This window comes from Tenrec ecaudatus (genome assembly GCF_050624435.1).
Source record: "Tenrec ecaudatus isolate mTenEca1 chromosome 1 unlocalized genomic scaffold, mTenEca1.hap1 SUPER_1_unloc_14, whole genome shotgun sequence".
NCBI classification, from domain to species: Eukaryota; Metazoa; Chordata; class Mammalia; order Afrosoricida; family Tenrecidae; genus Tenrec; species Tenrec ecaudatus.
This window is the reverse complement of record NW_027457554.1, coordinates 3,108,580-3,180,462: the sequence shown is the minus strand read 5'-3', so window position 1 is coordinate 3,180,462 and position 71,883 is coordinate 3,108,580. Positions and strand designations below refer to the sequence as shown.

Sequence of the window (71,883 nt, the reverse complement as noted above, 5' to 3'; positions counted from 1 at the left end):
CCAGTACATAACGGTAGCAAAATTACAGTTATGAAGTAGTAATGAAAATAAATTTATGATTGAGGGCTATGCACTACATCAGGAATGGTATGAAAGGGTTGTGGAATTAGGGAGGTTGAGAACCACTGGCCTAAAGGAAGACAGAAATCTTGGTAGAGTAGAAAGCCAGCAAATGAGAGGCAGACCCCAAATGATGGAAGAGCACAGTGGCTACAACAATGAGCGCAAGCAAAGAGCCACTGTGAGGATTGCATAAGTGGCGGCAGCATTTCATTATATTGTGCGTAGAGTTGCTGTGAGACGAAACTACTAGACAGCACCTAACAACAATAACTACAGGACTTGTGCTTCTCACAATATGGTGACGTAGATCCTAAGAGAAACTACTGTTAGTTTAGAGCAGCGATTCTCAACCTGTGGGTCGCGACCCCTTAGGGGGGGGTTCAAATGACCCTTTCACAGTGGAGGCCCAATTCATAACTACAGCAAAATTAAAGTTGCGAAGTAGCAATGAAAATAATTTTATGATTGGGGGTTCATCACTACATGAGGAAATGTATGCAAGGGTCATGACATTAGCATATTTGAGAACCACTGCCCTAGAGGAAGACACAAATCTTGGTACATTAGAGGGGCAGCAAAAGAGAGGCCGCACTCCAAAAGTTGGATTAGTACAATGGCTGAAACAAAGAGCACAAGCAAAATAACCACTGTGAGGATCGCACAAGATGGGGCTGTGTTTCATTATATTGTGCATACAGTTGCTATGAGCCAACACACACTAAAAGGCACCTAACAATAAAAAACAGGACTGGTGGTTCGAAGAATATTCTGAAGTGGACCTTTAGAGAAACTCCTGTTAATTTAGAACATTGGTTCTCAAACTGTGTGTCCTGACACCTTTGAGGAGACTAATGAACCTTTCCCATGGGTGGCCTGATTCATAGCAGAAGCAAAATTACAGTTGTGATGTAGCAATGAATATATTTTATGTTTGGGATGTCACCACTACATGAGGAACGGTGTGAAATGGTAGAGGCATTCAGAAAATTAAGAACTACTGCTCTAGAGGAAGACAAAAATCTGTGTATAGAAGGGCAGGAAAAGAGGCAGTGACCAACAAGATGGATTGGCACAGTGGCAGCAACAATGAGCATGAGCAAAAGAACCACTGTGAGGAAGGCACAGGACGGGAAAGCATTTCATTACACGGTGCATAGAGTTGGTATGAGCCAAAACCCACTCGAAGGCAGCCAAAAACAACAGGACTTCTGCCTCTAATAATATGCTGAAGTAGACCTTAAAAGAAACTCCTCTTAGTGTAGAGTAGCAGCTCTCAAAATGTGGATCACAACGTTTTAAGGGGGAGGAATGACCATTTCACATGGGTGGCCTGATTCATAACAGTAGTACAATTATAGTTATGAAATAAGTAGGAAAATAATTTGATGATTGGGGGGTGTCACCAGTACAAGAGAAATGGTGTGAAAGAGTCGTGGCATTAGGAAGGTAGAGAACCACTGCCCTAGAGAAAGACATAAATCTGGGTACAGTAGAAGGGCAGCAAAAAAGAGGCAACCCACAGCAAGATGGAATACGACAGTGGCTGTAACAATCCGAGCAAGCAAAAGAACCACTGTGAGTATGGCACAGGACAGGACACCTTTCCACCATATTGTTCTTAGAGTAGCTGTACGTCGAAAGCTATGCGACAGAATCTAACAACAATAACTACGGGATTTGAGCTTCTAACAATAGGGTGAAATAGATATTAAGAGAAACTCCTCTTAGTTTAGACCAGCAGTTTTCCATTTGTGGGTCGTGACCGCTTTTGGCGGTCAAATGACCCTTTCATAAGTATGACCCGATTCATAACTGTAGGAAAATTACAGTTACAAAGTAACAATGAAATTAATTTTATGATGTGAGTCACCACTACATGAGGAACTGTATGAAAGGGTCATGGCATTAGGAAATTTGACAACCACTGCCCTAGAGGAAGACACAATTCTTGGTACAGTACAAAGGCCACAAAAAAGAGGCAGCTACCCAAAAGTTGGTTTAGCACAGTGGCTGCTACAATGAGCGCAAGTGTAAGAACCACTGTGGTATAGGACGGGAAAGTGTTTCTTTGCATTGTGCATAGAGTTGTTATGAGCCAAAACCCACTCAATGGTACCTAACAACAGAACTTCTGCATCTACAAATATGCTGAATTCTATCTTAAGAGAATCTCCTCTTAGTTTAGAGCAGAGGATTTTCACCTGCGTGTCACAACCTCTTTGTAGTGTGGAATGAAAATTACACAAGGGTGTCATGATTCATAACAGTAACAAAATTACAGTTAGGAAGGTGAAATGAAAATAATTTTATGGTTGGGGGTCACCACTAAATGAGAATCAGTATGAAAAGAAAATGGCATTAGGAAAGTTGAGAGCCACTGCTCTAAAGGAAGACCCAAATCTTGGTACAGAAGGGCAGGAAAAGAGAGGCAGTCCCCAACAAGATACATTAGCACAGTGGCTGAACATAATCAAGGAACCACTATGAGGAGGGCACAGGACAGGGCGGCATTCCATTATAATGTGCATAGAGTTGCTATGAGACACACCCACTCTACGGCACCTAACAACAACAACAAATGGACTTGAGATTCTAACAGTATGGTGAAGCAGACCTTAAGAGAAACTCCTCTGAATTTAGAGCAGCAGTTCTCAACATGTGGGTCGTGACCAATTTGGGGCTTAGACGAACCTTTTACAGGGTGGCACTATTCATAACAGTAGCAAAACTAGAGCTATGAAGTAGCAAAGAATATAATTTTATGATTGAAGGTCTACCACTACATTGGAAAGTGTTGTGGAATTAGGAAGGTTGAAATCACTGTCCTAGAGGATGACACAAATATTGATACAGTAGAAGGGCAGCAAAAGAGAGGCAGCCCCTACAATTTGGAATAGCTCAGTGGCTGAAACATAGAACCCAAGCAAAGAACCACTGTGAGGAATGCACAGGATGGGTCAGCATTTCAGTACATTGTACATAGAGTTGCTGTGAGCCAAAACCCACTCGATTGCACCTAACAACAGCAACAACAGGACTTGGGCGTGTAACAATATACTGAACTACATCTTAAAGAAACACTTCTTAGTTTAGAGCAGCGGTTCACAACCTGTGGATCAGGACCTCTTTGGGGCTTGAGCTACCCATTCACAGGGGTTGGCCTCTTCTTATTAGTAGCAAAATTACAGGTATAAAGTAGCAACGAAAATAATTTTATGAATGGATGTTCACCACAACATCAGGGACTTCATTATAGTGCAAAAGAATTACGAAGTTTGAGAACCACTGGTTTAGAGCATAGTAAATCTGATTAAATACTACCTATTTTAACATGAATGAAGTTGGAAAGTAATGGAAATTGGGAGAGGACAGTAGTATAAAATTCCTATGAGGCAGAATTGCTCTACATCATAGAGTAGCTAAGACAATGAGATGATATGAAGTCAAAGAGCTGTAGAGGAAATTCCATAGGACACGTGGCAACAGCTTTATGCTCTTGTTAACCCCTTGGGGCCACCCTATCTTTTGTTGGTTCCCTTAACCCCATCTGCACCACTGTGAACAGTCTTCATTAAACTCTCTTTAATTAAAACTTCTGAATGGTTTGTTTTCTGCTGGACCCCTAACAGATATCATTTAATTTTCTTGATTGCAATTCATCTCTAGCATACAGAAATCTTTCAAGAGTTTGTTTTATGTTTTGTTTTCATCCACAAAAGCATTTACTTCCAGATTTGTTTGTCCTTGTAACAAGATCAATAGTTCTTTCCTCTCCAATGAAACCCAAGTGCTACACTGCCTGAATGCCTATTAAGTTCATGTTTTCCTACATTGAGATCCCAACCATTCCCTACACCAGTGTTTCTCAGCCTTCCTAATGCCGTGACTTTTTCATATATTTCCTCAGTTTGTGGTGACACCTGACCACAAAATTATTTCATTTCTAATTCATCACTGTAATTTTGTTACTGTGATGAATCAGGCCACCCCCGTGAAAGTCTCATTCGACCCCCAAAGGAATCATGACCCACCAGTTGAGATCCACTACCCTAGAACAACGTTTGCCCCGAGGGCTGTATATGGCCCCCCAAATCATCAATACCTGCCAGCATCACACATCTCACCAACGAGAAGCATTTGTAGCCATCACCTTAGGGGTGAGTTCATTAAATATTTGACCTGTATGGCCCCATGAATGACATTATAAATCACATGATCCTTGGCAGAAAAACAAGTATTCAGCTCCTGCTCTAGACCAAAAGTTCCGAAACTTATTCTGCCTACTGCCCTCTTTTCAGAAAAAGAAATTACTCAGGGACCCCTGTTAATGAAAGAATTTTGTACTATAGCTCACCATCCAGGATAAAATGTAGATATCTGCTTTGTAGATCCCTGGATTTTTCCATGCCAAGCAGATGGTGGTGTTGCCCACTGTGGGAAATGAGACTCTAGGTAAATCAGGTTTGTTTTCACTCTCTGTGCAAGAATTTCAGTTGAGGAGCAAGATCTGTCTTGAAAGAAGTGTATCCAGAATGCTCCTTAGAGGCAAGAATGGCTAGAATTCGTCTCACATACTTGAACATCAGGAGCTATGAGGAGCAACATCATAGAGAAGGCCATCATGCTTGGTAAAGGGGCACCAAAAAGAGGAAGACCCTCACCAAGATGGATGGACACAGTTTCTGCAGCAATAGTCTAAAACATAACAATTGTTGAGAATGGCACAGGAACAGGAAGTGTTTCTTTCGGTTGTACAAAGAGTCGCTGTGAGTTGAAACCAACTTGACAGCATCCAACAAAACTAGATGTGGAGAAAGCATGGACTGGTCTGTGTACAGTGACCCCAGCGAGGGTCCTCGTCCATTTTGGTGTTTAAATGGGCCAGGTGCTCTCACAAACCACCTCTTCAATAGACAACTTAGATTTTTTCTTTCATCCCAGGAACCATTCTGAAATTTAAAATGACCATTTGACACTGAGTTGATTGTGATTCATGGCAATTCATAGGATTTCCAATGGGCATATCCTTTCAGAAACAGATGGCCAGACTTTCTTCCAAGGTATTCTGGGTGCGCTTGAGCCTCCTACGTTTCTGTTAATGGCCAAGTGTTTTCACCATTTGTACTATCCAGGATTGACTTCCAGCTCTATATATCCTTAAAATTGACATCTCTCCTCTCTTTGTAAAGTCATGACCATTGCTGTGTTTCAGTCGATTTACCGTATTCAAATATAGAAATGACAAATAATTCTACCACCTCAAAGAAAATGTCAGAAACTCGTTGCTCTCATTTAATAGTGGCGTGGGTGATTACATATTGGACTGCTAATCCCAAAGTCAACAGTTCAAAACGACCAGCCACTCTCAGGGAAAAAGATGAGGCTTTCCACTCCTACCAAGTTACAGTCTCAAATAACCACAGGAGCAGTTGGACCCTGTCCTATAGGGTAGAACTCAGGTCATGGTGAGTCAGAGTGGACTGGATGGCAGTGAGTTGGTTTGGTTTTTGGACTCCCCTCCTACCACAATATCACACAATTACTAAGTTCATGTTATGTACCAGTGTTCTAAGCATTGCATGTACATTCACTCATTTCATCCCACTGGTGGTGGTGTGGGTGAAGCATTAGAACTGCTAACCAGAAGGTCGGTGGTTCAAATCCACCAGCTGTTCTTCGGGATCAAGATTGGGCTGTCAGCTCTCATAAAGGTGTTCAGGGTTGGACATCTGCTGGGACAGTTATTACTTTATCCTGCCGAATTGCTATGGGTCTGAATGAACTCAAGAGCAGTGGGGTTTTGGTGGCTTTTGCAACCCTTTTAAAAGGAGCGCTGGTGGGGCAATAGAGAAGCCCTTGACTATTTACCACAAGCTCAGAAAAACCCTCAGCAGCTTCCCCTGAGAATGATGCATCAATTTTCTCCAGGACAAGTCACAGCTTATAGGAACACCTCTAGAATGGTTCCACTCTGTCCTGCAGGCTCACTATGAATTGGAATTGACTGACCCATTGGTAGTGAGTGCATCAGCTCCCGACTATTGGTGAGAACATGAATGCACAGAAAAGTGAAACAATCTAGCCCAGAGTTGACCAGGTTATCAAAGGGGGAGCTAGATTTCATAACCCAGCAGACCAACCTCAGAGACTACAGGCTTAGCTCCACTCTCTGTTGATGTCTTGACTACAAGTGGTTGGATTTTGCATCTCTTCCCCTACACATCATCTCCACTGTCCAATATCGATCAATGTTAGCATGAGAACTGAAGAGTCACACTCTAGCCCTGCCCAATCCCACACGTACTGGTGAGAAAAAAATGGTGAGACCACTGGGCAGTTTTAGCTGCCACCTCTACTTCCACCGCCTCAATGCACACAAAAAGAAGTCAGAGAAAGCATTTTTGGCCTTGCCACCACTCCTTAGCCCTGACACCTTGGGGCCTGTCCACTCTCCTGGACACCCACAAGACGGGTACCTGGGAACTTCCCCTGGGGCACTTGGGGACAATGGAAAGGGCACACGCCTGCAATGAAATTCACACTGTAACAACTGGTTTCCCCCTTGGAGAATGACACCATTAGCTGCTTCAATTGTGCATGAAATATAAATTACATGACACAGAGGTATCATGTCGGAGCAGCCATGATGCTAAGTGATGAGGCTCTCCATCGAGCAGCCCCTCTCCAACCAGCAGGTCCGAAGAAACCCAAGACCCGAGGCTGACAGCTGAGAACGAGGTTCTGTGGTCTTTGAGTGTGCCTGCTTTATAGAGCCCACAAGGGAGAATCTTTCCGGGTGACCCAGGATGCCAGGCTGGAATGTTCCAGCCATCTGCTGTCATCACCCTGGACCTCCCATTTTCTTTAAAGGGAGTCGAATGCTGAACAGTACTCTTTCCTTCCATAACCCCCAGAAAAGTAGGAAAAAGGTGGTGGTGATTTTGGTAATATCCTTCTTGCTAAGGAGATTTGGTGATGCTGTGGGTTAAGCATCTCACTACTAATCACAAGGCCAGCAGTTCAAACCCACTAGCTGTTCTGAGAGGGAGAAAGATGAGGCCGTCTGACAATGGACAAATTTATGGTGTCAGAAACCCACACAGGAAGTTCTACTATTTCCTCTAGGATTGCTATGCATCTGAATTGGCTGGATTCACCAGAAGTAGGTTTTGCTTCTTCGGAGTGGATTTGTACATGTGTGTGTACATGTGCGTGTGCGTGCCTGTGAGTGCGTGTGTCTGCATTGTCGCTTGTGTGGTTTGGAAGCCCAGAGCAGGCAGACCAAGGCTGCATAGGAAGCAGTTGAGAAGAGAGAAGTGTGAGATCCTTCAAGAGGTAGATAGATCCAAACTCATTTCCCAGATCCCTTCTATATTCATTCTGCCTCCCATTCATAACTCTTTCTGGCTCAAATTATTCCGTATTCTCTCCCTGGCTAGCGCCCCACAGCTTTCTACCCCATTTCACCACTAGATCTCTGGACACTACTCTAAATCAGCTTGAGATACTCAATGATTGATGAGCTGCTGAAGGATTGGATCAGCCACCCTTCTTTGTGTCCATGAAAGAACTTTCCAAAACCTCATGTCACAAGCAGGTACCCTTGCTTTTAGAGAAGAGGCATAGGCTAATTTGTATGTTTCCACCTTGAGAGGGCCATGCACCACCATGTACAATTAGTAGATAACCATAAGTGTGTCACTTTTGTGGTCACTACACATCTCCTTTGGAGGACCCATTTGCCCCTCTCCTAGCACCGTGATCCCTGGTGCCATGGCTAGACTGGGATGGGGCATCCATGTGCTCAACCAGGAACTGCCAGTTGGAATCAGAGCCACTGCCCCCTCTGCAGAGCCTCTGGGAGGACCGGGAGTTTGGAAACACAGCCTAAAGCTGCGGGGGGAGAAATTTAGGAAATTTTCACTCATTTATGCTAATGATAACTGTACAAAACCCACAACCACCCTTCAAATGCCCTGCCACTGAGCAGAGCCAAAAGAAGGAAAAGCCAAAATCCACATATGGGTACAGGAAGACCTCTGGATGGTGTCCTTGTGGGGGGCTGGGAAGCGGGAGTGTGGACTTGAGGAGGCTCAAGGGCTCAGGCTGGGAAAGAGCCAAGATGCCTGTCGACAAACCCCTTCAGACCAGACACAACCAGAGGAAGTTCAACTCTCTCTTTGTCTCTCTGCCTAACCACCAACCTCTTACCCAGTGCAGGAGCTTCTTTGAACAGGGTCCACAAGGCCAGATGTGAGAGCTAGCAGCTCCTGTTACTACCCTGGCTTGGGAAACCTCCCACTTTCTGGAAATGCAAATATTGTCTTGGACTTTGATCAAGACCAAGATCAACCCTACCCTCCCCCTTTTCTCACAGAGGCACTTGATCAGAATGGCAAATAGCGTTCAACTGCCATGCGCTCCCCCTCTTTATTCCTTGTTCCATTCGAACCAACTGCTGCAAAAAATCACAAAACTGCCAGATGGAGGGCAGGCAGTGCTTTCTGTTCAGGCTTCCCTCTCATTCTTTCTCTGGTCACATCATCATTCCAGGTACAGCAAACTCATTGCAGTCCAGTCAATTCCTTATGTAAGTTTTCCAAGGTTGTACCACATTACTGGAACAGACAGCCCCATCATTTTACCTTGAAGCAGCTGGTGGGTTTCAACTGTCAACCTTTCAGCTAGCCATTCAACATTTCCATGACAGTGCCTTCAGAGTGGTGAGTCATAGTCTGCAGACACCGTGGGAAAGAATCATTCTTCTGCCTTATTTTCATAAGGTGGGTTACTAAATAGGCAGGTGTGAGGCAGGTGTAAGTAGAAATCAACTTGATGGCAACAAACAACAACACCTATGTTATTGTTTTGGGGCTGGTGAACTGAGACCTATGAGGCATGGAGCTAAGTAACAGCTACTTCATGTTTGTTAGCCACTTCGTCGTTGAGCTCTGTTCTAGATACTGGTTATACAGCTAGAAGGAAGGTGGCATCTCTGTTCCTGGGGTTGAGAGATGCGAGGGGTTGGAAAACTTCCTGTCCTGTTAGTAGTGGGTGTAGATTTTGTTTCTGTTGTTAGATGCCATTGAGTCAATTCCAACTCCTAGCCACCCTATGGACAATAGAACGAAACACCACCCAGTCCTGCACCATCCTCTCAATAGTTGTTATGGTTCAGCCCCTTGTTGCAGCCACTGTGTCAATCCATTTACTGAAGGTATTCCTCATTTTCGCTTATCTCTCTTCACCTAGCAGGATGTCCTTACTCCTCCAGGGACTGATCTCTCACTAACAGTATGTCTAAGGTACATGAGGGGAAGTCTCACCATTCTTGCTTGTAAGGAGTATTCTGGCTGCACTTCTAACCCACATTTGTTTGTTCTTTTGGCAGTTCATAGTACTTCCAATATTATTCACCAGCATCCCAATATAAATGCATTGATTCTTCTTTGATCTTCCTTTTCAATGTCTAACTTTCACGTGCATACAAGGCCATTGAATATATGACTCAGATGGCTTTATTCAGGTACACCTTAAGCTTCAAGGCAAAATCCTTGCTCTTAAACACTTTGGAGAACACTTTTGAAAGAGGTCTCTGGCTGCAACGCGTGGCCCCTTTAAGGATGAAGAGGCGGGGCGCACAGGTGGAAGCCCATGGCCCCTTTAAGCCTTGGCCTATTTGGCAGCAACTGGAGCCACTATTGAGGACAAGGCAAGAGGCCAGCCAGCACTTCCTGTGGAGGCCAAGGGCTCAGGACCTGAGCAGGTTAAGCTCTGAGTGCTGAGTGAGCCAGCCTCAGAGCCGCACCACCTCCATGGGCCAAAATGACCTGATGGGCTAGGCCTAGGGCTTCACAGACCTGATGTGGTTCCTGCGGCCTCCCCGCCCTCTCCCAGACTCCTGCCCACCCGGGCCTTGCCACCATAACCACTGATGTGGGTCTGCAGCCCACCTGGTGCCAGCCTAGGCCCCAGAACTCCTGCCCTGCCTGGTCCACCCACCTGAGGCCTCACTCCAGGCCCCCTGTCCCAACCCTGGTCCTGCTCCAGGCCCCCTCCCTGCCCAAGACTTTGTTAGTCTGGTTGATCATGAGGGATGGAAAGGAGGAGGGATCCTGCCCAGGCCCTTGCACCCCATCCAACTTGGGATGCTCTGGGTTGGTCCAGCCCCCAAGGTGGCTTCCCTCCCACAGGGCCATATACCCAGAACTCCATTGGACCCACTGGGTACGTGAGGCCTCCCCATCAAGGGCTCGGGATATGTGCCCACAGCCTGGAATGGGATCCTAGCTTGCTATAGCCCCACTCCCCTCCCCTTAAGCCCCAACAACTTAAGATCCCTAGAAAGTGTCTGTTTGTGGGGGCCCTTGTAGGGTCACACTCTGGCTGTGAAGGGCTAGGCTATGGCTTTTGGCACTTGTCTTCTCCATTCTGAATCTTTAGACCATTGGTCCTTCCACGGGGCAGTTCTACAGGAGTAGCAGGGAACTCTATTCGGGAGTGAAGTTGGCCAGATTTGAGTAGGGGTGCCCTGGCAGGGATGCCAATTTGGGAGAAGAGCCATCTCCCCTTTCTCTTTCCCAGCTGCAAATAAATTTTAAAAAGGTAGAGGTCTCATAGAGCAGATTTACCCAATGCAATACATCCTTTGTGTTCTTGACTGGGGCTTGCGTGATCATTTATTGTGGATCGCAGCAAGAAGATAGCACTGATCACTTCAGTATTTTCTCCATTTATCATGATCATGTTGTAGATGACAGGGACATAATTACATATAAATATGTCCCTGGGACCCAACTCCTGGGGAGTCCCAAACAACTTGATGAAAAGGAAAATGAGAGAGAGAAGAAAAGCACTCTGAGCCTAGGTTGGAAGGACAGTCCTTTGTGAATAGAGAGCTTCAAGGGTATTGGAGTTCCTGGAGGAGGGCAAAGAGTTCCACACTCAACTATTCAACAAATCATTGGCAGTTGGAACCCACACAGGGGCACCATGGAGGAAAGGCCTGGAAACCTGCTTAAAGCCTATAGTCTTGAAAGTCCTGTGGAATCCACACATAAGGCACCATGAGTCAGAATCAACTCTCTCATGCCTGTTTTGGTTTGGGTAGAGGAGCTATTAGAAGCAGTGGGGTATAATGTTGAATCCAAGAAGAGGAAGGATTTGGTCACCATTAAAGTGACTTCTGACCCAATTAATAACAATCATTCAGACTTTTGTGGGAGAAAGATGAGGATTTCTACGGCTGTAAATATTTAGTGTCAAAAACCCACATAGACTGTTCTACCCTGCCCTATACAGTCGCTGATTTGGTGTCAACTGGATGGCACTAAGATAGCAACTATCTGCTGAAAGGTTGCCATGTGGAAGAGCTTGTGCCATGTCCGTTATGGATATGCCTATGATCTTTGTGGGAGACAAAGGTCCTGCTTAAGATTAATGTCTCTGGTGTCAAATCGCTCCATTGTCCAGTCTTGGCTCTATGTCCTTCTAGCTCTATAACCTCGGAAAAATCATTGAAACCCCTTTGTTCTGCTATGTGTACAAGGGAAGTGAAAAATAGTTCTTAGGTTGTGTGTTCGAGGTTGAGATTGAATGATAGAAAGACCTTGTTGTTGTTAGTCGCCAGCATAGCAAATTTGATTCCTTGTGACCTTATGCCGAATAGGACAAATTACTGCTAGATCCTATGCAATCTTCCTGCCCATTGGCAGGTTTGAGGTCATTGTTGCGGTTATTGTGCCAGTCTGTGTCATGAAGAGTTTCCCCAGATCCACTATTTTACCAAACATGATGTTCTCGTCTCGCAATTGGTCTTTCCTATCGACATGTCCAAAATCAGCATGACAAAATTTTGCCATTCTATCTTCTAGGAACATTCTTCGAAGAATGTCCTGGTTCGATTTCCTCCAGGACTGATTTGCTCATTCTTTTGGCCACCCAAAGTATACTCAATACATGGTCTTTGCCATCACGGTCATTTGAATGCCTCAATCCTTCTTAGAATCCTGGTCCTCACTGTTGTAGAAACTCCATTTCTCACAGCTTGCTTCAGATCTGCTGAAGTGGAATCTGAGTTCTTGTAGGCCCCAAGGACATGGCATTTGTGTGCCTGCTAGAAGCACTGAGGAACAACGTCTGGCCCATAGTAAGTGCTTCTAATTGTTCATTGCGATCCGTTTTATTATTTATCATCCCATGTAAACTTTCCAGCACACGCACAGGTCAGGAAACCAAGATTCTGAGCCTGTCAGTGCCTTCACTGAGGCTACCCCTCAGGAGAGGGGAGGGGCTGCATGCAAGTCGAATACATGATCAAACCAGTTGGCCTGGGTGGAGGGACTTTCAATGCTAAAATAGGGGAACTGGTTGTTGGGTGTGTGGGAGGAAAGGCATCTAAAGAAAATCAGCAGAGTGCTCCAAGGCTCTGGAGTTCTGACTACAAAGACACATAACCCAGGCCTATATATCTTTGGGGGATGTGCAAGACCAGTAATTACAGGTAAAGACATACATCACAGGAAGGGGTTGCACTATAGGGTATACAGCAATGAGAGGGGGACAATATAGGGATATACACAATAGGAAGAGGAGGGATTGGGGGCACACATGTGACAAGGGCAGATCCTAGATTCAGGATGGCAGCCTAACTTGGAATGTCACTGAGCTGGTTTGACCTGTTTTCTGGGTCTCCATAGAAACCATTATCAGTAGGGTGTAAACTCTTCCTATGGGAACCAAGCTAATGGTCACAAGCATTTAGGGAGAACTAGCCCATTGTCCTTAACAGCAGGGAGGGGGGGACCTCTACCTGCCTGGGAGCAGACAGTTGTCTGGCCAATGACTGCCTTCAGGGAGGATGTCTCCAAGCATCTGGCCTCCCACGATATGCTAGCAAATAGGCTCTAGTGTTTGACATGCCTTTGGGGAGACAAATCTGGGGAGAAGTCTCTTTATAATTCCACATACATGATGTAAGGTATCGGCCCATTTGCCTTCATTCCTTTGCATGTGGCGACTCAGTGGTCATAGCACTGTGTATTGAATAAGTGGGTCTTCCCCCATTCACATAATTGTCAAATCAAAAGTTACCATAGGTGTACGGGTGTATTTCTTGATTCTCATTTCTACTCCTTGGACTGCCCTCTTAGGAGTACCACACTCTTTTGATGATTGTGGCTTTGTTAGATCTCTCAGGAGATCGAGTTGTACCTCATTAGAAAGAATTCATGCCGGAGCCTGGTTCGTGATCCAAGTGAGTTTGAAGAGAGGTAGAAGAAGTTTCAGGTTTTACACAGCACCCATAGGACTCCTCCCGACCATGTAGCCTGGCTGAAGCTGCTCAGCGTCACGCAAAGATCTCTCCTTCCCTGCGACTCTCTGCTCTCTGTTAGATCTCTCTCTCTCTCTCTCTCTCTCTCACTCTCTCTCTCCCTTCTCCCCCTCCCCCTCCACCACCCCTCCCTTTTCATGTATTCCAGGGGGAGGCGTGGTGGACGACCCCAGATGGACCCCATTGGCTGAACTGAATTCACCTGGCTCAGGTGGGCTGATCCAGGTTTAGCACCCACCCAATCCCACTGGTGGGAAACCTGAGCCTCTGAGCATGTGCAGTGTGCCGCTCTTTGTTCCCTTGCCTGGCTCTCTGGGCATGGCTTAAGGGACATCCCATCCCTGCGCTAGTCTGCCTAACAACGTTACAGTACATTTTTAAATTGGAAAGGATGAAACTTCCTATTTTTAAAAATTTATTTTTTATTTTATTTTGAAACCTCCTATTTTGTTCTTCTTTTGTTCAAGATCATTTTTACTATTTGAGGCCCTTTGCAATCATGTGAATTTGAGAATTGACTTTCCGTTCCCCTAAAAGGAACATAAAAGCTGTTGGAATTTTTATAGGGATTGCAGATCACTTTGGTCATATTGTCATCTTAACAATATTAAGCCTTCTAATTTATTTATGTCTTCTTTAAATTCCCTCAGAAGTATTTTTAGTATTTGTCTCCCTCATTAATTTATTCCCCAGTCCCATCTACATGTAACCTCCTTTCTGGGAAATGGGCAATGCGACGGAGGGTGAGGGGAGACGCGGGGCAGTGTAAGATAAGATAAAATAATAATTTATAAACTATTAAGGGTTCATGGGGGAGGGGGAGGGGGAGCGGAGAAGGAGGGGAGGGGAAAAAAAGGAAAAAGCTGATTCCAGGAACCCAATTGGAAGACGAATTTTGAGAATGATGAGGACAACGAATGTATAAGGGTGCTTTACTCAATTGATGTATGTATGGATTCTGATAAGAGTTGTATGAGCCCCAATAATACGATTTATTAAAAAAATTATTCCTCAGTCCTTTAGTTGTTTAGATGGTATTAGAAATGGAATTGTTCTCTTTCTTTCCTTTTCCGATTGTTTGCTGCTGGTGTATGGAAGCACAACATATTTTTAAAGAATCTTTTTATTAGGGACTCATACAACTCCCATCACAATCCATATGCACATCAATTATGTAAAGCCCATCCGTACATTCATTGCCCTCATCGTTCTCAAAACATTTGCTCTCCACCTAAGCCCCTAGCATCAGGTCCTCATTTTTTTCCCTCCCTCCCTGTTCCCCCCTCCCTCATGAACCCTTGATAATTTATAAATTATTATTTTGCCATATCTTTCCCTGTCCGATATCTCCCTTCACCCACCCCTCTGTTGTCCGTCCCCCAGAGAGGAGGTCACATGTAGATCCTTGTAATTGGTTCCCCGTTTCCAACCCATCCTCCCTCTACCCTCCCAGCATCACCACTCACACCACTGGTCCTGAAGGGATCATCTGCCCTTGATTCCTTGTGTTTCCAGTTCCCTTCTGTACCAGTGTACATCCTCTGGTCTAGGCAGACTTGCAAGGTAGAATTGGGATCATGATAGTGGGGGAGGAGGAAGCATTTAGGAACTTAAGGAAAGTTGTATTTTTCATCATTGCTACATCGCACCCTGACTGGCTTGTCTCCTCCCCGAGACCCTTCTGTAAGGGGGTGTTGTACAGTGGCCCACAAATGGACTTTGGGTTTCCACTCTGCACTCCACCCCTTATTCACTATGATATAATTTTTTGTTCTGATGATGCCTGATACCTGATCCCTTCAACACCTCGTGATCGCACAGGCTGGTGTGCTTTGTCCATGTGGGCTTTTTTTGCTTCTGAGCTAGATGGCTGCTTGTTTACCTTCAAACCTTTAAGACCCCGACTCTATAGCCGGGCACCATCAGCTTTCTTCACCACATTTGCTTATGCACCCATTTGTCTTCAGTGATCAAATCAGGGAGGTGAGCACACAATGATATGAATTTTTGTTCTTTGATGCCTGATAAGTGATGGCTTCGGCACCTCTTGATCACACAGGCTGGTGTGCTTCTTCCATGTGGGCTTTGTTGCTTCTGAGTTAGATGGCCGCTCGTTTACCTTCAAGCCTTTAAGACCTCAGATGCTATTATCTTTTGATAGCCGGGCACCATCAGCTTTCTTCACCACATTTGCTTATTCACCCGCTTTGTCTTCAGCAGTTGTATCAGGAAGGTGAGCCTCATAGAGTGTCAATTTAAAAGAAGAAAGTATTCTTGCATTGAGGGAGTACTTGAGTGCAGGCCCAAAGTCCTTCTGCTACCTTAATACTAAACCTATAAATATATGCACATAGATCTGTAAGGTCTCTCTCTCCGGGACTAGATTTCAGCCTTGGTCCTTGGCTCCGCGCGAGAAAGATTTTATGCTGACGCCGGGCTCGTGATCCATGTGAATTTAATGAAAGTTCAAAGAAGCATCAGGTTTTACACGGCACCCATAGGATTCCTTTGACCATGCGGCCTGGCAGAGACTGCTCCGGGACACGCAAGGATCTCTCCCCTCCCACGGAGATGACCAGACCCTCTCCCTCTCGGTTCCTGCCTTCTTAAGGGTTCCTGGGGGAGGCGTGGTGAACGACCCCAGGTCGATCCCATTGGCTGAATTGTAGTAACCTGGCCCAGGTGGGCTGCTCCAGGTGTAACGCCCATCTCCACCCACTGGCGGGAAAATCCAGCTTTGTCCTTTGCTGGTTCTCCTGGGCATGCGTAAATGGACTTCCCAATTACCTATGCTAAGCTACCTAACAGATCTATTTCCCCATCCTCATATATAAACATATTTGCCTATGTACATGTCTTTATCAAGAACTCTATAAATGCCCTTTGCCTCCCAGCTCTTTCCTCTATTTCCTTTTTTGACTTTCCTCCTTTCCCTCTATCATGCTCAGTCCCCACCAGGGTTTCAGCAATTCCTCTTGGTTACATTACCCTTGATCATGCCCTACCAAGCCTCCCACACCCTTCTCACCACCGATTTGGGTCACTTGTTCCTTTGTCCCTGGGTTTGTTAACACCACTACCTTTCCCCCCACTTCCCCTCTCCCATGTCCCCTCAGAATTGTTGGTTCCATTGTTTTCTCCTCCAGATTGTTCATCCAGCCTATCTTATTTAGACAGACCTGAGGAGGTAATAACATGCACAAAAACAAGACAGAGCAAAACCAAGAAACAATATACAGCAAAACAACAACAAACCAATGACAAAAACCAAAACAAAACACAATAAGAAAAAAAAGCTTGTAGTTAGTTCAAGGATTGTTTGTTGGCCTTTAGGAGTGTTTTCCAGTCCAGTCTGTTGGGGCACCATGCTGGCTCCAAAGTCCACCTTCAGCATTCCCTGGGGACCTCGCCACTCCAATCCCTTGCTGTTGCACCCCTTTAGTGTTTTGCCTCAGTGTGGCAGGATCATATTGGGTGCAATTCCCACACTGTGTCTCCATTGTTGTCCCCTGTAGGGCTATGAGTCAGTGAGGGGCGCCATGTCTCCTAGTTTGGCTGGCCATGTGGTCCTCTCTGTGAACTGGCTGTTCTAATTGGAAATATCGTCCCCATGGCCTGGTGGTCCAGGATGTGCTCCACTCTCCTCGTTCCCCTTCATCTGCTCCCGTGTGCTCCGATCAGATATGTCCCTCTCCCGGAGCTTCAGATTCAATGCCGCCCTTTGAAATAAATTCTTCTGGGGCGAGGGGCAGGTGTCCATTTAGTAGTTGGGATTGGGACCGGCCCCTCAAACCTCTCCACTGGTTCCCTACTGCGTGCTGGCATGCTGCATTCACATCTTGGAGCATTGGGTTGAAGTCTGGTCCCTCTTTCCCTGTGGAGATAAAAACAATACCCGCTCCCCTTGGGTGGGTTAGTGAGGCTGAAATTCTTTAAGTGAGCAGACAGCGTCTATTTTCTCCTGAGGAGTGGCCGATGGGTTTGAACCACTGACCTTGCTGTTAGCAGCTACCGGGGTTCCTTACAGTTAGCCGTAGGCACACTAAATGAAGAGACAGTAGGTTAGAAGATAAATGTGGGGAAATCAGTTAAGTGGAATGAGGGGCTCCGGGATGGAGGTTCAATAGGGTGAGTAGAGCGGGCCTCAATGAGGAGGTGGCTCTTGGGCACAGACTCAAGGGCGGGGAGGGAGGGAGTGTGCAGACACATGCGGGGGCAGTTCACGGAAGGCAAACACCCTGAGTCGGAGAGAGGTTGGTGCGCTCGGGAGAGGGAAGCGTTTTGCCCATGTGATTTTGGTTGGTTAAATTCCTAGCAGAGGAATTATGGGGTCAAAGGAATTGTCTCGATCTCCTTTGAAATTCTCTCATTTCAAAGCCCTGGGATAGAAGAGTGACCGTACCCCAAAAGAAATCTATTCAAATGCAAGAAAATCAAAATGGAAGAAGAGTAGAAAACATAAAGGGGCTAAAAATAGCAGTTAGCACCTCTGTTAAGAATTTCTGTGAGAATCTCAGGGGTTTACTGAGTCATCTTCCGCGGTGCCTGTTACAGTGGGCTGGCACAGCTTGGCCACGTGTCACCCCTCCGCGTTCCTGTATCTACTAGGTAGGATCCTTCTTGCCTCTTTGCCAGTGACTTTCAAGTACCAATCAGCTCTTCCCTTTCCACCTTCCCAGGTCCCCTGGGACCTTCCTATTCAGCTCCAATTTCTGATCTAGCTAAAGACATCCCCACTTTCCCACTGACCGTGAGACTAATCGGATGACTTCACCGGAGGCGCGCGACCTTGTGGTTTAGGGGGAGGGCAGTGGCCTTGAAGCACAGGGGGGACCTTCCTCTCTACCCAAGGGAAAGAATGGAGGGAGCTGCAGGGCCAGGGAGCAGGGAGGGTGTGTGGTAAGGGGCCGGCTTCAGGCAGAGGCTAATCAGAGGAGAAGAATGGGTTGGGCCCCGTTACCAAGGCCAGGCAGACTTTATTCTCCAAGTGGTAAGTCATCAAAGGAGGTTTGCTCAGAGTGACAACATGAGGCTGCCTTTCAAGATGTCTGGAGCTGGGGTGATAAATGCTTTTGGAAGGAGGGGAGTTAAGCCAGGGGAACCAGTTAGTTCACTGTGGCAGGAGATATTGTAAGTCTTTCATCCAGTCATTAAGCCAGTGTGTACTGGGGATCATGGGCGTGCTGGGCACTGTGCTCCATCCTGGGAAGGCGTAACCCACACCCCCACCCTCATGGAGATCACATTCTAGCCGGGGACAGAGACAGCTATCCAGTGGAAATCAATTGAGTAGATAGTATATTAACCTGTTTGCAAACCTGTCACTGGAGTCGTAGAACTGCCCCGTATTGTGTCTGAGGAAACAGATTGGCCACCACGTCTCTCTCCCGAGGGGCACCTGGTGGACTGAGATCATACCCTCCTGGTTAACAGCCAAGTGCTTAAGCACCGTGCCACCACCAGGGCCCGTAGATAGTGTGCTTGACGGTGCAGGTGGTCAAGTGGACATGCACGCAGGAAGGGAACGAGGAGTTTTTCAGAGCCCCGGGGTGGTGTCCATGGTTAAGCATTTGTCTTACTAATGGGAAGGTCGGTGCACTTTGCCTACTCCTAAAGGACCCCCAATGAAATGCAATCCTTTTCAGAAAAGTCAGGGCCACAAACTGTGGAGCAAAGGTCCACTCTGACATCCCGGGTCACCAGGAACCAGAATCGACTCAAGGGCAACTGTTGTTTGTTTACTAGAAATGGTTGTGGGCTGGGGCCGGGAGGGGGTGGGCGGTGGGTGGTGTGGTTCACAAGTTCCTAAAGAAGAAGGATAGCCAGCTGGGGGAAGGAAGGCTCTTGGGGTGACTTGTGAGTGGAGGGGCCTCAAAGGAGGTGGCATGGGAGAGGGAGAAGGTGAGGGCGAGGGAGGTTGGGAGTGTTTGTAGGTAGACTCGGTGAGACGAGGAGCCAGCCAGGAGCACAACAGGGAGTCAGTGATGTTTATGAAGGGTGCGATGAAGGGCAGCAAGAGAAAGCCACCCAGGCAGCACACAGCACGGTACCATCATGGAAGACCCAGGGCGTTCAGGTTATAGGCATGTCTCCCCGATGAGGCTGTCAGCATCTTGAAAGGACCCATTCACACTGGCCAAGGCAAGTGCTGAGCACATTCCAAAATATTCAGTGAATATTCGCAGTTGGAAGGCATTCTTCCTTCATCTTGCTGCCCCCAGCCACGGGGAGCTCCCTGCGTGGTGCCTGAGGCTGCTTTTCTATACTTCGCTAGAGGTCTGCCACCGCAGCTAGGGAAGCTAACCAAGGGTCTGGCCCCAGGGAGGACTGGGGTTTGGGCCAAGCAGGAGTCCCGTTGTGTTAGCCCCAGTTGACCAGAAAAACAAATTCATAGACACTTATATGTGTTTTAAAAGAGAACTTTATATCAAAAAAAAATTGTACGTTAAGAAAACATCCCAGCCCATTCCAGATCAAGTCCTTAAGTCTGATATTAGCCCATATGTCCGATACCAGTCTATAAATCCCTCTTCCTACTCACGAAACACAAGCAATGGTGCTGATGCAGGAAGATCACAGGCCAGTGGGTGGAAAGCCTTGTGGACCCAGTGGTGGTGGAGGCATCCCAGCGCTAGCAGGGGTCTCCAAGTGAGCCCTGCGGCTCCAGGGCTCTAGTGTAGCTCTGTGTGTCTTGTCAGCAGGAATGTCTCACAGGAAGGGAGCTATTGATTATCGAGGGCACCTACAAATGAGGTCATCAAGCTGCAACCTGAATGACAGCTTAGACTCCACCCCTCCACAAGTTGACACCAGAGTATGTTGCTCACGTGCTCTTGGGCTGTGTGGCCCCTCCTGGAGTAGGCGTGCGGCAGCCTCCTCCTTGAAAATCCCCTTCTATTTCTGGTGGTCCAGAGTCTCTTGGTCCCTCCCCAGTGAGCACTGCCCAGTGATACCCTGTGGCCTGCCCAGAGAGGGCATCTCATCCGTAAGTGGCTGGGTGCTGTTTATGTCAACATCTACCTCCCACCCCACTTAAGAGCTTGGCGTGCCTCCAACCGTGCCCTACCTGGATGAGGCCCCGATGGCACTGCACTTCTACCGGGACTGGGTCTGCCCCAGCAGGCCCTGCATCGTGCGCAATGCCCTGCAGAATTGGTCACTCCCCTATCTGAGGTGGGTGCAGCCCTGGGCTGGGCTAGGGTGATGGGCGAGCTGTCTTGTGGCATGTGGGCATGCTCTTAGAGTCCCTTCCCCTAGGGCCATGGTGGGCGCCACGGAGGTGAGCGTAGCGGTGACCCCAGATGGCTATGCTGATTCCGTGCGCGGAGACCACTTTGTGATGCCAGCCGAGCGCCTGCTGCCCCTGTGAGGTGTGTTGGACGTCCTGGAGGACAGCGGCCGGCACCCTGGTGTGTTCTACGTGCAGAAGCAGTGCTATAACCTGCTTACCGAGCTGCCCCAGCTGCTGCCCGACTTGGAGCCCCACATGCCCTGGGCCTCCGAGGCTCTGGGTGAGAGGGGGCGACTGGGGCAGAGGGCAGTCGTTGAGAATACACAGCAGAAGCACACACCAAGCTTCTACACTGACAGCTCGGTGACATTGATTGTCTTGGGCCACACCCACCACCCCATGGCCAGGGTCAGGCCCTGCCGCCCTGGAAGCCTTGACTGTTGACCGACTGCAAAGGATTAGTGCTCTAATTTTGCCTGTGGGGGGCTGGGCCCACTCCCCAAGCCCTCCAAACCATGGCCTCTTCGCCACTTTACCCTGGGATGCCCCTCGCTCGCACGCAGCACCCCTGCCCACATCCTGTTGGGTGTTATCCCAGACCCAACCTGCAGGGGAGAACCGCTCCTAACTCTCCTCCTCTGTCCTGCAGGGAAGATGCCAGAAGCGGTGAACTTCTGGCTGGGGGAGGCGGCCGCAGTGACGTCCTGTAGGTGTCTCTGGGATGCAGGGACAGGGAGGAGCCAGGATGGGGCCAAGGGTGGGAGGCTGGCCTGGAGGGTCGGTCTACCATTCTGCGAACAGAGGAGGAGCGGCGTGGCAGCGTGGTGGGTGGGATGACTTTGGTGTGGGGGCGCACTAGACATCTCTCAGAGGGCACGTTGGCCCCGGAGGTGAACTTGGGAGAACCCTATGCGTGGATATTTACCTCTTTGGAGAGATGACCCGCATGGGGCGTGTGGTGAGTGCCAAGTCCCTGGTGGCTGGGATCTGGAATGCCCTCCACCCCAGACCCCCCCTGGGCATCTCCTGGAGTCTGGTTTGACTATGTCGTTGAGAATACACAGAGCAAAAGCACACACCAAGCTTCTACGCTGACAGCTCAGTGACATTGATTCAGTCCCTCTAGTTGGTTCAAACGTTCTCACCCTCCCTTCCCGAGTTCTTCTCCCTGAGGGAAATGAGGGGGCTTCAGAAACTGTGTAGAAAATAATGGGATTCCCCCTCCCCCCTTATAAATTCATTGTCCTCCAGGATCCTGGCTGTTCTTTGAAGAGGCTGTTTTCAGTCTGAGCCCGGATGGAGTTTAAAAGAGCACCATGCTCATGGCAGAGGGATGGAGATCCTTTACTGGCTAAGTTGAACTAGTACTGGGCGTAAAGGAGACATCAGGGGACACTTTGGATGGAAGGTTGAAATCTTTATTCGCAGGACTTTCTCGTTTTTACACCCCTGGCTGTCTTGAGGCGCAAGGCTCTGGGTGGGCAGGTTCTGCCTCTCATGTGCCCTGCTCCGCCAAATCTGCCCAGGACCTTCTTTGTGTTGGCAGTGCACAAGGACCACTACGAAAACCTCTACTGTGTCCTCTCTGGAGAGAAACATTTCCTGTTACACCCGCCAAGCGACTGACCCTTCATCCCCTATGGTAGGGCTGGGGCCTGCCTTAAGCATGGGCCCCAAACCAGAGGAAGGGTAGCGAGGATTCCCTGCCTGTGTCCCTGGGGCCAGGCAGCCAACAGGAGAGGCTGGGAGGAGGTGTGAGGGGCTGGGAGCACTCTTTGCTGAGCTACCCCTTTTTCTCTGGCATCAGAGCTGTACACCCCAGCAACCTACCGACTCACTGAGGCGGGCACCTTTGAGGTGGTGGATGAAGAGGCCATGGAGAAGGTGTCCATCTTGGCCCTGGGCCTCAGGGAGGAGCGAGCTCATCCATCTCTGAGGAGCAAGCGGGCCCCAAAGGTCTTGGGAAGGTGGCCCCTTCCTCCGTAAGGTCCTGCCTTCTGGGGCTGGCTTCCCAGGGCGGATGGAGGGGGATCTTTGGCCCTTACCGTTGGCAAGGCCAAAGGCCGAGTTCCCCGGTCCTGCTCCGTCCCCAGGTGCCCTGGCTTCCACTGGATCCCCTGACACCAGATCTGTCCCGGTACCCACAGTACCGTGGGGCCCAGGCCCTCCGCTGCACCATGCAGGCCGGCGAGATGCTCTACCTGCCAGCCTTGTGGTTCCACCATGTGCAGCAGTCCCAGGGCTGCATTGCTGGTGAGGAGCTGCTGGCCTCGGCCAGCGGGTGGGCTGGGGAGGCTCTGGGTCAGAGCTGGGCCACCCACTCCTGTGCTTGCTCTCCCCACTGTGAACTTCTGGTACGACATGGAGTATGACCTCAAGTACAGTTACTTCCAACTGCTCGACACCCTCACCAAGGCCTCAGGCCTGGACTAGTGGAGCCCCCAGGGAACGTGCTCCCCCACAGCTCAGGGGGCACTCTGGCTCCTCCCCAGATGGGCCCCCACAGAGACACCCTGCAATCTGTCTGACCCAGAACCCTGTTTGGGTTGGGACCGACCCTGGAGACTATCGTGGGTGATAGGAGGAGGACCAGGAAGTGCCAGGCAGGTGTTTAGGTCAGGGTTCCCAGAAAGCTGCCACGCAGGTGAAGCAGCCCCGTGGGTGGAGGCCAGCTGCGGCGTCCTCCCTCCTCTGTAAAGCTGTGAAGTGGATATAATGATGGTCCCTACCTTTCTGGCCGCCCTGGGGAGTGGAGAGGGTTTCTGTAAGGGCCCGCTCGCTCGCTCGAAGGACATGCTCAATAAAGCCAGGGAGGCTCCATGTGGTACCTTCTCCTTGTGGCTTTCTGTGTCTCCAGGAGGGCGGGGAGGGTTCAGATGGAAACGTCAGAGAGAGGAGCTAGCTCCCTGTCTGTCCAGGGACCACAGCTTGTACTCCGGTCTGGCCGGCAGGCCAACCCTGTTTTAACTCTCTGCCAGGGCTTATTGACTGGGACTCTGGTTTACTTTGCGATAGGGTTGGTTGCCTGGGGACGAGCCTGTGTCTCTTAACCGGCACAGGGACCAGGGGACAGAAACTGCCCCACCCCCACCCCTGGGCTGCTCCTCTGCAGAAGGAACTGGCTTTCTCTTGCTGCCCCCACAAAAGGGGAGATGAGCCCCCTTCCCCTGGGTGCCCACCTGGAGCTCCAGTCCTGGCCATCTCTGGGGACCCAGGTGGCCCAGGCCCTGGCTTTGAAGAGCTGTTTTAGTAACAGCCACTCCCCTGCTGTGATGATAGGCTCCGGATACACCCCTCCTCCGGGTCTGCTTCAGTGGAGACTGGGCATTCCTGTCCTACTGGTACCTGGTTGTTTCTACAAGCCTTGTTGGTGGGGACTCTGCCCTTGCCCTACCTCTGGCGGCTGCCCAGACCTGTGGCCCCTCCAAGCCATGCCTTCCTGTCCTGCTCACACGGGTGGTTGGTGAGCTGTCCTGGAAGCAGGACCCGGCTGGGCAGGCCCAGTTGGTGTCTGCTGGGGGCAGTGGGTTTTCCAGGAATCCAGCAGGGGTGGGGGACCTTGAGCCCATGGGAGGGTGTCAGTAGCCCCAGTATAGGCTGAGGTGCCTCATTTCTTGGGCAGGGTGTGGGGCTTGGGCGGAGCGGAAGATGCAGGTGGGAGGGGCTAGGGAGGCCAGTTGGGACATACTTGGATTTTGGCTTAAAACACCACAGTCCTCGGCCCAGTGGCTACTGCTGCCTTTGCTCACCCCGCCTGGGACCCCCAGCCTCATGGCTCTGGTAAGACTGGCGTGGCACTGGAGCCCACTCTGACCCTTGCTGCCCACCTGAGTCCTGGCTAATGCTTTCTCTGGAGGGCTGTGGCCGTGGTGGTCTTCAGGTGTAGGGGGCGTGTTTGCCAGCTTTGGGTAGGGGCATGGCTGGGCTGCGGATCCACAGAGCTTCTAGGCAGGGAGAGGCTCCTGGCTGCTCCCCTGCTCCCTCTGAGTCAGTTGCCTGGGCTGTCGGGGCCTGAGACTGATGAGATGGGTGACTTTCCCGGGTTCTTCCTCTGCCAGGAACCCCTGGGCGCAGGCAGCTGGGATTTCCAATGGCAGCTGGGAGGCCAGTGAAAGGGTGTGCTGACACACGCTCCCTGGCCCCAGCGCACCTGGCAGGGCTTCAGCCCAGAGCCCGGGGTGGTTTGGGATGGAGTCCTGGGGTCCTTTGTTTCTCTGCCCTCGGAGAACCTGGAGGGCACAAGGCTTGGCGCCCATGGGCTGCCTGGCCTGGTAACCTCCCACCTGCCCCAGCACAGAGGTGGCTTCCAGAACTGCCCCCTGACCAGGGGTGGGATGCACAGGGAGGAGTGAGTGAGCAAGCAGGAGCTTAGTCCTAGCAGGCCGCTCCCTCCATGCCCTTCTGTATGCCCACCCAGAGCTTTGTAAGCGAGGGCATGGGCTGGGGCAGACAGGTGGCAAGATGGGAGCCTGCTGGTTCCAGGAGAGGGAAGCGGAGAGCACAGCGATCCTGCCTCTGGGTCTCCGGCCAGTTGCTGGGTCACCTCTCCATGCCTCCGCCTCCTCGTGAGGCAGCGTAGTAGTCGGCTGAGTTAATGTATGGATAGCCCTTGGGACAGACCTGTCATGGGCATTGTGTAAGTTCCTATGGACGTGCCCTGTCTCTTCTAGACTCGGGGTTCTGGGTGGCCTTGGCCCTGTTGGTGCAGGGTGAGCCCTCACAGGTGCCCCAACCTCCCTTCCATTGCCTGCGGCCTTTGGTCATGTCATCCCACAGCAAGCTTGGCCCCTCCCCGCTGCTCTGCAGGCCAAGTTGCCCGGGACCTGCCTGCACACCATTCATGTGCTGCAGGCCCACAGCCTGCCTGCCAGGGATGTGGGTGAGTTGACCGAGAGAGGAGAAGGGAACTGAGGTTGCAATTGGAGCAGGGCAGGGACGGTGGGAGGTGGCAGGAGGGCTGGGCCTGCGAGGTCCTGGGAGGAGGGCCTGCAAAGAGTGACGGGCAAGGGCTGGTGATGGAGGGTGGGGCTTGGTGCGTCCCCAGGGATCCCTCTGGTGGTGAACTCTGCGTGGCTTGGGGGAGAATTGGCCCTCATTTCTTCTCCTCCAAGTGACCCACCCTGACTTCTGTGTGACCCTGTGGCTGACCACGGCCTGCAACCACCGGTTCCAGACGCACACTGTCAACAACTACAGAAACCCTGTCTGGAACCAGAGCTTCCACTTCCGGGTGCACAGCCAGATCAAGGTGGGCCTGCCTCAGCCCAGCCCTGCGTACCCCCAGTGCCACCCCCACCCCACCCCCCACCCCATGGCCCTGTCCCACTGCTCCCCTTCCAGAACATGGTGGAGCTGAAAGTCTTTGACCAGGACCTGCTGACCAGCGACGACCCCGTGCTGTCAGTGCTGTTTGACGTGGGCACTCTGCTGCCTGGGGAGTTCCGGCGCCAGAGCTCCTTGCTGAGTCTGCAGGCAAGACTCCACATGGGCGGCCACCCTCGGTACCACCAACGGGATGCTGCTTAAATGCCCCTCTTCAAAGAACTTGTTTACAGACCATGAGGTCAGGTTTCCCTGGTGCCTGAGGCCCTTGTCAACCAGGACCTGCTTCCCGAGGAGCGGCCCCCTCCTCGGGGCCACATTATGGACAGCAGCCCTCCCTGCATTGGCTCCCCTGGCTGGCATCTGGGTTGGAATCTGCACATACCCACACTGACACACACACTCACATTCATACCCACACGCAGCCTCACACACATACACAGGTATACTCACACGCAAGCACACGCACTCAACCACTGCCACACTCACACATGCACCGCCATGTGGATACACATGCACACACACTCACATGTGCACACAACCACTCACATGCATGCCCACATACATGCACACGTCTTACCTTTATAACTTGCTTTTTCATGGTGGGGAGCGGTTTGACGTTGAATTCCGCCTGCGGAGTGTGTGAGTTGGGGGTTGCGGGGGTCAGGGGAGTTGGCGGTTGCGAGGTAGGGAGAGGGGCTCTGGGTCAAATCTGTCCCTTCTGGAAGGAGAGAGCCTCGTGCGCTCAGGGCTGGTGTCCTTCCCCGGGGACCCTCTGTGGTTGGAAGGACTGCCTAGGCTTCCTTGGGGGCAAGAACCTGACCCCCGCTCATGGCTTTTCCCAGGACAGACTGTGCGGAGCAGCTCACCAGCAACGGTGTCCTAGTGGTGAGTCAGATCATTGTAGTGATTGATTCAGGATCATAGTAGTGATTCGGGATTATAGTGGTGACTTGGGATGGTAATGGTGACTTAGGATCATGGTACTAATTCGGGATCATAGTAGTGATTCGGGATCATAGTAGTGCTGTGTGATCATAGTAGTGCTTTGTGATCATAGTAGTGATTTGGGATCATAGTAGTGCTTTGTGATCATAGTAGTGCTTTGGGATCATAGTAGTGATTTGTGATCATAGTAGTGCTTTATGATCATAGTAGTGCTAAGGGATCATAGTAGTGCTTTGTGATCATAGTAGTGCTTTGTGATCATAGTAGTGCTTTGTGATCATATTAGTGCTTTGGGGTCATAGTAGTGCTTTATGATCATAGTAGTGATTTGGGATCATAGTAGTGATTTGGGATCACAGTAGTGATTTGGGATCATAGTGGTGCTTTGGGATTGTAGTGGTGAGTGACACACCCTCCCTCAGGCCATCTGCTCACCTGCCCTCCTGGCTGCAAGTCTGTCTGGACCAGGAAAGAGCAAAGTGGGAGGGGCTATGATTTCCAGAGGACATGGGACTGAGGAGCAGGAACCGCGGGCTGCAGGGGAATGGGTAGTGGTGAGGTATCCTCGCGTGGGAGGGGCGGCATATGAATCTCCTCTTCCCAACACAGGCCCGTGAGCATTCCCGCTTGCATGTGCGGCTGGAGGAGGCCGGGGACCAGAAGGGTGAGTCTCCCAGGTCACCAGGACAGCCCTGGCCCTCAGCCTATGTCTTCCCCCTTCCTCAGCTGCCCATCCTGGAAGAAGCTGCCAGCCACCTTTAGCCTCCGAAGGCTAGGGGCTGGGGGTGAAACTGCCCGGGCTTACCAAGACCTGGTCTTTTCCCATGACCCTGCTCCGAGGGGGCTGGGCTGGGGGTAACTCCTCCCAGCCTCTGCCAGCCACAGGGGCGGGAGACACCTCACGGGCAGGGAACCCCCTCCGACCCCTACCTCGGTTACTTTCTCCAGAGTCAAAGGGAAAATTCAGCTTGTGGTCCCCGGGTCCTACGAGGGATCTCAGGAGGCCACCGTAGGCAGCGACTCCTTCCGTTTCCACTTCCCCACCTGCTGGGAGCAGGAGCTGAGTATCCACCTGCAGGTAGGGTGCTCCCCCACTGACCCCCTGGAATTCAGGCCCACAGGGCCGGGTGGTACCCCTGCTCTGAGACTCGGGTAAGTGTACAGTTTTTGTCCCCTTGCAGAATGCCCCCCAGGAGCAACTGAAGGTGCCACTCAGGGCCCTGCCATCAGACCAGCTTTTGAGGCTGGTCTTCCCTACGTCCCAGGTACTCTTCACTCAGAGGAAGAGACCTTGATGTGGGTGTGGAACAGGGCCTCAGGCCAGTGCGGGGGTGGGGGCAGGGGGTGACTCCTTCTCTCCCTTTTCTTTTGGGCCAAGCCCCTGGGCTGGGCTGTGGGGGTGCATCCCTGTGGAGATGACTGGGGCATCCCAGGGCCGAAGTTGGGGTGGAGGTGCCAGCCTTTCTGAGTGGTGTTTTGCTGGTTTGCAGGAGCCTCTGATGAAGGTGGAGCTGAGAAAAGAAGAGAGGTGAGAGGCTGGGCTGGGGGAGAGCAGCCGGGGGAGGGAGGGCGCTATGTGCAGCTGGGTGGCCTGGAGGACCGGAAGCAAGCGGGTGGCTGCAGCAGGGAGCTCCCAGTCTTGGGGAGGTGCTCAGAGCAGAGAGGGTCCTTCCTCAGCCTTGTAGTCTGCGTGTGGCCTCACTGGGTGGGAGAGAGGTGGGGGCTGAGGAGAGTAACACGCCTGGTTTGAGGAGCACAAAGACCAGAAGGAAGCAACCTTTTGGGTAGAAGCAACGTGGCTGGGCCTTCAAGAACTTTTACTGGCCCTCAGTGTCTAGGAGCATAAGCAGCCCCAACTTAAACACCTTTGTTCCTTCTCAGCCCCCGTGCCCCCTTCCCAGTGTAGCCCTGGTCCAGCGTTGCAGGGGAGGGAGAAGCTGAGACTCAGGGCCACCTTTGGCCACAGGGACACCCTCATCTGACAGCTGGCCTTGCTGTCATGCCGGGCGTGTTGGTGTGGCTCTGGGCCCACCATGCCCACCTCACTCTCCGAGCTTCAGCACGCAGGCTGAAGGGAGAGAAGAGATGGACGTGGATCTTGCAGGGAGATGGGCCCAGTGTCCTCTTTTCTGACGAGGATGAGCACTGCCTCACTGTCCGTCCATCCCCCCACCCCACCCCCAGAGCAGGGGAGCTAGCCGTGCGCCTGGACTTCGAGCTGTGTGCTGAGGAGCAGGCCTTCCTGAGCAGGAGGAAGCAGGTGGTGGCCAAGGCCCTGCAGCAGGCCCTGCAGCTGGAGGGAGACCTGCAGGAGGACGAGGTCTGTCGGGCTGGGCAGGAGTGTGGGGGTCTCAGGCCGAGTGTTGAGCTGAGTGGGCCTCCACACTTCCATTGCCCGACCAGGGTTGGTTGTAAGGCGGACTTGTGTTTGCCTCTCGTCTGCCCACCTACCCCCCTTGTACTTCCCGGAGCTTTCTTGATGTTATCTTGGGCCCGATGCGGCTGAGCAGTGTCAGAACCACGGGCCCCACCAGGGGTAGCTACCCTTCTCTGGGCATTGGCCCTTGGCCTGGAGCTGATTTTAAGACTGGGCCTCTCAGACAACTCGGTGGACATCTGGCCAGGCCTCTCTGCTGGTTGGGCTGGCTCCTAAGGAAATGAGCTCCTTGCAAGGGGAGAGGGACGCTGATTTGGGGGTTTTGAGGTGAGCCTGCGTCTTTTAAGTAGTGACCGCCGTACTCCCCAGGCTGGGGATGGGGAGATAAGGCCTGTGGCCTGTACGCTCCCTGGAGCGTACAGGACCCGAAAGGACCCACCCTGCTGAAGGAGGTTATCCTGACATGACTCTCCTCAGCTGCTCTGACTCAGACCCGCTCCATGGGTCCCCACCAGACTCTGACCTACGCTAACTTGGTGGTGGGGCCAGGGGCAGGGGACTGAGTGGCCACTTGACTTGCTGTGTTCTCCTCCTGTGGTTTTTACTGCCCGGCGCACCCTGACCTCCCCTCCACCAACTGGAAGTCCCCGCAGGGCCTCCCTTGACCCCAGCTGTACTCTGCCCTTCCAGGTCCCAGTGGTGGCAATCATGGCTACAGGTGGAGGGGTCCGGGCAATGACTTCCCTGTATGGGCAGCTGACCGGCCTCAGGGAGCTGGGCCTCTTGGACTGCGTCTTCTACATCACAGGGGCCTCGGGCTCCACTTGGTGAGCAGGCTGAGTGTCGGATCTGGGGGTGAGTGGGCAGAGGCAGGGGTGCCTGTGGTAAGGCTTCTCTAGTGCCCCCTTGGCCTCCCTGACTAGATTGGAAGGTCTGCGAGGAGGCAGGTGGCAGGTGCGATATGCCCAAGGTGCCCCATGGGCTTCGGCTGTCTCCATGGAGCTGGAAGGCACCTGCGGGCTGCTGCCCTGGGAGAGAAGGTCCGAAGGGGTGTGAGGTCTCGGGGGACTCTTAGAGGAACCTGTCTGCCCCCGAACTCTGGCTTTGCCTAGGACCTTAGAAAACCTCTACAAGGATCCAGAGTGGTCGCAGAAGGACCTGGGGGGCGTCACCGTACTGCTGAAGACGCAGGTGACCAAGAACAAGCTGGGCGTGTTGGCTCCCAGCCAGCTGCAATGGTACTACCAGGAGCTGGAGGAGTGCGCTCGCCTGGGAACACCCGGCCTGCTTCACCAACCTCTGGGCCCTCATCAATGAGGCCATGCGACATGATGGGGTACAGAAGGGCGGCCCACGGGGACGGGCCTGGACCTGGAGGCAGCCCTGCTGGGTAGCAGGGCGAGGGGAGATCTCCAGAGAACAGGCAGCAATGGGTTTACACGGAGGTATCTCCCTACAGCCTAATGTCCACAAGCTCTTGGAGCAGCGACAGACTCTGAGGCACGGCCAGAAACCTCTCCCCATGTACTATGCCCTCAACACTAAGGGGCACGGCCTGTCCACCTTTGAATTTGGAGGCAGGTCGAGGCAGCTGATTGAGGCCCCGGGCGGCCAGGGGTCCGGGAAGGGGTGGTTGGGATGGTGTGGGGAGACAGTTTTTCATGCCCTTCTCCTTACACTCTGGTCCGGGACCCGAGTGAATCCAGACACCCATGACCCCAGAGATACTTGGACTGGAGGGGAGTCGCGCCTCCTTTGTGGCTGCCCTGCGTGGGTTCGGGTGGGCAGGAGGGTGGTGGCCAACAGCGGTCCCTTCCCACCGCAGAGTGGTGTGATTTCTCCCCCTACGAGCTCGGTTTCTCCAAGTAAGGTGCCTTCATCCCCTCCGAGCTCTTCGGCTCCGAGTTCTTCATGGGGCGGCTGATGAAGAGGATGCCTGAGTCCCGCATCTGCTTCCTGGAAGGTGAGGGGGTCTTGGAGAGAGAATGGGGGAGGGGAGGATGTTTCTGGGGGAGCCCCATCACTGAGGCGGGCAGCAGGGAAGGGTCAGGCTGTGACAGGAATGGTGGCTCTCGTCCCCTTGTGTCTGCGCTCCCAGGTATCTGGACCAACCTATATGCAGCCAGCCTCCAAGACAGCTTATACTGGTCCTTGGAGCCCAGTCCGTTCTGGGATCGCTAGGCTCAGACCCTGACCAGCTTGGGTAGGTGCCCAGGTTCCGGGGCTGGTGCTGGGGGTGGGTATGTGACTCCCAGCTCTGTGTGTGTGTGGTGGTGGGGGCACTGGTCTCAGCTCTTTCCCTCTCCGGGGTCACTGCCCTCAGACTGGGCTAGCACCCACGCCCCACTCCCTGGCTGTGCAGACAAGGAGCAGGTCCCAGTGCTGAAGATGGAAGTGCCACCCAGCCTGGCTGGGAGGATCGGGGAGTTGTTCTCTGGCCTCCTGACGTGGCGCCCGCTTGCCCAGGCCACCCACAACTTTCTGCGTGGTCTCCAGTTCCACAAAGACTATTTCCAGCACCCTCACTTCTCCTCCTGGAAAGGTAGCTTCTCCCACCGGGGCCCAGCCCCCTGATGTCTTCCCAGAGCTGTGGGCCTTGGCTCCAGGCCCCTCACCTCACCCCTTGGCTCCAGGCCTTCCATGTGTGGCCCCACGGGATCCCACGGGATGTGGGGAGTAGAGTTTCCTGCCTTCTCCTTCAGCTGGGGCTGGAGGTTGCTTCAGGGCTGGGGCCAGGTGGGTGGGGCCTGAGGGCGGAGTCTTTTTCCAGGAGCAGCCAGTGACTGCCACTGACCAGGGGAGCAAGCGTGGTGTCCTCAGCACCCGTGCTCAAGGCTGCCCTCCCACCCCGCTCACCTCTCCAGACACCAAACTGGATGAACTCCCTAACCAGCTGACCCCTGGGGAGCCCCGCCTGTGCCTGCTGGACGTGGGCTACTTTGTCAACACCAGCTGCCCGCCCCTCCTGCAGCCCACCCGGGACGTGGACCTCATCCTGTCGCTGGACTACAACTTAAATGCCGCCTTTCAGGTGGGGGAGCTGATGAGTGGCACCCGAGGATGCTAGGGCGGCTTCACAATGTGTGCCTTGCTGGCTTCCTCCCAACCCTATGAGACAGGGACCCACATGCTATGGGCTGAGCTGTCCAGAGAAACAAAAGCAGCAACATTCCTCTGTGTCGAAAGAAAGAGCTTTAGATCAAGAAGTCATTTTAGATCAGCAAGGCATCCCAGCCCAGTGTGATTCAAGACCATGCTAGTCAGAACCTTCCTCAGCCTCTGTGTAGCTGCAGGCAGATAATGCCCAGGCTGGCGTGAACACGGCCAAGTCGGCGGCTCTCCAGGCTGGTGGCCCCATGGGGCCGTCCCTGGAGACAGAATCCCAGCGAGGAAGAAGAGGCTCATAGCTTCTCCCCTTCCTTCCAAGGAGGGATCACCAGGCTTCCACCTGAGTGACAGGTGGGACTCCACCCCTGCACTTTCACGCAGGTCCAAGTGGACATAATATCTAACCACCACACCAGTCAAAACAACCAAACCAGGATCCCCACCATGGAGTCCATGCTGACTCACCGGGTCCCCCTTGGTGTGTTTCCGAGATCGAACTGCTTACGGGAGTAAAAATGCCCACGGAGCAGTTTGTCACAGGAAATCAGCCTCTAACAACCAATGGGTCAGTAGGCACAATTGTATGGCGATAAAATAGTAAAGGTCTAGTAAAGTCATAGAGGCTAGGAGAGATAGGGGAGCGAGAGTACAATAAAGGAGTCAGGCACGTTTTATGATAGCATGCTCACCTCAGCTCCTCTTGATGGACCACGTGGAAGTGGGGGAAGAGAGAGCATCTGTATTATCTTGGGGTAGTTACAGGTAGCCTTAAGACATGCATATTCAGTAGTTACATACGCCACAAGGTGGGTGGGATCGACAGTAACGCTGAGCTCACAAGTGAGGAAGCCTAACAGCTGCATTGGGGGAAGCTGAGAGGGGGGCTGGGCGACAGCAGGAAGAGAGAGCCAGAGGATGTCTGCCTCTGTAGGGAGATCAGACCAGCCATGTGCTCACTTGAAGGCAGCATGGCTGTTAAGGGAGAGTCTGTGGCTACCAACGTGGAGGCACAAGTTCAGGAACGTGGTGCTCGGCCCTCTCTCCATGGAGCAGCGGGTGGTTTCCCAGTGCTGACCCTGCAGAACCTCGCCCAGCACATAACTGCTTCACCACCAGCGCTCCCTGTGAAAAGAACTGGGGTTTCATTCACGCTCCATCAGGGGGCTTTCTCCGCAATGGGGAGAGGATGTGATGGTGAATCTGGTTGGCTGCACCTGCACCACGGCTGGTTGCAGGCCGTCGACACCCCAGCGTTTAGTTTCTGTGTTAATTTAGTGAGAGGTGTGTGCCCTTCATGGCTGGCCTCAGCGATGGCTACAGTCTGTTTGGTGGAGCTCTGAGGGTCTGTGGCACGGCTGTCAACTCCGACTGATGCTTGGTCCTATGTGACATCAGTGTCCAGGACCAAGGGAGCCCAAGGCTAGCCCTCTCCTGCCCTCTGTGCCCCTGCAGCAGCTGCAGCTGGTGGGCCGCATGTGCCAAGAGCAGGGCATCCCGTTCCCGCCCATCTCTCCCAGCCTTGATGAGGAGCGCCAGCCTCGGGAGTGCCACAAGTTCTCTGATCCCGGCCGGCCTGAGGCCCCAGTCATTCTGCACTTCCCCCTGGTCAACGACTCCTTCCAGGACCACTCAGCCCCTGGTGAGCCAGCTTGCCGCCACCCCCTTCCTGGTGTCCCAGCCTCCCCGACCCAGCAGACCCGCCCTCCACCCCAGCACCCTGCCCCTCCATGCCCATGATGTGCTCTCTGCACAGGGGTCCCTAGGACACCCGAGGAGCAGGAGGCCGGCCGGTTGAACAAGTCTCCGTCTGACTCCCCCTACCACTACTCGAAAGTGACCTATAGCCAAGAGGACTTGGACAAGCTTCTGGGCCTGGCCCACTACAACATCTGCAACAACCAGGAGCCGCTGCCGGCTGCCCTGCGCGAGGCCCTGCTGAAGAGGAGGCAGCGCTGACAGCCCGCCCTGAGTGACGCCATGCCTCAGCCTCAGAGAGCCATCCCCCAGTGTTCTGGGGCCTCAGAGGGCCTGGTTGGCCCCAGCAGCACACTTCCTAGCCTTGGGTGTATGCCCTGGAACCCCAGATGGGGCAGGAGCTGCCAGCACCTCACAGAGGTCCATCTGCACTGTGAACTGAAGCTGTGACTACGGGCTTGCCACAGCTCAGCAGCTGCTCTGGTCCTGGGCCCTGGGCCCCTGGAGCAGGCCACAGTGGGCCTCTTCTTCAAGCACCGGGAGAGGTGGGGTGCAGAGGTGCTGTGGCAGCCGGGGTGCAAATGGGGTGGGGTTGGGGTTCGGGGTGGCTGGGCCCGGTGTAGACTGCTGGCACTGGGGGGAGGGTCCCAGGCTCCCCCGCCCTGCTGCTCTGAATGCTGTACGCAGGGACTCGGGGCCTGCACACATTATAGGACTCGTCCCACCAACGGTCTGAGGATGTCATTGCTGCTACGAATGGGGAGACCTTTGGTACCACCATCAAAGACCAGTTTAGGAAACAAGACAAGGACACATCTCCCTGGCCCCGCAAAGAGTTGCCAGCCTCTTGGTGCTGTGCCACCCTTTCCCAGCCGGATGCCCCGTAGGAGGTGTCTGCTTTGGGCAGCCCTGCCCCACCCTCCCAGCCAGTAGCTGCCCTCTTTGCTGGGTGGGGGTCAGAGCACCTTGAGGAAGAGCCTAGGAAGGTGTGACCTCGGAAGGGCTGCCTTTTACCAGGAGCTGCCCATTCCCAGGGTGCTGCGTGGTGGCCTGGCTAGACTGTGGCGAGCCTGCATGGGCAGTCTGTGGCTGGTTCCATGTGGTGACCTGGATGGAGCACGTCCTCACCTACAGCCCCAGGGTCACTTCTGGGCCCACCCACTCACCTACAGCCCCAGGGTCACTTCTGGCCCCACCCACCCCTGTGGAGGAGCAGCGAGGCCCAGTGAATGAATGTTGGGTCCCTGGGTCACACCTGCCCCACCACCACCTCCCTGCCAATACCCCATGTTCCTCTAGCATTGGTAACCACGTGGATTCCCATGACACTCCCCTTCCCCCTTCACCCCAATGTATGGCTGAGTGACGCCCATGTTGGGCACAGAGTGAGAGTCAGGGCAGGAGTGACTGCTCAGTACCCCTGTGTCCAGGATGAGGCTTCACCCCAGCCATTCATCCCATTCATGAACTGGACCCCATGGGAGAGTGCGTGGAGGTGGGCAATTACAGCGGAGATGGTGCCCCAGGATGTCTCCACTGGTGGAGGGTGGTGGGCTCAGGGGTGCTGCACATTCTGGGGGGTGGGAGTAGGGGGGAACAGGGGCTCCTGCTTGCACATGAGAGAGAGAGAGAGAGAGAGAGAGAGAGAGAGAGAGAGAGAGAGAGAGAGAGAGCCTTGCCATGCCCTGCCTTCTCTGCCTCCACCTTCTGACCCCTGACTAGATTCTCTTCTCCCCTTGGAGGGCGACAGGGCCTGTGCCTTGGGAGAGCTGCAGGGGACTGTGACAGCAAGGGACAGGGAGGCAGCAGGCTGCCCATGAGCCAAGGTTGTTTTGGAGAGGGAAGAGGAGAAGCCAGGCCAAAGGGCACAGTTGCAGGAGGCCAAGTCCAGGCAAGCTTGCTGGGACTATGCCAAGAGAGGCTGCCCTAACCCCGTGCTGCTCCAGTAGGCAAGGCGTTCCGAGAGGGCCTGCTCTTCTCCGCAGACCAGCCAGCAGCAGGAAGCTGAAGGATCGCACGGGTCTGCAGATGTGTGTGTGTGCCCATGGACGCACACCACACAGACACACACACATGGATGGACATACCACAGGCATGTATACCATAAACACACCTGGATGAATACACACCACACCGATGGACACGCATCTACCAAAAACACGTGAACATCTATCACAGGTGCGCCCGCACACACACATGCACACATGGAAAGGCATGAGTACAGAGGGCTGAGCCCGTGGGTGGGACAGCCGTCAAGTCTGGGGAAGGGAGTGACATGGTCCAGAAGCTGCCCGGGGACCATGGGTTGCCTGGCGGGTGGGGGTGAGGCTTCTCTTAGTCCCAGGGCAGTGAGTGTCTGGTGCGGGAGGTGCAGAGCAGATGGGGACCCTGCTCCAGGAGCCCCGAGTGGGCCATGCGGGCATGTCCACATCCAGTCACACCACCACTGTCCTGAGAGGTGAACTGGCTTTCTGTGTGCCCATATTGGGGGCCTGGGCCACGTGTTCCAGGGAGCAACTTGTGCAGCCTGGAGCTTGGGACCGCTTACTTAAGCTGAGAGGCCCTGTCGGACGACCTTCAGAAAAGCTCAGCCTTTGAGTTCTGGGCTTCTGGCTTCAGGGCACGGTGAGGGCAGCTGCTGGTTCTGGCCCAGCTGCAAGCAGCCTCGCTGTACCTGGCCCTTCTGGGGACTCCAGATAGCACTGGGGAAACTGGGTGCACCGAGAGGCTGGGTTACTTGCTAGAGACCACAGCTAATTAGCAGTGGAGTTGAGACCCGATATGGCCCTCACCATAAAAAGGAAGTGTTTTCTGCCCTGGTGACCCTTGGCCTTCCCTGAGGTCAAGGGTGACCATAGCAGCCACATGAAGAGTTCAGAAGCAGGGCACAGTGACTGCCTCAACCTCCCCACTCTCCCCCCGCCGGGGCTCTTCCAGTCTTGGCCTAGTGCCTCTATTGCTGGGGAGCAGGCTGGAGAGTCCCCCACCCCTGCAGGGCCCACAACCTTCCTAGCAGTGCCAGCGGATCTGAGAAGGCACAGCCTGGAAATGTGTGGCCAGGCTCCCTGGAAATGGTCCCATTGAAGATCTGGAGAGCAGACCGATTGTTTTCCTTTGATTGTGTTACAGACACCTTACAGGAGAGAAGGACATTTATAGATCACTGTCTACAGTTTCTGACCTTCAAAGCACTCAAATCATTGCCATCGAGTCGATTTCTATCATGGAGGCCCTGTAGGACAGCACACGACGGCCCCTGCGGCTCTCTGAGGCTGTCACTACGGGAGCAGACAGCCGAGCCGCATCTTTCTGATGGGTTTCAGGCCACTGACCTTGCCACGAGCAGAAGCCCGGGGCATGCCTTTTTCTGACCTTGGGTTTGACTAATATATACATATATATATATATAAATACACACATATAATGCACATATATATATGAATTTTAATATAGAGGGTTTTTGTTTTAAGTGAAAACATGCAGAGCAGTTTAACAATTTCTACACATTTTGTTTGCAGCCCTCATAATATAACACAGCACTCTTCTTGCCTCCTCCCTGGCCCCTCCCTCCCTCCTGAACTTTGAGGGCAAATGTTCCCCTTTGTTCTGGGAAGCAAGTGCCTCACAGGTGCCATGCGTTCACTTTATCAGCTCGACTGTTGCTTGGGCAGGGGTGATTCCCGGAGATGGGCTCTGTTTTGGATTTGAAGGGCCCTGGTTCGGGGATCCAGTAGTCCCTGTCAAACTTGTAATGCCCTCTCTTCATGAAGTCGACTTCCATTGGCTTTCAAGCTGTGCACAAGTTGCCAGTTTGAGCTCAACCAGAGCAGTTTGAGGCGGTGGCTGGGCACCATCTAACTCTCCTGGTCTCCAGGACAATGATGGAGGGCTGTGGTGTTGGTGGTCCGTTAGTCCTGTGGACTGCTTTGCTTCAGTTTTTGATTTTCTTCACTCGTCTGCTCCATATGGGGAGAGAGGGGATCCTAGTTGCTAGAGGTGGCTTTGCAATGGAGACAAACATTTTATACTAAAGTGAGATTCTTAGGTGACATTTGTGTGACTGCAGAGCCCCTGCTCATCTTCCTCCGTGCTCACCCTAGCTGACCACCTTCCTGCCTCAGAGGATGGGGCACTCCCTCTGCCCATCCACCCTCAGGTCCTCACTTTCAGTCCCACAGGATCCTGTGATATCAACCCGCCCCCAGCCTACACAAGGATTACAAACCCTCGCTCCACTCAGATTCTCTGTAGCTAGTGTCACCTCCCCTGTGTTCCTCAGAGTGTGCTCTGCACCCATGAGATTATTGATTGGTTTCCACCCATAGTGACCCTCTGTGTCCCACAGGGCTTGCTCTGAGGGCAGCTCTCAGATGGGGAAACCAGGAGGAGGAGGGGAGGGAGCAGTTGGGCAGAAGACGCTGTGATGGACCCCACAGAGCCAGACTGCCCACGGAGGACAGGACCCTGCGGCTATTTCCTCGAAGGGGTGCCCCTCAGGGCGGATCAATGCTCTGAGGACTCCACCGCAGGTTGAGGCCCCTCGACCCCTCCTCAGTCCCGCCCTCCACACCCTCACCTACATCTGGAGCTGGGTGAGCTTCTCCTCCTGGGCCGCCAGCTGCCTTTCCAAGTCCTGGTGCCAGGCATGTGGCCCTCTACTGTGATCACCCCACAGTCAGGGTCTAGCAGGAGGTCCTCTCAGGAGGCCAGCCAGACCTCAGCCTGACCAAGCATTCCCCGAAGCTCCTCCTGGTCCTGGCTCACCAGGCAGTGCTCCTGGTGAAGGGCCCAGGTCGTCCGGAGCTCCTGCAGCTGCCTGTTCAGCTCCCGGAGACGCTGTGACCTGGGGGGCAGAGGGCTGTTGGGAGGGGCGCAGAGTGTCACCTGGGTGGGGCAGGACTGGGTTACCGTGGAGCAGGGAGAAGCAGGAAAGGGGGCTCTGGCCACGCACCACCCTGGCCCTAGCCCTCAGCGCGCACATCTCTGGGGCTATGACGTGGCTGGTGTCCAGCAGCTGCTACCCCGCCGGTCACACTGCCTGGGCTCTCAGGCAGAGCTCCTGCCCCAGTGTCTCCTTGGCCCCAGCTGGCCCTTCTGAGGATATAGACTAGTGCCTGCTTCGCTTGAGCCCGAGTGCTGGGTGGGGGACAGGGCATGGGAACAGGTCTTAGGGCCAGGAGGGCAGAACAGGGAGGAGGCAGGGAAGAGCTGGGTGCCCCCACCCTCATGGGACAGAGCGAGCCCCCATCCAGGTGGGGTGGCACATACAGCAGTTCCTGGCAGTGCCTGAGGAAGGCATGGCCATGGGCTGCCCACTCCAGCTGCTGGTCCTGCTCCCAGGCCTTCATGTCCAGGTGGCCCAGGCCTCCTGCACCTCAGCCAGCTGCCCGGCCAGGCCCTCCTGGACCGCAGGGTGTACCTGAATGGCCTCCATCCCCATCTGAACCACCACCTCATCCACAGCCACCAGCTCCCTCTGCAGCTGGCAAAGAGCAGGCTGAATGCTTCTCCACCCAGGACTCTGCAGGCCATCCTGGCTGTACCCCAGCCTAGGTCAAGCCCAGGCTCGTCACCCCCCATCGCAGAGGGGGCAGGGGCAGGCTGCAGTACTGCCTGAGATCAGCTGGGGGCGAGGGCTCCTCATCCATCCATTGCCTACAAAGAGGGGTTCACGCGGAGGGCGGAAAGGGACTGGGGCCCTCCCTGCAAGAGGCGGTGCTGGCGCTGCAGGACCTCCACAGACGCCAGGTCGTGGCCAAGGACAGCACCCTCCACCAGGACCACCTTCTGCATGTGGCCCCACAGCTCGAGCGCCGCCTTGTGGAAGTCGAGGGCACAGCGGGAAGGAGGGCCAGCAACTTTCTCCCTGAGAACAGGGCCACCTCCTTTTGAGCAAAGACTGTGGCTTGGGGATTTGTGGGGCGTTAACACGGAGGGAAATAGGACGAAGACTCTATTCCCTAACTTATAACAGTGAGAATCTGGAAAGCTGGTGTTCCACGGTAGGAAAGCCTCTACTTTGGTAAGTTAGAGGTAAAGTCCAAGTACATTATCCTACTTTAAAAATCATTCTCACGGATTCTCCGTTAACAGCTAGGCTGCCTTAACGTGAGCACATGGCGGATTGTATCTCTGTGTAGAAGCAGATGTGATCCTTTTGCCCTCTCTTCCCACCGTGACACCCAGCCCCCTTTGTAGCTTCCCCCAATGCAGGTATTAGCTTTCCTCACCTTGGTGAGCTCAAGTACAGGGGCCTTACGATAGATATCACCCACCTTGTGACCCATGTCACTACTGAAGAGGTGTGTCTCCAGGCTCCCTATACACGTCCCAAGATAGCAAAGGTTCCACTTCTCCCAGTTCCACGTGGTCCATCAAGAGGAGCTGAAGTGAGAATGCCTAATAAAACATGTCTGACTCTGTATTGTATTCTCTCGCCCCTGTCTTTCCTGTCCTCTGTGACTTTACTGTGACCTTTACCTATTATAATCGCTGTACATTCGCACCTTCTGGCCCTTTGGTGGTTAGAAGATGGTTTCCTCTGATCACAGCAGGTTCCTGATGAGACCCAGGGGCCACAGGCAGGGCCCGAGGGAGGAAAGGGTCTGGACACGCATGTTGGGTGGAAGGCAAAAATATGGGGAGCCCTGAGCACATGAGGACGGCGGCTCAGGGAGCGAGTGGGCTGCCTGTCAGGGGGTCTGCCTGTAGCACCTCCAACAGTCAGTGTGGAGAGGGCTGGCCCCGTGGCCACCCAGCCCCAGGATTTCGGTTGCAGGACCTGTCAGGTGCTCAGTGCACTGAGACACCAGATCCCGAGAAAGGAGGGTGTGGGGAGGGGAGGCAGGGAGCTCTAAGAGTGGCGGTCAGCAAGAAGACCAGCAGGGCCTGTGCCCCCAACGAAACTGCGGCCTGTGCTCAGGGAGCATTGGGAGAGTCCACTTCGTGCTCCTGCCACAAGGGGTGACCTGCGCTGAAGGACTCCAAACTGGGGGCAGGAAGGAGCGTGGTTGGACGGGGAAGGCTGATTGATGCTGGGAGCTGGAGTCAGCCATGCCCCTTCATACACACATGCACACACGAGAATACACACAGAAGTACGCATGCACACACCCACATGCCCACCCCTACACATGAGCACACACACACACGCACACACACGCACACACATCTGGGGTAGGCCCCTGCGTCCCGAGCCCCTTGGCTGTCGCTGGCCTGTCCCTCTCGGCACCCACCTCTGTGCGGGCTTTCATTGCCTTGTCCAGCCTCACCCATGTGGCCTCAACCCAGCTCCTGTGGACTTGACTCTGGGCCATGGAGCTGGGGGAGTCGAGTTCCAGGGCACCTGCCAGCTCCCTCAGAGCCTGCACCCTGGCAGCCCCACACTCTGCCCTTTCTCCCGGAAGACCTTGAACTTCTGTTCCAGCATCTGCAAAGGTGGGGCTGGAGAGGGTCAATGTGGATAGGGTTCAGGCAGCTCCTAAAACTCACGAAAGGGCCAGCTGGCCCCAACAGCTCCCACATCCCTCAGCCCTGGTTCTAGAACTCCGCAGGGCATCTCCTGCCCCCTAAGCCCACCCAGCATCTACCCTACCCTCCGTTCCTCCATCCACTTTCCCGGCACGACTCACTTCCACACCCTCAAGGTCCTGCCCACAGTCCTGGGAGTCGGCAGTGGCCACCTTGCTGTACAGCCAGGCGTGGAGGAGCAGGGCTTCTCCCTCCAGTTGGCACTACCCCTGGGCCTCCGCTGCCCATAGTCGTACTGCGTGGACCTCCCTCACCGCCCACAGCTGGACAGCACTGTGGGGCTGCATCAGGAAAGTCACAGGGGATTGCTGCCCTCTCCTCTCTGGCTGCCCACCCCCTGCTCTCTAGGTTTCCCACCCCCTGCCAACCTGTCTGAGTTCTGCAAATCCTCCAGGTGCCCGCAGAACCCTTTCAGCTCGCTCTGGGTGGCCTCCAACCATGGCATCAGGGTGCACGAGGCCCGTGTTCATGCCGTCCAGGGCACAGCCCTGCTCTGCCAGCCAGGATTCTGCCTCCAGGAGCTGGGGTGACAGCCGGGCGGGCCATGGCCTCCAACCTGGGTTTGCAGCTTTGAGAAGGAGTGCACCGGCCCACCTGGCTGCTCTTTAGAAGCCCGCCCCCTGTTTCTTTTTTATTTCCCACAGTTTACTCTGAAGGCAGTCTTGGTTCTCAGGAAGCAAGACAGCTCCTTCCCCGAGGTCCCCTGCAGCCCTGTGGCCTTTTCTTTTCCCTTTCCCACGAAGTTCTCCCGTGTCACAAGAACACGGTGATTCCAGCCAGACGGTTGTCCAGAGTGGCTTATCTGTTTCCCCACTGGACCTGGGTCTGCTGCCTCCTCCCAGCGGGGTTGGCAGGAGAGCTTTAAAAGGTGCTTCTGCCTAGGCCCCACCCCTGTAGATCCAGATTTTGTCTGGATTGGAGGCTGCATGTCCATATCTTTTCAAAGTTCCAGGACATTCGAATGCAATAACCGACTGAGAAGAGCCACCGGCTTAGAAGACACCCCCACACCCACTGCCATGGGGTCCATTCTGCCTCAGTAGGAAAGCAAAGCTAAAGGACACAGTGGGTCTCATCTCTGGACACGTGTGGAAGAGAGGCCTTGGAACAAGAGAGCGCTTAGAGGAGTTGCTAGGCACATCGAGAGTCTGGGTCCCACATAGGAGTCCCCTTGAGCCCTGGACACCAGGCAGACCCCCACTTTTCGTGCCCCTCACCTCTATCTATCTGCAGCTGCTGGGCCTCCTGAGCCTGCTGTAGCCTCAGCCTCTTTGCTCTGCCTCTGCGCACAGGCAGCGCATAGCGCTCTCCAGCTGCTGCACCTCAGCTGCCACCTCTTGGGTGGCAAAGTGCCAGCCTGCAGCTTGTGCCCTGTGTCCTCCACCATCCTGGCCAGGACCGGCTGTGCAGCTCTTGCTCCAAGTTCTGTGGAGTACGCAAGGTCTCCAGGGCTGCTATGTGAACAGGCCATTACTTGGGAGACTCCCATGAAGCCTTATGGGGCCCCATAGACATGGACCCTGTCTCCATGGTCAGCAAAGAGCCCAGGATGTCCCAAAGCCGGCTGAGGCAGAAGCTCCTCCTTGGGCCCCACATTGTGTCTTCTCGTAGTCTCTAGTGGTCACTCAGGGCCCTGTGCTTGCTCCCTGCTGGGGTAGACACCCTCCCCTCTGATCCTGGAGTGGGCTGGCACCTGGTGCTGCTGCTGCAGGTACTGCACCTCGCTCAGACTCTGGCCGTTGTCCTGGGCTGTGGCCAGGGCCAGTTTTTCCTGCACCCAAGCCTGTTCCTCATCAGTGTCCCTAAAGTACTGGGAAAGGAGGCTCCGGGCCTCAGGGCTCCCGCAGGCTCTCTAGCTTGCTGTCAGTGTGGGGGGTGGGGGTGAGGGATGGGGGTGGGGGGGTCAGGGTGTGGTGGTGGTGCAGGGTTGACAGTCTTAAGGTGAGCTCCTCATGCTGGTCACAGGAGTGCTGGGAGTGGGTGTGCTCGGGACAGGGGTGGGATTCCTGCAGGAAAGGAGGAGGGGGCACAGGCAGATCTACTTCTGAAGCAGCAGCCGGGCAGGATCCTCCACGTTGAGGCTGAGCCCTTCAGGAATGAAGGCCCAGGCCCGGGCCAGCAGGCTCCGTGCCCTTTGAGCATGCTCAGCCACTGCTGCCTCCACGTCTGCCTGTGCCCCCAGGAGATCATCCACCCAAGGACGGTCCTATCCACTGCCAGGGACACGCAGCTCCCCCTGCACAGGATGCAGCCAGCTCTCCAGCTCCCAGATGCTCCCCCGTACGCAGGGCCCGAGAAGGACGTGGGGTGAGCAGTGGGCAATGGGCAACCTGGGGTCCCATCCATCCTGGCCCAGGGCGTGCACAGTCCTACCTTGCAGGCCTCCTGGAGCGTGGCCTCTTTCCTCTTACAGTTGGCCCTCAGCTCGCCCCAGAGATGCTGCAGTTCCTGTAGCCTCGCCTGGAAGGTCTATGAGGCCCAGTGGCCCCCCCCTGCAGGCCCCTCTGTCCCTCCTGCAGCCACAGTGGGCACACAGACCTCCTCCAGCCACCAGCCTTGTGGCTGTAGGTCTGGGCACTAGCTTGTAAGCTTCGTGCCCCCCTCTATGTAATGGGCACAACAATGGATTATTTTGTTTCAAGGAGAGAAACCATATACAGTCCTGAGTGGGGTCCACCTTTTGTAGATGGGAATAGAGACACTTAAAAAAGAAGGGAAAAAAAAAGGATTGACCTCCAGTCCCTTCACCGGCAGGGACAAATGCTCTGGTCTCACTGTGTCCCCTAAAAACCTCATGTCAAAACGTTTTCTTTTAAATTATGGACATCACTGCATTATAGTTACGACAGCCAAAGGTGGAAGCCGCCTTTGAGTCCGTGGACAGATGGATGGACCAAGTCAGTGAGTTCGAGTTCTAGAATGGAGTGGTGTCTTTCATTAAAATAGGGGGATAAATGTCAGGTCACAAATGAACCTTGGAAAGACATGCTGGGAATGAAATAAATAAAATTCCCAACTCACTGCCATCCAGTCAACTCTGTCTCATGGTGACCCTAAAGGGCAGAGTGGAACTGCCCCCATGGGGTCCGGGGATGGTAACTCTTTACAGACATAGAAAGCTTCATCTTTCTCACAAGGCGCAGCTGGTGGACTTGAACTGCCGGTCTTGCAGATCACAGTCCAATTTGTAACTACTACGCCAGCAGGGCTGCTGGTAAGGACATAAGGCAGACACAAAAGAACAGGTGTCAGACCGAGTCAAGTAGAGAAAGGGTGAGCACAGGCAAAGGCACAGAGGCAGGCAGATCAGAGATATAGGGGTTCACGGTGGCACCCTTGGGCGGGTTAGTGCCCTGTGACCCCGCTACCCATTTATTTATTATTATTATTACTTTTTCTTTCCTCACCTCTTTTTATCTGTCTACCATGTGTATCCCTGAATTTGGTCTGGTCCCTGCCATATTACCTGGTCCTCACCCCAGGAATGTTCATACAGTAGCTTTTCCCCTATGTCCCTTTTGCATTGTTTTTAAAGCTTACCTCCGTGGACTCAATGTGTACTTGTCCTTTTGTGCTTGTTTTACTTCGCTTAGCATGCTTTCATCTCGTTCTTCCCATGCAGTGATGTGCTTCAAACTTTCATCACTACTTTTTAGCGATGCGTAGTACTCCATTGTATGTATGTACCACAGTTTTTTCCTCCCCACTGAAAAAGAAGTCTTTATTCTGATCCCACCAGCTGTACCATCTGTTATGCGCCTCCTCCTTGGCAATCCGGTCTTTCTTGAGTGGTCCCATGAAAGCTTTTTTCTCTTCCACGGTCTGGAAATGGCCATGGCCCAACTTGGAGGTGGTGTCAATGAACTTGAGGTCGATCTTCTCCAGGGCACGGCGCTTGTTCTGCACCAGCAGGGACTTGTGCAGAGTGAGCACTCGCTTCTTGGTGCCCACCATGCAGCCCTTGAGCATGACAAAGTCATTGATCACTTCCCCGTAGTGGACAAAGTCGCCCAGGGGGTGGATGCTCTTGTCAGAGAGATTGTAGTCGGTGGAGGCGTTGTTTGATAAGCTTGCCATCCTTGACGAGGTAGCCCTGGCCAATCTTATAGATCTTCCTTTTGATCTCTGTGCAGTGGTGGTAGCCTTTGTGCACAGCGCGGGCCATCGAGAAGGCCACACGGGCGGCATGCCAGGCCCCGATACAAGCCACCTTGTGCAACCCTCGGTGGGTCTTTCGGGGCATCTTCTTGGTGTGCCAACGACTGGTGACCCCTTTGTAGCCTTTGCCCTTGGTCACCCCCGTGACGTCGATCATTTCATCCTGCCTGAACACCTGGTTCACTGGCACCAGCTTCTCTCGGGCCCAGTCCAGCTTCTCAGCCATGGAGCGAGCCCCCGTTCACCTGCATCTCCGTCAGGTGGAGCAGGAGCGTCTGGGTGTGGGCGATGGCGCACATGACTGGGCAGGACTTCTTCATGCTGCTAAAGTCTTTCTCAAGCTGCTTCTTACCCTCGTCATCCTGCCACTTCTTGCAGTACTTGGTGAAAGCCTTCTTCTTCGACTTGTGCCAGTTCTTGTAGAACCGTCGCTTGCACTCGTCGTCACTGATGTGTTCCGCAAAGACCGTCTTGAAGGTCCGGAGGCCGCGAGGTGTCTCCACATAGCCCACGATGCCCACTACCACCATGGGAGGGGTCTCCATGATGGTCACGGCCTCCACCACTTCCTTCTTGTTCACCTTGGAGCCTGGCCTGTCGACCTCGCGCACAATGTGGGTCATGCCGGCCTTGTAGCCCAGGAAGGCCGTCAAGTGGACCGGCTTGGAGGCGTCATCCTTGGGGAAGCTCTTCACCTTCCCGCCGTGCCGGCTGGTGCGCTTCTGAGGCAGGAAGCCTAGAGACCCATGCTGGGGCTCCGAGAGCTTCCGGTGTGACATTACATCGTTGATCCCCACTTGTAGAGGTACACCAGCTTTTTAATCCAATTGTCAGGTGATGGAAATTTGGGTTGTTTCCAATTCCTTGCAATTGTGAACTGTGCCACAATGAACATTGGAGCACAGATGTCTGACCTTGGTTTGTTTCTTGCCCAGTAAGGGTGCGGGGGTTGTTGGGTCATATGGTAACTCTATTTCCATCTGTTTTAGATATCGCCAGTAGACCTCTTTCTTACACACATATGAGTCTCCCTGCATTTGTTTCACGGATGATGTTTCTGGGTCATTGTGTGGTCGTGGTCTATTTTAAGACTTGATCGATGTTTTCTTTACATTGTTTGTCCTGAAGGTCTCTTTAGTACCCTAAAACAAGGAGTCAAGGAGATGCATGGGACTTGATTGCTGAAGGGGGGCAGGAGTGAAGAAATGGACACAAAGGGTGTCCATACCACTTCTGGGCTCTGCTCTGGAGCTGTTGCCAGCTGTCCATAAACTGTTGGCACCTGTGGCCGAGGCTGTGGGCTGACCCCAGGCTTCTCTGGCAGAGGAGGGCTGCCTTCTGCTCCGGGATATGGGGGATGTACGGAGGCTGAGGAAGGGGATCAGGTTGTGCTCAAGAGGCCCCTGGCATGGGAGTATACTGGCTTAGCTTTTCCTCTGCAGGGTCCCACAGAAGAGGTCCCCTGGCCTGGCCCCGATGCTAGACCCAGTGGCATACCTGCCACTGAACTTGGAGGAGGCCCATCTGCTGTTCCAAGGCCTCGTGTCTGTACAGCAGCCACTCCATGCTCTCCAGAGCCTTCCCAAGGTCCAGGACTCTAGCAAGGGCACCCTGTGGAGGACGGGCACATTACAGGCTTGGCCTCTGCCCTTCTGCCCAGGGTTCTCTTCGATCCTTTCTTCCTGGCTGGTCTAGGCCTTGGCCTCGGGCAGGTGACAGAGTCTGATTAGTGTCTGCACAGTGACACTGCGGGTGTTGGGGACAAGGCTGCTGGATGGAAAACCAGTACCTAGCAGGGGTCCCAGGTCTTCCTGTCAATTCCTTTCCTGCCTCCCTTCCATGGGGTCTCTGTCGCATAGGCCAGGTGTTTCTGAAACCGCATCAGCTTCTCTTTGTGGTCCCCAAGAGGGACAGGCTATTCCAGCTGCTGGCCCCACCCCTGGATCCAGTCGCCGTCCTGTGTGATGGTGGGGACATGAGTGCCCTGATGTTCATACTGTCTTGGCACCAAGCGGTGACCCTGTCTACCCTTCGGGCTGTGCCAAGGAGTGAAATGCTGACCAGGCTCAGGGACAGCACAATAATTTTTCTTTCACCCAAGATGACAGGGCCCAGGCCCATCAATCTTCAGATCTAGGAAGTGGCTGGGCAGGAGCCATGGGTGGGTTCTCATGTGGAGGGTGCCCCTCACCCACCCCTGGGGCCCTGTCTACTCTACCCATCAGAATGACGGGTCTGAGAATCAAGGGCCCTGGACTCCAGTCCTAGCTTTGCCCCTCGAAAAGCCATTAAACTCTCCACATCTGGTTCCACCGCAGGCCGCCCCTTGGCCCCTAGTGGGGCTGAAGGTCACTTGTAAAGGTAAAATGGGGTTCAGGTGGGGTGCCCTCTGACCTGGCTAGCAGCCCTGAGAAAGCCGGCAGTAATCAGAGAGGTGTGAAGCTGTGTCGCTGACCTTATCCCAAGACTTCCACTCAAGCCGGCCGCTCTCATATCCTGCCCAGCAGGCCCTGAACCCAGGGGCCTGGCAGCAACCTGGCCTGCTCTCTCAGCGCAACCGCTTGCGTAGTGGGAGGTGGGAAGTGGGAGGTAGACCCAGCCCTGAGTACTGAGTGTACCCCTGCTGGGGCTGGCTCACAGCCCATAGCCCTCACTATAAGTCTCTAACCCTCACTAACAGGTCTGCAGTAGAGGGTTGGCCAGACTCCTGGGCAGAAGGAAGCAGGGGCCATGTGATATGGGCAGATCCAAATGCCCTCTGTGGTCCCCAGAGTGTGGCCTAACCCATCCCCATGCGCTTCTGGGTGCTTGGGCACCTCGGCTTGGTCACGAGCCCTGGATTGGAGCCCCTGGCTCCTCGGTAATCCCTCACCCACCAGCACAGGTTCGGTGTGCATACACACCTCACCCGTGTGCCCCCAACAGTCTGGATCCCCCGGCCTTATCAGGGTCACGCCCATGACCGTCCCGGCCATCACCTCCCTTTCCTGTGTGCTCAGCACCTCTGGAAGGTGCCATGCTTCTGGATCAGCTGCGCCAACTCTTCCACAGAGCCCTCCAGGGCACTGGTTTCCTGGAAGACCTGGGGCAGCCATGGAGGTGACACAGAGGTGGGTGGGGATCAGGGGCACAGATGGTGGTTCAAAGGGAACCCTGGACAGCAACATCTGCCAGAACCTTGGTTTACAGCCTGGGCTCTATGGGGGTGCATCAAGGGGCCTGCGGCTGGGGGTGGGGAGGTGGGTGCTGAGCAGGAGGGGAAGGAACCTGAGGAAGAAGAGCACTCCAACCTGGGGGCAGTTAGGAACATCCCAACTTCTGACGAGGTGGGGAGGAGCCCCATCAATTTCCAACCAAACCGCGTAGGGCTTGGCTGGCCGGGGCCAGGTGTGGGAAGGAGATGGCCCTGAGTGACCTGAGGCTCAGGTGTCCCCTTGGCCACTTGGGAAGACACACTATCTAGCTCCGTATCAGAATAGCAGCCAGTGATCCAGGAAGCAAGGGGGATTGGGGTGGTACTACAGGAGGACTAGAGGTCCTGGGGTCAGTGTGTCTGTGTGTGGTGAGGGGAGCTGTCTCCTAGGCCTGCAGGATCTTGTCTAGCTTCCACACTGTCTGAGGAAGAGCTGCTTGCGGTGCATGGCCTGCCGTCTCCCTTGCTTCCATTCCCAGGCCTGAAAGACCTGCTCCCAAGCATCCTGCATGGAACATAGCCTTTCCTGGACCTGGGCTTGGGCATGGACACAACCGAAGGTGGTGCTGAGGGAAGCTCCAGAGAAAAGGTGCCTGACTGTCCCACCCAAGGGGAGGGTATTGTTTGTGTTTCCACAGGGAAAGAGGGACCAGATATCAAGCCAGTGCCAGATGAATGCAGTGTGCCCGCACGGAGTGGGGAGCCAGTGGAGGGGCCTGAGGGCTGGGCTCCCATACCAGCTATGTGGACAACTGCCCCTGCCCCCAGAAGAATTTACTTCAGAGGACAGCACTGAAGCTGCATCTAGGAGAGAGGGGCATGTTTGATCAGAGCAAATGGGAGCAAAGAAGGGGGAGGAAGAGAGAGTGGAGCACATCCTGGCCCATCAGGCCTGGAGGACGATATCCCGGCTCTGAACAGTCAATGGACAGAGTGGACAATGTGGCTGATCCCACTATGAGACACACCGTCCATTGATGGCCCAGGGCCCTAAGGGGACAACACTGGAGACTCAGGGTTAGAACTGGCCAAGACTGATCCTATGGCACTGAGGCAAACCACTAAACGTGTGTGGAACAGCAACCGCGGGAGCCGAGCAAGGAGCCCCTGAGGTAGTACAAAGGACAGACTGGGGCCAAAGCATGGTACCCCATTGGACCTGACTGAAGGACACGCCTAGAGATTAAAAATCAGACCTTCATCTATGTATAGGTTTTTATTTCTTTAAAATTATTTTCTTTTATTTTATTCTTAAAAAAGCATTTTTTTAGGGACTCATACAACTCTTATCACAATCCATACTTACATCAGTTGTATAAAGCACATCTGTACATTCTTTGCCCTCATCATTTTCAAAGCATTTGCCTTCCAAAATTAATTTATTCTTCTATGGGTAATTGGTTTCCTTTTTGTTGTCATTGCTGTGTTCTCACTCATTGCCTATCTTGCAATGACTTGATTTTTGGTGCATATTATTATCTCTACAGACCTATCTAGATACGATAGACTGCATGAATAGTTTGGAGGAGAAAACTAGGGGACCAATAGTTACGGGGGAATAGGGGAGTGGGAGAGAAGGGGGTAAAGGGGTAGTGCTGAACAACCCAGGGACAGGGGAGCAATAAGTTATCCAAAATCAGTAGCAAGGAAGGTGTGAGTGGTCTGGTAGGGATTCAGCAAGGGCAAGGTAACCGAGAGAAATTACTGAAACCCAAATGAAGGCTGAGCATGATAGTGGGACAAGAGGAAAATAAAAGGAAATAGAGGAGAGAACTAGGTGACAAAGGGTATTTATAGAGGTCCAAAGACTGGAATGTACATATGTAAATATATTTATATGAGTGTAGGGAAACAGATCTATGTGCATATATTTATAGGTTTAGTATTAAGGCAGCAGATGGACATTGGGCCTCCACTCAAGCACTTACTCAATGCAAGAGCACGTTGTTCTATTACATTGGCATTCCAGGATTCACACCTTCCCGACACGATTGCTGAAGAAAAATGTGTGCATAAGCAAATGTGGTGAAGGAAGTTGACGGTGCCCGGCTATCAAAAGATATAGCGTCTGGGGTGTTAAAGGCTTGAAGATAAATAAGCGGCCATCTAGCTGAGAAGTATCAAAGCCCACATGGAAGAAGAACACCAGCCTGGCTGACGACGAGGTGTAGAAGGGACCAGTTATCAGACATCAAAGAACTAAAAATCGTATCAGTGGGTGCCCACCTTCCTGATACGATCAGTGAAGACAAACGTGTGCATAAGCAAATGTGGTGAAGAAAGCTGATGGTGCCTGGCTGTCAAAAGATATAGCATCTGGGATCTTTAAGGCTCAAAGATAAACAAGTGGCCACCTAGTTCAGAAGCAACAAAGCCCACATGGAAGAAACACACCAGCCTGTGTGACCACGAGCTGTCGAAGGGATCATGAGGTATCAAGAATCAAAGAACAAAAAATCAGATCATTGAAAATGTGGGTGAGTGCAGAGTGGAGACTCAAAGCCCATTGGTAGCCAACCGGACACCCTTTACTGAAGGATTGTGGGGAGGAGATGAGCCAGTCAGGGTGCAGGGTAGCAACGATGAAACATATAACTTTCCTCTAGTTCTAAAATGCTTCCTCCTCCCACTCTCATGATCCCAATTCTACCTTACAAATCTGGCTAGATAAGAGGGTGTACATAGGTACAGATAGGAACTGGAAACACAGGGAACGCAGGACAGATGATTCCTTCAGGACCAGTGGTGAGAGTGGCGATGCCTGGAGGGTGGGGAGAATGTGGGGTGGAAAGGGGAAATTGATTACAAGAATCTACAAATAGCCTCCTCCCTGGGGGAGGGACAGCAGAGAAGAAGGAAAGGGGAGACTTTGGACAGTGCAACATATGATAAAATAATATTAATTTATGAATGATGAAGGTTTCGTGAGGTAGGGGGGAGTGGGGAAGGAGGGGGAAAATGAACAGCAGATATTAAGGGCTCAAGTAGAAGGCAAATGTTTTGAGAATGATGATGACAACAAATGTACATATGTTCTTTTAAAAAAAAAAAAAACCTTTTATTATTTAAGCTTAATTTATTCCCAAGCCATGAGTTTTTGCTTCTTCAGTTTCTTTTGGGAAATCTTTTTCTTCAGTGCAACATCCTCTTCTGGCTTGGGAACGATTTGTTCCTTCTCAGTCAGGATCATTTCAATGTGGCAGGCGGAGCTCCTGTGTGGATTAATCTAGCCAAGAGCTCTGTAAGTCCGGTGGTGCAGCTTGGGGGCTTTGTTCACCTGGATGTGCTCGATGACCTGAGAATCCACATCTAAACCCTTAAGTTCAGCATGACTTTCTGCATTTTTAAGCATGTGAACCAAACATTCAGCACTCTTTTTGGGCTACCAACTCTGGGTCCCACCCCACTGTTTGGCCTGGGCACATCTACCAACACCATCATTGTCCCGTCGGAAAGGCACACATTGCTTCTGCAGAGTGACGTCTTTCAAGTATTTGTTGGCTTTCCAGATGTGCATGCCTTTGATGGCCTGGGCAGTTTCACGGGTGTTTTTGAAGTGGACCCAGAGATTCGACCCTCTGTATTTGCAGGATTTTGTAGGGTTTTCTGGGTCAAATGAGTAGTGAACCATTTTAGCAGGTCAACTCAGGCCGCTACAGTTAGAGGAAGAGCCTGTACTTATGGTCTTGACACAATGCATGTATGTATGAATTGTGATAAGAATTGCACGAGCCCCCATGTGGGCTTATTTGCTTCTGAGCTAGATGGCCGCTTGTTCACCTTCAAGCCTTTAAGACCCCAGACACTATCTCTTTTGATAGCCGGGCACCATCAGCTTTCTTCACCACATTTACTTATGCACCCATTTGTCTTCAGCGATCCTGTCATGGAGGTGTGCAGTCAATGATATGATTTTTTGTTCTTTGATGCCTGGTAACTGATCCATTTGGGACCACCCGATCACACAGGCTGGTGTGTTCTTCCATGTGAACTTTGTTGCTTCTGAGCTAGATGGCCGCTTGTTTATCTTCAAGCCTTTAAGACCCCAGTCACTATCTCTTTTGATAGCCGGTCACCATCAGCTTTCTTCACCACATTTACTTGTTCACCCACTTTGGCTCCAGCTGCCGTGTCGGGAGAGTGAGCATCATAGAGTTCCAATTTAATAAAAGAAGGTATTCATGCATTGAGGGAGTGTTTGAGTAGAGGCCCAAGGTCCTTCCGCCACCTTAATACTTGACCTATAAATATAGACACATAGATCTATTTCCCCATCCTCCTATATATATTTGCATGTACATGTCTTTGTCTAGACCTCCATGAATGCCCTTTGACTCCGAGCTCTTTCCTCCATCTCCCTTGACTTTCCTCCTGCCCTACTACCATGCTTCATCGCCACCTGGGCTAGAGTATACCTCTTCTCTAAGCAACCTTACCCTTGATCATTTCCCACCAGGCCTGCCACTCCCCCTTCTCTACCATTTGTGGTCCCATGTTTTTCCCTTGTCCCTGGGTTTGTTAACACCACTTTTTTACCCCCCCTAACCCCCCAGCCCAAGTCCCCCCAGAACTGTCGGTCCCGTTGTTTTTCCTCCAGATAGTTCATCCAGCCTGTCCTATTCAGACAGACCTGTGGAGTCACTAACATGCACGAAAACTAGACAGAGGAAAACAAAGCAACAGTATACAACCAGACAACAAAACAACAAAAACAAACCACTGACAAAGAACAGAACAAAACAGTTCACAAGAGAAAAGCTTGTAGTTAGTTCAGGGATCGTTTGCTGGCCCTTAGGAGCGTTTTCCAGTCCAGTCTGTTGGGTCACCACGCCCTGGCCCCAAAGTCCACTTTCAGCATTCCCTGGGGACCTTGCCACTCCATTCCCTTGCTGTTCCACTGCACTCCCCCAGTGATTTGCCTCGGTGTGGTGGGATCAGGTCAGGTGCAATTCCCACACTGTGTCTCCGGTGCTGTCCCCTGTATCGCCCTTAGTCACTGAGGGGCATCATGTCTCATAGTGGTGCCAGCCATGTTGTTCTCTCTGTGGACTGGCTGCTCTACTCAGGAACATCATCATCACGGCCAGGCTGTGCTCCACTCTGGAGAGGTCTGGGAGGCTGGCCCCAGCACAATAAATTAAGTGGATTCCTGCCCCTCCCCCGAAAAGAATTTGTTCCAAAGGACGACATTGACTCTGCAGCTCTGGGAGATGGACATATTTGATCAGAGCACACGGGAGCAGATGAAGGGGCAGAAGGAGAGAGTGGTGGTTTTTTTAAAATTTAAATTTATTTATTTTATTGGGGGCTCTTACAACTCTTGTTACAATCCATACACCAATTGTATCTGACATAGTCATACGTAGATTGCCATCATTCTTTTCTTTTTTTTTAAATTTATTTATTTATTTATTTATTTATTTATTTACATTTTATTAGGGGCTCATACAACTCTTATCACAATCCATACATATACATATACATACATCAATTGTATAAAGCACATCCGTACATTCTTTGCCCTAATCATTTTCTTTTTTTTAAATCTTTTTATTGGGGCTCATAAGGCTCTTATCACAATCTGTACATACATCAAATGAGCAAAGCACCCTTATACATTCGTTGCATTCGTCACTCTCATAATTCACCTTCCACTTGGGTTCCTGGAATTATTTCGGTTTCCCTTTTCCCCCCCCCATCCCCCTCCCTCCCCGATCCCACCCCTGGTCCCTTGATAGTTTATAAATAATTATTATATCTTATCTTACACTCCCCGGCGTCTCCCCTCACCCGCCTCACCCTTGACAATCTCCCAGAGAGGAGGTTTCACATAGATCTCCGAGATCGGTTCTCCCTTTCTACATGCCCTTCTCTCCTGGTGTTGCCACTCCCACCGCTGGTGTTGAAGGGTTCGTCTGTCCTAGATTCCCTGTGCCTCCAGATCTCCACTGCACCGTTGTACATCCTCTGGTACTAACCCACCCAGGGGAGAGTATCGGTTGTGTCCCCACAGATCTGGAACATGCCATCATTCTTTTCTAGACATTTGCTTTCTATTGAGCCCTTGGGATCAGCTCCTCTTTTTTTCCTCCTCCCCCAATCATGGTTCCTTGATAGATTATAGATTGTTATTATTTTCATATCTCACATCGACCATTGTCTCTTTTATCCTCAGGTTTCTGTTGCTCCTCTCCCTGCGAGGGGTGTGTGGTTATATGTCATTCATTGCTATCGGTTCCCCTTCCTCCCATCCTCTACCTCCCTTCCCCCTACCCTTTTGGTATCTCTATTCCCATACCTGTTCCTGGGTTCCATGTGTCGTGAGTTTTATCTCTTGCTAATACCTATGCACTCTAGTCCAGAGTGGGAAGCGGCACCTGGGTGATGATAGTGGGGGGTGAGGAGGCCTCAAGGTGTCAGAGGCAGATTGTGTGATTCATTGGTGTGATTCATGTCTCCTCAGGGGGGCCTCCACCCAGTGGGACACAGCATCTGGGAGGCTTGTGGCTTTCTCCTGAGACAGCATGGTGGCCAAGGGCCCGGGTATTGAGTGTGGGACTCTGGGCCTGGGGTGGCAGCACTTGTAGAAGCCACCCCCTCCCCCAGGCACACACCTGGATACGGACGAGCACGTGAGACAGTTGGCTGTGAACTTTGAGGGTGGCCTCAGCGTCTCAGAGCAGGTGGGGTCTGGCCTGAGTCAGCTCCCACAGCTCCAACCAGGCAGCCCTGCCCCCAGGCGGGGGTCAGCAGTTATCCCAGCATGCTCATTCCTCCCCCTCAGCTTCTGTCTGTTCAACCCTTCAGCTTCCTGGCTGGGTTTAGAATTTGTCCTAAGCTCCCAGAGGGCCACCGTCCTGAGATCTTGCTCGGCGCTTTAGGCCTTTCTGCAAACTCTCCTCCGAGGAGCCCATTATCACTAGCAGTTTACCCCTTGCTCTAACGATGCTCCAGGAGGCCTGCTTGGGAAGTGTTGGGCTGTTGCATGGTTCAGTCCCACTAACTGCTCCTCAGGACAAATAAGAGTTTCCCTGATCCTGGAAAGATTTACTGACTTGCAAACCCTCTGGAGGATCCCCAGGAGTCAGCAGGTGGGGATATTCTAAACCCGGCACACGGCAGGTAGCCACGTTGTGTGCCACCCAGGCATGCTGTGTGTTTGGAGGAGACTGCACACCCTTCAAAGGTAGAAGCTGCACCCCTCCATGGTTCTTGCATGCAGCAAATGCCAGCCCCCTGAGACTCCGGGCCAGCCTCTGGGCTAGGATCATGGGCAAATCGGGATCTCGCCAAAGCTCCATCTGGGCTGGAAACGCAGTAGCTTGTACTGTAACATGGGTCAGCCTGGGGCTGTACAGGGCATCCTCAGCCCAGCTCAACTCTTCCCAGAACGCCCCTGCAGGTGCAGGGAGCCCGTGGCTTGGGAAAGTGACCATGCTAAGTGGGCTTTGTGTCCAGGCTCCCTGATCCACCGACGCAGTTTTGCCTCCTCCACAGGCTGCAGACAGCAGGGGCTGCCCTGGGTTCCCTGAACTTGGACCCTCTCCAGAGACAGTGGTGTGGCAGAGCCTCAGCACAGCAAGGGTCTCCCTGGAAGCTTCTTCATCCCATGCCCAGCACCTCCTCCCAAACTCACCCCTGCTGCAGGCTGCTGGTACTCACTGTAGGTCCTGTCACCACTGCTGGGCCCTGGAGGCAGTGCTGGGCCACCACTCCAGCAGGCTCTCCGCTAGTGGGGCAGGCTGTCCCATGGTGGCCACCCATCTTCACTTGGTGCCGAAACATTGCAAACTTGGTTAAGAGGAGCTGAGAAGAGAGGAGAGGGGTCACAGGGGGCCCTGGCTGGTGGGCTGTGACTCAGTGAGTGACAGGGCAGGGCAGGACTGAACAGCCACAGAACTTGCCCCTCTACGCAGAGAGGGGAATAGGAAGCCACAGCTGTCCTCAGTCCAGACTGAAGTTCCCCATCAGCCCCTTGTGCATGCAGCACCCCTCCACTACCCGTCTTCATTCGGCTCCAGGGCACCTTCCTTGCCCCTAGCCCCTTCCTCACTAGGGTGTGCTCATAGTCCTCTCTCCTCTGGCCACCTGCTGCTGGCTGCTCAGCCAGCTCTGCAAGTCCTCAGCTTCCCTCAGGAAGCCCTGCAGTGCCAGCATCCTCTTCAGATCCTGTCCCCTGTGGTGACAGCCTGAGTCCCCCAACAGTTAGTGTGCATGTGTCCACACTCTGGAGGTCAAGGGACCCAATCAAAGGGGCTGCCTGAAGGACAAGGTTCTTCATGGTCTTTGCCCAGGCTGCTCCTCTGGATTCAAGAAGCAAACCCAGGGCATGGGGAGTTGGGGCTGGCGAGGGTGTGGCTGTGGGGAAGGGCAGGTGACTGGAGCCAGGGAGCCGAGCCCCTGACCTGCAGGCACTCCTCAAAAGTTTGTGGGAAGAGGAAACAGTGAAGGACTCATCTTTTCCTGACACATGTCTACAGGCCTCTGTCATGGTTCTCTTCAAGGCAGGGGTAGCATCTAGGGGAATAAGCAACCCCAGCCAGTTTTCTGGTACCCACGGATGCAGTGACCCTCACTATTGGGCTGCCAACTCTCGCAGTGTCTGCAGATGCTTCCAGAGCTTCCCCTGCATCACACCCAGCTGCTCTGAGACCTCAGTTACAAGGATCTACGTATAACTTCCTCCCTGGGGGATGGACAATGGAAAATGTGTGAAGGGAGACAAAATATGTAAGATCTGACAAATTATCAAGGGTTCATGAGTGACTGTGGAACAGGGAGGGCGGAGAAAAATGAGGACATGATGCCAGGGCCTTAAGTGGAGAGCAAATGTTTTGAGAATGATGAGGGCAATGAATGTATGGATGTGCTTTACACAACTGATGCATGTATGGATTGTGATAAGAGTTGTATGTGCCCCTAATAAAATGATTTTTAAAAATTAAATCATTATAATTTCTTAGGACAATGCCATTTGTATTTCAAAGCAACATTCACGAAAGCTATTTTTTCACCTTCACTATCTTCTATTTAGTTTTAGATAGAGCAAAAACAATTCTTATGCCTTTTTATGAGATGTAATGCAAGTAGACATAAATTTATGCATAATTAAAAATTTGAATGAACAAAATATTTTGTTAAAGAATTTGACCTTTTGTGAAAATCATCGAAAGCATATAGCATTTTATTGAAGGGTTGGGAATGTTTTCCTCTATTTTATTCTAGTATTTGGTCTGAGGTTCTTATGGCATATTCTGATTGTTGTCATGTAAGAGAATGTACATTCCATATAAGAGAAAATTTTCCTTATATTTTCCTATCCATTGCTTCCTGCTGAATCTCTCATTTGTTCTTTTATCATTATTTTTTCCTATAAAAAGGCCAGGCTGCTTAATTTATTCTTATTAGTCATTTATATAAAGTAGGAAAATATTTATTATATATACATTTTTATTAAAAATCTTTTATTGGAGACTCTTACAACTTTTGTTGCAATCCATATTGATTGCATCAGGCATTTTGTACATATGTTGCCTTCATTCGTTTAGAGACATTTCTTTCTTTTTCTTTTTTAAAATCATTTTATTGGGGCTCATACAACTCATCACAATCCATACATACCCCAATTGTGTAAAGCACACTTATACATTCGTTGCCTTCATCATTCTCAAAATTTGCTTTCCGCTTCGATTCCTGGAATCGGCTCATTTCCCCTTTCCCCTCTCCCCCTCTCCCCCTTCTCCTCTTCCTTCATGAACTCTTAATAATTTATAAATTATTATTTTCTCTTATCTTACACTGCGCGGCGTCTCCCTTCACCCAATTTTCTGTTGCCCATCTCCCAGGGGGGAAGGTATATGAAGATCCTTGTGATCGGTTTCCCATTTCTACACCCACTTCCCTCCCAGTATCGCCACTCTCACCGCTGGTCCTGGGGGGTTCATCTGTCCTGGATTCCCTGTGTTTCTAGTTCCCATCTGTAGCCCTGTGTATCTTCTGGTCTAAAAAGATTTGCAAGGTAGAATTGGGATCATGAGAGGTGGGGGGAGGAAGTGTTTAATAACTAGAGGAAGGTTGTGGGTTTCATTATTGCTACACTGAACCCTGAGTGACTCATCTCCTTCCCACTACCCCTCCGCAAGGGATGTCCAGTTGTCTACAGGTGGGCATAGGTCCCCCGTCATGCACTCCCCTCATTCACGATGATATAATCCCCCCTCCCGCCTTTGTTGCTTGAAAACTGGTCCCCTCAGCACTTCATGATCACACATGTTGGTGTGATGCTTCCATTTGGGATTTGTTGCTTCAGGGCCTGCTTGTTTACTTTCAAGCCTTTAAGAGCCGGGACGCTATATCACTTGATAGCCGGGCACCATCAGCCTTTTTCACCACACTTACTTATGCACACATTCATCTTCAGCGTTTATGTGGGTAAGGTGATCACACAGTATTGGTTTTTGTTGTTTGGTGTCTGCTACCTGATCCCTTCAACACCTCGTGTTCACTTAGGCTTGTGTGCTTCTTCTCTGTGGGCTTTGTTGCTTCTGAGCTAGATTTCAGCCTGTTTGCCTTCAAGCCTTTAAGACCCCCAGAGTTTCATTATATTGTGCAGAGAGTGGCTATGAGCCCAACCCACTCGACTGCACCCAACAACAATAACAACAGGACCTGTGCTTCTAACAATATTCTGAATAAGGCCTAAAGAGAATCTCCCCTTTGTTTAGAGCAGCGGCTCTCGACCTGTGGGTCGTGTCTGCTTAGGGGATCAAACAGCCCTTTCATGGGGTGGCCTGAATTATAGCAGTAGCAAAATTACAGCTATGATGTAGCAACAAATATAATTTTATGGTTGGTTGGTCACGACTACATGAGGAACTATATGAAAGGTTCGTGAGTAAGAATGTTGAAAACCACTCTCCAAGAGGAAGAATCAATTCTTGATACAGTTGAAGGGCAACAAAATAGAGTCAGCAACAATATAGATGGGATAGCACAGTGGCTGCAACAATAAACTCAAGCCAAAGAAACACTGCAAGGATGGCACAAGACGGGACAGTGTTTCATTATATTGACATAGAGTTGCTATGAGTCAAAACCCACAAGAAAAAAATAGAACTTGTTTTTCTAACAATGTACCTAAGTAGACCTGAAGAGAACCTCCTATTAGTTTAGCGCAGCGGTCCTCAAACTGAGGGTTGTGACCCCTTTTGGGGGACGAATGACCCTTTCACGGCAGTGGGCCGTTCATTAAAGTGGAAAAATTAGAGTTATGATGTAGCAAAGAAAATAATTTCATGATTTGGCAGTCACCACTACATGAGGAATGGTATGAAAGAGTCATGGCATTAGGAGGGTTGAGAACCACTTTCCTAGAGGAAGACAGAATTCTTGGTAGAGTAGAAGGGCAGCAAAGGAGAGGCAGCCCCTACAAGATTGATTAGCCCAGTGGCTGCAACAATGAGCACAAGCAAATGAACAACTCTGAGCATGGCATTGGACTGGGCAGCATTTCATTATATTGTGCATAGAGTTCTTGTGACCAGAAACCCACTCAACAGCACTCAACAAAAATAACTACAGGACTTGTGCTTCTAACAATATGGTGAAGTAGGACTTAAGAGGAAGTCCTTTAACTTTAGAGCAGCAGTTCTCAACCTGTGGGTCGCGCACCTTGGGAGGGTAGAATGACCCTTTCACGGGGGTGGCCCAATTCATAACTGTAGTACAATTACAGTGACAAAATACCAATGAAAATAATTTTATGGTTGTGGGTCCCCACTAAATGAGAATTGATATGAAAGGGTAGTGGCATTAGGAAGGTTAAGAACCACTTCACTAGGCAAGACACAAATTTGGTACAGATGGGAAGGAAGAGAGCGGCAGTCTCCAACAAGTTGCATTAGCACAGTGGCTGCAACACTCAGGCCAAGCACACAAGCACGGTGAGGGTGGCACAGGACAAGGCAGCGTTTCATTATATTGTGCATAGAGTTGCTAAGAGTCAAAACCCACTCGACAGAACTTAACGACAATAACTACAGGACGTGTACTTGTAACAATATGCTGAACTAGATCTTAAGAGAAACTCCTCTAAATTTAGAGCAGTGGTTCTTAACTTGTGGGTCGCGACCCCTATGGGGTTTCAGACGAGCCTCTCACAGGTGTTGCCCAATTCATAACAGTAGAAAAATCACAATAAATGGAGTAACAGTGAAAAAAAATTACTGTTGGAGGATCACCACAACATTAAGAATTGTATAAAGGAGCCATGCCATTAAGAAGGTTCAGAAACACTGCCCGAGAGGAATACACAAAACGTGGTACTGCAGAAGGGCAGCAAGTGAGAGGCAGACTCTACAAGATGGAATAGCTCAGTGGCTGCAACAATGAGTGCCATCAACAAACCACTGTGAGGACGGCACAGGATGGGGCAGCGTTTCATTATATTGTGTGTAGAGTTGCTGAGAGTCAAAACCCACTCGACGGCAACTAACAGCAACACAAAAAGGACTTGAGCTTCTAACAATATGCTGATGTAGATCTTAAGAGAAACTCCTCTTAGTTTGGAGCAGGGTTCTCAACCTATGAATCTCGAACCCTTTTGGGGAGTGAGTGGGTTGAATGACCCTTTCACAAGGGTTGCCTGATTCATAAGATTAGTAAAATTACAGTAATGAAATATCAGCGAAATTTTTCTATGACTGGGGGTCCACCACTCTATTGGGAACTGCATGAAAGGGTCGTGGAATTAGGAAGATTGAGAACCACTGTCCGAGAGGAAGACACAAATGTTGGTAGAGTAGAAGGGCAGCAAAGGAGAGGCAGCCCCTCCAAGTTGGAATACCTCAGTGGCTGAAACAACCAGCACAAGCAAAGAACCATTGTGAGGAATGCACAGGATGGGGGAGCGTTTCGTTACATTTTGCCTAGAGTTGCTATGAGCCAAAACCCACTTGAAGGCACCTAAATACAATAACAACAGGACTTTTGCTTCTAACAATGTGCTGAAATATATCTTAAGAGACATTCTTCATAGTTTGGAGCAGAGATTCTCAACCTGTGGGTCACGACTCCATTAGGGTGATGAACTACCCTTGCACAGGGGTGGCCCAATTCATAGCAGTAGCTTCATTTCAGTTATGAAGTAGCAATGAAGATAAATTTATGACTGGGATTGTACCCACTACATGAGGAGTGGTATAAAAGGCCTGTGGCATTATAGGAAGGTTGAGAGCCACTGTCCTCGAGCAAGACAGAAATCTTGGCAGAGCAGAAAGGCAGCAAATGAGAGCCAGACCCCCGATGATAGATTAGCGCAGTGGCTGCAACAATGAGTGCAGACAAGAAACCACTGTGAGGATGGCACAGGACGGGGCAGCATTTCATTATCTTGTGCGTAGAGTTGCTGAGAGTCGAAACCCACTGGGCAACACCTAACAACAATCACTGTAGGACTCATGCTTTTCACAATATGGTGCTGTAGATCCTAAGAGAAACTCCTCTTAGTATAGAGCAGTGGTTCTCAACCTGTGGGTCGCTATCCCTTTGGAGGGGTCAAATGACCCTTTCACAGTGGAGGCCTGATTCATAACTGTAGCAAAATTAAAGTTACGAAGTAGCAATGAAAATAATTTTATGATTGGGGGTTCATCACTACCTGAGGAAATGAATGAAAGGGCAGTAGAGGGGCAGCAAAAGAGAGGGAGGCCCTCATAAGTTGGATTAGCCCATGGCTGCAACAATGATAACAAGCAAAATAACCACTGTGAGGGTGGCACGAGACGGGCTCACGTTTCATTATATTGTGTATAGAGTTGCTATGACCCAGCACACACTCAAAGGCACCAAACAAAAACAACACGACAGTGCTTCTATGAATATGCTGAAGTAGACCTTAAGAGAAACTCCCCTTAGTTTAGACTAGTGGTTCGCAAACTGTGTCCCAGTGCCTTTAGAAGACTAATGAACCTTTCACATGGGTGGCCTGATCCATAACAGAAGCGAAATTACAGTTATGATGTAGCAATGAAAATATTTTATGGTTGGGGTGTCACCACTACATGAGGACTGGTATGAAATAGTAGTGGCATTCAGAAACTTGAGAACCACTATTCTTGAGGAAGACACAAATCTTGGTACGGAAGGGCAGGAAAAGAGAGGTAGTCCCTAACAAGTAGGATTACCACAGTGGCCGCAACAATGAGCGCAAACAGAAGAAACACTGTGAGGATCCAACGGGCAGGACAACGTTTCATTACATTGTGCATAGAGTTGGAATGAGCCAAAACCCACTCGAAGGCAGCCAAAAACAAGAACAGGATTTGTCCTTCTAACAATATGCTGAAACATACCTTAAAAAGAAACTCCTCTTAGTGTAGAATAGCAGTTCTCAAACTGTGGGTCGTGATGCCTTTTGGGCGGTGGGGGGGAGAATGACTATATCACATGGTGGCCTGATTCATAACAGTAGCATAATTTTAGTTATAAAGTAACAAGGAAAGTAATTTTATGATTGGGGGGCGATCACCAATACATGAGGAATGGTGTGAGAGAGTCGTGCATTAGGAAGTTTGAGAACCAGTGCCCTAGAGGAAGACACAAATCTGGGTACAGTAGAAGGTCAGCAAATGAGAGGCAGTCCCCCAAAAGATGGATTAGCACAGAGACTGCAACAATGAGTGAAAACAAAGGAAAAGTGTGAGGGTGTTAGAGGATGGAACAGTGTTTCATGATACTGTGCATAGAGTTGTTATGAGCCAACTATGAGCCAAACCCACTCGACAGCCCCTAACAACAATAAGAACAGGACTCGTGCGTGTAATAATATACTGAGCTAGACCACAGGAGAAACTCCTCTTAATTTAGAACAGCGGTTCTCAACCTGTGATTTGTGACTACTTTGGTTGGTTGAACAACCCTTTCACAGGGTGAAGAGATTCATAAGACTTGCAAAATTACAGTTATGGAAAAACAGTAGAAAAAAACCTTTATGCTTTGGGGACCACCACTACACATTGGGAAGTGTATGGAAAGGTCGTAGAAATAGGAAGGGTGAGAAACACTGTCCTAGAGGAAGACGCAAGTACAGTAGAAGGGCAGCAGAAGAGGGGAAGTCCCTACAAAACGGATTTGCACGGTAGCTGCAACAATGAGCGCAAGCAAAGAACCACTGTGAGGATGATGCAAGTCTGAGCAGGCCTGTATTATATTGTGCACAGGGTTGCTATGAGCCCAAACCCTCTCCACGACCCGAACATCAATAACAGGAGGAATCATACATCTAACAATATGCTCAACTAAACCTTGATTGAAACTGCTCTTAGTTTAGAGCAGCCGTTCTCAACTTGTGAGTGGTAAATCCTTTGGGGGTGTTCGAATGACCCTCCCATAGTCGTGGGCTGATACGTAACAGTAGTAAAATTACAGTTATGAAGTAGCAGCAGTATAATTTTTGGGTTGGGGGGGTCATTACTACACGAGGCACTGTATGAAAGGGTCGAGGCATTAGGATTGCTGAAAACCACAGTCCTACAGGAAGACACAAGTCTTGATACAGTTGAAGGGCCGCAATATAGAGTCAGCCCCCAAATAGATGGAATAGCACAGTGGCTGCAGCAATGAGCTCAAGCTAAGGAAACACTGTGAGGATCTCACAAGATGGACCAGCGTTACATTATATGGAGCATAGAGTTGCTATGAGTGAAAACCCACTCGACTGCACCTGACAACAAAACAACAGGACTTGTGTTTTTTATAACGTGCTGAAGTAGACCTTAAGAGAAACTCCTATTAGTTTAGTGCAGCGTTTCTCAACTTTTGGGTCACGAGCCCTGTTGGGGGATGAATGAACCTTTCATAGTGGTCGTCCAGTCATAACAGTAGAAAAATTAGAGTTTCAAAGTTGCAATAAAATAATTTTATGATTTGGCAGTCAGCACTATATGAGGAACGGTATGAAAATGTTGTGGCATTAGGAAGGTTGAGAACCACTGCCCTAAAGGAAGACACAAATCTTGGTAGAATAGAAGGGCAACAAAAAATAGCCACCCCCCCCCCAATATGGCTCCAACAATGAGCACTAGCAAACAACCACTGTCAGGATGGCACAGGTCTGGGAAGCATTTCATGATATTGTGCAGAGATGCGATGAGCCAAACCCCCCTCCGCGGAACTTAACAACAATAACAACTGGGCTTGTGTGTTTAACAATATGCTGAAGTAAATCTTAAGAGCAACTCTTCTTAGTTTACAGCAGGGTTCTCAACATTGGGTCGTGAACACTTTCAGGTGGGGGGTGTTTTGAAACACCCCTTCACAGTGATGGCCTGATTCCTAACTGTAGCAAAAGTACAGTTATGAAATATCAATGAATATAATTTTATAATTTTATGTTTGGGGTCCACCACTACATTGGGAACTGTACGAAAGGGCTGCAGAATTAGGATGTATGAGAAACGTTGTCCTAGAGGAAGACACAAATGTTGGTACAGCAGAAGGGCTGCAAAAGTCAGGCAGCCCCTACAAGATGGAATAGATGCAGCAGTGAGCGCAAGCAAAGGACCACAGTGAGATGGCACGAGATGGGGCCGAGTTTCATTATATTGTGCATACAGTTGCTATGAGCCAACACACACTCAAAGGCACCAAACAATAATAAAAAGAACTTGGGCTTCTAAGAATATTCTGAAGTAGACCTTAAGAGAAACTCCTATTCGTTTAGACCATTGGTTCTCCAAATGTGTGTCGAGACGCCTTTGAGGAGACTAACAAACCTTTCACATGGGTGGCCTGATCCATAACAGAAGCAAAATTACAATTGTGATGTAGCAATGCAAATATTTTATGGTTGGATGTCACCACTACACGAGGAATGGTGTGAAGTGGTTGTGGCATTTGGAAAGTTGAGAACCACTGCTCTAGAGGAAGACACATATCTTGGTACAGAAGGGCAGGAAAAGAGAGGCAGTGCCCAACAAGATGGATTAGCACAGTGGCTGCAAAAATGAGTGTGAGCAAAAGAACCACTGTATGGAAGGCACAGGAGGGGAAAGCATTTCATTACATGGTGCATAGTGTTGGCATGAACCTAAACCCATTCGAAGGCACCAAACAACAGGATTTGTGCCTCTAACAATATGCTGAAGAAGACTTTAAAAGAAACTCTTAGTGTAGAGTAACTGTTCTCTAACTGTGGGTCAGGACGTCTTAGGAGGGAACAATGAGCATTTCACATGGGTGACCTGATTCCTAACAATAGCAAATTTATAGTTATGGAGTAACAAGGAAAATAATTTTATGATTGGGGGGGGTCACTTGTACATGACGAAAGGTGTGAAAGAGTCATGACATTAGGAAGGTTGAGAACCACTGCCCTAGAGGGAGACATAGATCTGCGTACAGTAGAAGGGCAGCAAAAAGAGGCAGCCCACAGCACGATGGAATACAACAGTGGCTGCAACAATCCGCGCAAGCAAAAAAACCACTGGGAGGATGTCGCAGTACAGGACACTTTCCATCATATTGTGCTTAGAGTTGCTAGGCGTCGAAAGCTACACAAGAGAATCTAACAATAACTATAGGATTTGTGCTTCTGACAATAGGGTGAAGTAGATATTAAGAGAAACTCCTCTTAGTTTAGACCAACGGTTTTTAACCTGTGGTTCGCGACCACTTTTGGCGATCGAATGACCCTTTCACAGATGTGAAATGATTCATAACTGTAGGAAAATTACAATTACGAAGTAACAATAATGTTATGAAGGGGGTCACCACTACATGAGGAACTGTATGAAAGGGTCATGGCATTAGGAAATTTGACAACCACTGCCCTAGAGGAAGACACAAGTCTTGGTACAATTGAAAGGCCACAAAAAAGTGGCAGCTACCCAAAAGTTGGATTAGCACAGTGGCTGCAACAATGAGCACAAGCAAAAGAACCACTGTGAGGATGGCATAGGATGGGAAAGCATTTCATTATATTGTGCATAGAGTTACTATGAGCCAAAACCCACTCAATGGTACCTAACACCAATAACAACACAACTTGTGCATCTACCAGTATGCTGAATTCTATCTTAAGAGAATCTCCTCTTAGTTTAGAGCAGGGGATCTTCACCTGTGTGTCGCGACCCCTTTGTGGGTATGGAATGAAAATTTCACAGGGGTGTCGTGACTCATAACAGTAACAAAATTACAGTTATGAAGCTGCAATGAAATCATTTTTATGGTTGGGGGGTTTCACGACTAAATGAGAATCGGTATGAAAATATCATGGCATTAGGAAAGTTGAGAACCACTGCTCTAGAGGAAGTCCCAAATCTTGGTATGAAAGGGCAGGAAAAGAGAGGCGGTCCCCAACAAGATGCATTAGCACAGTGGCTGCAACAATGAGCGCAAGCAGAGAACCACTGTGAGGATGTCACAGGATAGGGCGGCGTTTCATTATATTGTGTGTAGAGTTGCTATGAGACATACCCACTCGACGGCACCTAACAACAACAACAAATGGACTTGAGCTTCTAACAGTATGGTGAAATAGACCTTAAGAGAAACTCCACTAAATTTAGAGCAGCGGTTCTCACCATGTGGGTCGTGACCCCTTTGGGGCTTAGACGAACCCTTTACGGGGTGGCACTATCCAAAACTTGTAACAAAAAAAGAGTTACGAAGTAGCAAAGAACATAATTTTATTATTGGGGGTCTACCACTACAAAGGAAACTCTATGATATTTATATTTGCATGTACATGTCTTTGTCTAGACCTCTATAAATGCACTTTGACTCCTAGCTCTTTCCTCCATCTCCCTTGACTTTCCTCCTCTCCCACTACTATGCTCTGTCCCCACCTGGGTTACAGCTATACCTCTTCTTTACGTAACCTTACCCTTGATCATTCCCTACCAGGCCTGCCACTTCCCCCTCACTACCATTTTGAGTCCCATGTTGTTCCCTTGTCCCTGTGTTTGTTAACACCACTTCCTTACCCCCGCCACCCCCGCACCTCCCGCTATCCAAAGTGCCCCCGGAACTGTCGGTCCTGTTGTTTTTCCTCCAGATAGTTCATCCAGCCTGTCTTATTTAGACAGACCTGTGGAGAAACTAACATGCACGAGAGCAAGACAGAGGAAAACAAAGCAACAGTATACAACCAGACAACAAAACAACAAAAACAAACCACTGACAAAGAACAAAACAAAACACATCAAGAAAGAAGAGCTTGTAGTTAGTTCAAGGATCATTTGTTGGACCTTAGGAGTGTTTTCCAATCCAGTCTGTTGAGGCGCCACAACCTGGCCCCAAAGTCCACTTTGAGAATTCCCTGGGGACCTTGCCACTACATTCCCTTCCTGTTCCACTGCAGTTCTCCACACTTTGCCTCGGTGTGGTGGAATCAGGTTAGGTGCAATTCGCACACTGTGTCTCCAGTGCTGTCCCCTGTATCACCCTTGGTCACTGAGGGGCATCATGTCTCATAGTGGGGCCAGCCATGTTGTTCTCTTTGTGGACTGGCTGCTCTGAGACTGGAACTCTTTAGGGGAGTAGAAAGCCTCATCTTTCTCCCTTGGAGTGGCTGGGGATTTCAAATTTGCCATTTCAGACATTGCGTTCAGCTGCCCAACACATAACCCCTATACCCCACCATTGCTACAGAAAACAATAAAGAAACAAAATCCAACAACACTCATTGCCATTGGGTGCATAACAATCCTATCGAGAGAAAATACTCCGGCTTCCTGGGTTTCCAAGGCTATAACTCTTTGTAAAAATAAAAGTGTGTTATGTTTTCAGTGAAAGTTTACATAACCGATTAGATTTTCATTTAACAAATTCTCTACTTGTTTAGTGACATTAGTTACATTTTTCAATAAAAAGGAAAGCATAAAATTAAAAAAGAACAAATGAAAAACGTGTTAAGAGTAAAGACAAATGATAAGATGTTAATTTTTAACCTAATCATATCTGCAACAATACACTTTCTGATGTACTGACGGTGAGCAGGGTTTAATCCCATCCCTGGTGAATGGTCCCAGGGGATTTAATGGAGGCTTATTCTCTGTGGAATCTCTGCCAATGCATTTTGAGTTTTTATACTCATCTAAGGCTATAACTCTTTATGGGAGAAGAAAGCCTCATCTTTCTCCAAAGGAGTGACTGGTGAATTCCAACTGCTGACCTTGCAGTTAATAGCCCAACACATAACCCATTATGCCACCAGAAGAGAGATTTGTCTCTGGGTGCATTCCAATGCAAGCACTACAATTATGCAAGGAGGATATTTTTTTTCTGTACTGGAGCCAGGTCAAGTCAGAACCAGTGTGTCCATGGTTTGCAGCGAAGTCAGAGGAAGAAGAGAGTAGACTGTCTATAACTTCTCATATCCCAGGGAAATGCTAGGCCTGGAAGGGGGCATGCTGGCTCAACCATATTCAGAAAATCTGCACACTAACCTCCCCGGCTCAAATAATTACCAGCACCATGTCTCTGAATATCACCTAAAAGCAAAATAGTGAAAGCACCATTTCCATTTCATAATACTTTTACTAAAAGTAAAGTTCAATTCAGTGATGTGAAGAAGCTGGAAAAATTACCTTTTCATTTCTTTCTTTTTCTTTCCCTCCCTTTCCCCTTCTTCTCCACAGAACTGAGAGGCAGAAGGAATAAAGGCAGCATGGAACCAGCTGGAGGACACCGTGGGGTCAGGGTCACCATTTAACTCATGCTTCTCCAGTTTGGAGGGGCAACTGGATGTCCTCATTTGTGAATTTGCTTATTAATCTTTTTGAGTTAACAAGGTCATGGTAAAAAAGAATTGTTGGTGTTTTTGTTAGGAACCTTCTACTCCAGTCCAACTCATAGTGACTCAATGCATCAGTGCAGAGCTCTCTAGACCAATGGTTCTCAACCTGTGGGACCCTTGCACAGGGTGACTGTAACAAAATTACAGTTATGAAGCAGCAATGAGAATATTTTTATGGTTGTGGAGGTCACCACAACATGAGGAACCAAAATTACAGTTATGAAGCAGCAATGAGAATATTTTTATGGTTGTGGAGGTCACCACAACATGAGGAACTGTATGAAAGGGTTGTGGCATTAGGAATTTTGAGAACCACTGCTCTAGGCTTCTCTATGCTGTAATCTTTAAAAGAATGAGTTGCCTGGTTTTTCTTCCAGGAACAGAGCCACTGGTGGGTTCAAACCTTCAACCTTTTGGATAGCAGCTGAGCACTTAATCATTGTGCCTCCAGGGCTCTTTGATAAACTCTATTAGAGGGTCTTAACCATTGCAACTCCATGGATCCTTTTGGCATTTAGGAATGGCTATGCAACACCTGCCAACTCCCCAGAATAATATTTCCAAATACCTCCAATGAAATACAGAATCACAAAGGCACAAATTGTATTGAAATGCAGTGATAAAAGACATTGGATTTGTGGCAAATATACATGTTAATAAATACATTAAATATGATCTGATGGCTGGTCTACTAAACCAAACCCACACCATTGAGTTGATCCTGACTCACTGTGACCCTATATAAAATTCCTCAGGCTAAATCTTTACAGGAACAGATCATCTCACCTTCCTCTCAGAGAACAACTGGTGCCTTTGAACTGCCAACCTTGAGGTTACCTGCCCAATGACTCACCCACAGCGTCACCGTGAGTTCTATATAGTGATGAGCATGAACTGTACTCAACGATGGCTGCAACGACTAGCATGGGGTGTGAAATCATGTAGAATTTCTCTCCTTGGTAATCACATGGCTATTCTGAACACAGCTGTGGACATGCTAAACTGCCCTGCAAGCTTAGGGAAACTAACTCAACCAGGATTGTCCCTCATCCAATTTGACATTGCTCCACAGCCTGCTGGGGCTCAGTGGCTCAGTGTTAGGGTCCCTTCTCTAGATACCAGGGCTGGCATGGAGAAAGTCATTCCTCTGCAGCCTTCTACTGTGTGGGGGATGATATTAGTGTTAAGCCTTGGCAGGAAATTGCTGGATTTTCCTGGCAGCCACATTCTTAATAACCATTTACTGGATACTTATTATATTCTGAGGGTAAATTGGTGGTTCAGTTGTAGAATTCTCCTTTTCCATGTGGGAGGTCTGGGTTTGAGTCCAAGACAATGCAACTCATGTGCATCCAACACTCATTTGTCAGGGGGATGCTTGGTTATTGCTGTGGTACTGAACTGATTTCTGTGTTGCTATGATACTGAAATGGGGAAGCTTGGTTGGGTGCGGCTATGAGACTGAACCCGTTTCTGTGATGTGTCCAGACTAAGATGAGCGATGAAGAAGAGCCTGGCATTCTACTTCTGAAAACCAGTTAACGAAAACCCCTGTGTATCACAATCTGATGCACAACCAAAGAGATGGTGCAGGACCAGGGAGAATATTGCCCATGGAGTCACTGGGAGCTGGTTGTCACAGTGAGTTGGACTGGAGGCTGACTCAACAGCAGCTAACAACCATTGTGTTCCAGGCACTTGAATTGCTTTAAAAATCTAGCTCAGCCTTCTGGTACAGGGAAGTGATTAATCATGCCTACTTTATAGCACACCATGAACCCTGATCAATGTCAGGCCCTGCTTGTGTTTTGTCCCTCCTTTTCCACATTCACATCACTTCCATTCCCCTCTTCAGACTAATACGCCCTGCTTGGTGCTTGGTGTGTGTGTGTCCTTATAGGCATGCAGCCATGTGCACTAGACCATGCTGCTTGGTGAATGGGCTTTCAGCTTCCATGAATGGTACTGCAATATAAATCTCATTCAGTTTCTGACCTTTTCAACTCCTTGCAATGTCCTTAAGAGTTATTGCCATGCTGCATATCAATTGCATGTGCTGCTGCGTGCCACTTGGTCATGAGCAATCATCATCTTTCTTTTGTTTCCTTCTTCAGTTGTCTGTTGATTG

At 51.1% G+C, this 71,883-nt stretch overlaps 1 pseudogene; it reads left to right on the top strand.

The window, feature by feature from the left end:
* The first annotated feature begins 18,570 nt into the window (after positions 1-18,570).
* LOC142435782 (cytosolic phospholipase A2 beta-like) lies at positions 18,571-34,338 on the top strand (annotated as a pseudogene).
* Positions 34,339-71,883: the final 37,545 nt, after the last annotated feature.